General features: G+C 39.4%; 1 protein-coding gene and 1 pseudogene across 1 annotated transcript; both read right to left on the minus strand.

The window, feature by feature from the left end:
- Positions 1-28520: 28520 nt before the first annotated feature.
- Positions 28521-35116, minus strand: LOC122048728 (annotated as a pseudogene).
- Positions 35117-36863: 1747 nt separating this feature from the next.
- LOC122048729 (alpha carbonic anhydrase 7-like) lies at positions 36864-38546 on the minus strand. The gene is made up of 7 exons (XM_042610261.1): positions 38450-38546; positions 38161-38378; positions 37964-38070; positions 37792-37894; positions 37459-37626; positions 37034-37087; positions 36864-36956 (listed from the first exon to the last, which is right to left on the minus strand). Exons 1-7 carry the CDS (start codon positions 38544-38546, stop codon positions 36864-36866), a joined length of 840 nt encoding a protein of 279 aa, XP_042466195.1.
- Positions 38547-72089: the final 33543 nt, after the last annotated feature.

The raw sequence follows: 72089 nt of genomic DNA on the forward strand, positions 1-72089 counted from the left end.
AGCTACAATGCACATCAAACTCAATCATAACTCATAATTTCATAACAGAAATAAGGAAAATGAACTAGACATAAACTCTAAATAAATAAGTCTTGCTAGTCCCCTCTGGACCTCTCCATAGTTTAGTCACCACACACATCCATCATCACCACCACCCTGTCGCCTCCCTTCATATCTTAGCTTTTCCTTTATCTGCGGTAGGAGGAAAAAAAAAGAAAAGTATCTATAAGCGAAAACGCTTAGTAAGTACTAATCTATCTCACAAAACTCGAAATGCATAAATGTAATGCAATAATACTGAAACTGAAATGCTAAAGCAAATCGGCATGTGCTCATGGTATACAGAAAATGAAACTGAATACTAAACATGCTCACTATCTAACAGGATAATAAGAAATGAACACTGTAAGCTTAGAATTAAAGAAACTAACTTTTTATTTATTCTAAGCATAAAACTTATTATATTTTCTTATATCCTTGTAATAGAAATTAATCTTTTAATTTCTATCTTTTACTTTCTTCTTCTTTCTTTCTTTCTTTCTTTACTTAACTTTTCTTTTCTTTGGTTTTCTTTTCTTGGGCCCAGGCCTAGTACCAACTCATGCGCGTTCCCTAATAGGTTGGGGTTGCGAGCCACCAATCCTAAAAGAGCAGACCTCGGTCTACCAGGGCCAAGACCTCGGAAATGGTCACCTGGATTTGTTTAACGACAAGCTCTTGGATGTCGGGTACTAGCCTCTTGCTTGACTTACTTTTTATCTTTCTTATTCTTTTATCTTCCTTATTATCTTTTATTAAAGATTGTGGGAGTCCTTTAAATATACTTAACAAGTATGGGTGTATAATCAACTAATCATACTATATAACAGAATAAAACAAGTAACTTAAAGCTTACTGATCATGCTATAAGCTAAACTAAAGAAAGCAATTTAAAGCCTTTGAATCATACGGTGAAAACATGGCAAAGGATGCTATTTTAGTGCTTCTAAACATGCTGTAAAATCAAGTATAGAATGATTCTAATCATGCTATAAATAAAGCAAAAGGAAGCTAACTTTGGGGCTTTCTAAGTATGCTGTAATAAAAGCAATATATGTAACTCTACACTTTCTATCATGCTGTAGAAACAGAGCATGGAATGCTACTTTAAGGGCTTCTAAACCTGCTATTAAAACATGACAAAGAATACTACTTTAAGGCCTTTAAACATGCTATACAAAATAAGGTAATATGCTACTTTAAACTTCTTGAACATGCTATAAACGAAGCGTAAAGGAAACTAATTTGATCTTGCTAATCATGCTACAAAATAGAGCAAAAGGAAGCTAATTTTGGACTTTCTAAACATGCTGGATAGGGTAGCAAAAGAATGCGACTTTAAGCTTTCTAACATGCTGTAAATAGAGCAAAAGAATACAACTTTAAGCTTCTTAAACATGCTGTCCAAAAACTAAATCCCTAATCAACTTTGATTCTATACCACATGACCTGAAAGCAAGGAAGGAAACTATAACAGAATATAGAGCTCAGACTGTATACTAATGCTTGCAAGAACTAATCTAGGAACTAGCATAGATGGTTGGAAACTAAAATGAAACCCAACGAAAATCCATCTGATGCAAATTCGACAAACTGTCAAGCTACACGATCCAGTTGCAACCCAATGGTAGGAAACATAAATCTGTACAGCATGCTTTAAATTCCAACATAAAGAATCTAACATCTCTAATAGGCAATTCATACAAATGGAATGGAAGGGAAACCTTAGCAATTCGGCTAGGTCCACAGAGCATGGAGAGAAAAGCCCTAGCATATGATTTCACTCGGCACAACTAAATCCGAAAGCAAGGAAACGAAATCCAAAGATTCGGAGCAACTCCTACCACAGGTGAGTAGTACTTACCCTTGATTGCTTGGACTTGCAACCGAGAAGAAAGAAGGGTCGGCTAGGGTTCCGGGTGGAGCTCGAAATCTCGGTCCCTTCTCGTCCGTGCGTTCACCTTGCCGAGAGAAGCTCGGATGTGTGCCGAACCCTCGGAGGGAGAAGCTCGCCGACCGCCGGAGTTAAGCCCTAAGCCGGCTTTCTTCGTTTCCGCCGCGAGAGGATGTCGCGAGGGAGAAGGAGAAGAAAGATTTCGGGAGAAAATGTTGGGTTTTTGGAAAATCCAAAACCTAATTCCCTTTTATATATAAGGGTTTTATTCCAAACTATACTATATCCCTAATTCTCTCTATATAGGGTTAACAGAAATCTCCTAGCTTAGTTGGTCAGGCCGGTTTTGGCTTGGGTCAGTCCGACCCGAGGTCCCGGGTTCAAACCTCGCTTCCAACGCTTTTTGCCTAACTTCTTTGGTTTTATAAAAATGCTAAACGCCCTCCAAAAATTACGTAAAAATACTCTAAAAATCTCTAGAATATTTTAAAAGTATTTTCAAATATCTTTATGGACATTTGAAACTCAGAATAGGGAAAATTGGGTCGTTACAGCGACGACGCGAAGATGATAGAATTTGCCTCCGGGGGCCCGGTTACCTCCCGGGCGCCCGGACCTAAGTTTTCCAGCAGACTCCTTCCTATAAGAAAAACTTTAGTTTGAGACAATTATACCCTGCAACAGATTGTTAGCACAATTTTATAGATAAGAAAAATAGTAATTAGATTCTGTCTCTTCGAGACCGGAATCTAGTCAAGATCTCGACTTAGAGTTCCGAGATGGTTCTAAGTCGAATCAGCGCCTAAGTTCCCTTCCCAGGAACGCGTCCTCACAGTCACTCCCCTCCAGTGACTTACCTCCACTTACCTGCCAGACGTCCGGTCAGCCCTTCAACTCGTCTGGGCTTCGTGCCAGCTATCCGGTCAACCCGTCGACCTAGTTGGACTTCGTGTCAAACGTCCGGTCAGCCCGTCGACTCGTTTGGACTTCGTGCCAGCTATCCGGTCGACCCGTTGACCTAGCTGGCCTTCGTGCCAGACATTCGGTCAGCCCGTCGACCTATCTGGACTTCCCCTGCACACTCGGTCTGAGTGTTAGACCAACAGCAAAACTAACTTAACCTATTTTGTCATTCATCAAAACCTTGGTTCGACCGTTAATGCTAACCGCACCAACAATCTCCCCCTTTTTGATTGAATGACAACTTGGTTAAGTTAGTGTAAAATGCAAGTAAAACAAGCATTAACAGATTTTTAAGTTAGTTTTTATTTTCAATTTTGTTTTAGCTAACTTAACCACCTAACCCTCCCCATTTGACATTCATCAAAAATAAACATTGATCTAAAATACAAAATCTTTACAAAAAGAATGTAGATATAAATCAGATCGACTCAGGGGAGTTAAATTAAATAATTTACTCTAAAAAGTATCTCTTAACCTTTTCAAAAAGAAAAATAGTTTTGAAGGAATAATTTTTAACAAGCTTTAGCTAGATTTGAAAAAAATGATTAAGTTAGAAAGATAATATATTTATTAAAGAAAAAATTAACCAAATTTTCAAAACCTTTAAAACATAAGTTTTATAAAGGAAATTTTACAAGAGTAAAATTTTCAAAATAATTTTGTAGGTTGAAAAGATTCAAGTTTTAAGGAAAACTATTTTGAAGGAAAACTTAGTTTGTAAAAAGTTTTCAAAATCCAACTAAGTAAAATCAGGTTTTGAAATATCCAATTTTTAAAAACTAACTTTGTAAAGGTTTAGCTTTTAAATCAGATTTTCAATATTAAGTGAACTCTATTTTCAATTTTTAAACACTAAGTTAAAAGTAATCTTTAAATTTCCAATTTCCAAAAACTTAGTTCGTAAAATTTAATTTTCAACAAAAAATTTAACTAAGATAGATCCAATTTTCAAGTTTAATTTTTAAAACCAAAAAAAACTTTTAAGATTAAAAAAACGAACTAAGTTTTGTAAAAGTTAGTTTCAAAATGTTTTTAAGAAAACTTTAATTTTAAAAAAATTAATTTCTCCCCCTGAACCTGATATACAAAATCTGTCTAACTAGTTAGCTACTTACTGACTATTCAGAGGATAACAGCTTTCACTTGGTTAGTCAAGTTAAGTCTAAGCATCAGTTAGTGTTTGGCTACACTGAATGACTTAATTTGATTAATATTTGTTTGGTATTTAACACCCAGACTTATATTGATGTATTGACATAAGCATCTTAAGTCCAGGCAATCTGCCTATACATCTCACCCCTTTCTATGTTTGGCAATCACAAACAAGGGAATCCTAGGGTGTTGGTGAGATGCTCAAGTACTAGCCCTAGGGGAACATGATTTCTAAGGAATTATTCTAATCTAAGGCTAAAACCTTTTTGAAATTCTAAAAATAAGAAATTTTGAAAACATAAAAATATTTTACCTTAGAATTTGAAAATGCCTATTTTTGAAAACAATTTCAAAATTCCTAATCTATTAGGCACATCTCTAATTTTCTACGTAGATTACTAAATTCACTTTCAGGGAGGGGTTTAGTAAATATGTCAGCTAAATTAGACTTTGACTCAATATACTTGAGTTCAATGTCTCTTTTAGTGACATGATCCCTGATAAAGTGATGCCTAATTTCAATGTGTTTGGTCCTGGAATGATGCACTGGATTTTTTGTTAAATTAATTGAACTAATATTGTCAATTAACACTTTTACATTTGTAAGGTTTAAGTTAAAATCTTTTAAAGTGTGCACCATCCATAATAATTGTGCAACGTATTCTCCTATGGCTATATATTCTGACTCAGTTGTAGATAGCACAACACAGTGTTGCTTTCTACTAAACCAGCTAACAAGTGATGAACCTAGAAGTTGACAACCACCACTTGTGCTATTGCGGTCTAATTTGTACCCAGCATAATCTGAGTCAGAATACCCTATTAATTCAAAATTGTTAGTTCTAGGATACTAAATACCTACATTTGTTGTTCCTTTAAGGTATCTAAAGATTCTTTTAACTTGAGTTAAATGTGATTCCTTAGCGCAAGTTTGGTATCTAGCGCACATACTAACTGCAAATAAAATATTGGGTCGACTTGCAGTTAAGTATAGTAGGCTACCTATGGCACTCCTATAATATTTTAAGTCAACCGGTTTTCCATTTGGGTCATTATCTAGGATTGTGTTCATGACCATAGGCGTTTTTATCTCTTTGGTATTTTCCATTCTGAATTTTTAAGTAATTCTTTAGTGTATTTTTGTTGATAGATATAGTTTCCTTCATTTGTTTGTTTGATTTGTAATCCTAAAAAACAAGTTAGTTTTCCTACTAAACTCATTTCAAATTCTTGTTCCATTAGATTTGTGAATTCATCTAAAAATTCTGAATTTGTTGACCCAAAGATGATATAATCTACATAGATTTGGGCTATGAAAATATCCTTTTGTATTAACTTAACGAAAAGGGTTGGGGCAATTTGACCTTGGTTGAACCCTTTAGAAATTAGGTACGAAGTAAGTCTTTCATACCATGCCCTAGGGGCTTGCTTAAGTCCATATAAAGCCTTCTTTAATTTAAAGACATAATCAGGGTATTCTAGATTTTCAAACCCAGGCGGTTGTCCTACATAGACTTCTTCCTTTATCAATCCATTTAGGAAGGCTGACTTAACGTCCATTTGGTATAGCCTGAACCCTTTGTGGGTTGCATAACTAAGTAACATTCTAATGGACTCTAGTCTAGCGACTGGGGCATACGTTTCATCATAGTCAAGTCCTTCTACTTGACTTAACCCTTTAGCAACTAGTCTAGCTTTATTTATTGTGATTTCCCCAGTTTCACTTAATTTATTTCTAAATACCCATTTTGTTTCTATTATCTTTTTATTTTCGGGTGGTGGCACTAAATCCCAAACCTCATTTCTTTCAAATTGGACTAGTTCTTCTTGCATGGCAATTACCCAGTCTGGGTCAAGTAATGATTCAGCCACTATTTTAGGTTCAAATTTTGAAATTAATGAAATTTGACTTAGGTTTCTAAAGGATGACCTAGTCTGAACCTTTAGATCTGGGTCACCAATTATTTGACTAGTTGGATGATTTGGGTTGACTCTAATGGTTCTAGGAGGTTGACTCTCTTGAGGTTGTTCTTCCTCTTCGTGATCTAGAAATTGATTGGTTCCCTCAGAATTAGTATTTTCTTGAATGAACTCAATTGGTTGAAGTTGGGTTTGTTCTTGGTTTTGTTTGGATTTTTCAAATTTGACATTAGTAGTTTCTTCAATTCTTAAGGTAACCTTATTATAAACTCTGTGACCTCTACTATTTAGGGAGTATCCTACAAAAATTTCATTTTCTACTTTAGATGTGAATTTTCCTAAGTGTTCTCTTGTATTTAAGATAAAGGTTGGGCACCCAAATACCTTAAAGTATTTTATATTGGGTTGTTTATTATAATAGAGTTCAAAATAGGTTTTATTATGTGTTTTATTTAATGTTGTTCTATTTTGCACGTAGCAGGCTGTACTAACAGCTTCTGCCCAAAAGTACTTAGGTATGTTGTATTCATTTAGCATTGTTCTAGATGCTTCAAGCAGAGTCCTATTTTTTTTTTTCTACAATTCCATTTTGTTAGGGAGTTTTAGGACAGGAGAATTCGTGATGATAGCCGTTTTCGAGACAATATTTATTAAAGTTATGATTTTTAAATTCTCCCCATTTGTCACTTCTAATTCTTTTGATTTTAAGGTCTTTTTCATTTTCAATTTGTTTACAAAAGTTTGTAAATATTTCAAAAGTTTCATCTTTATTTTTTAAGAATTTGACCCAAGTGAACCTAGAGTAGTCATCTACTATGACTAGACAATATAAACTTCCATTTATTAATTTGACTCCATGGGAGTCAAATATATTTAGATGTAGAAGTTCTAATATAAAGTTGGTTTGTAAGTAGATTTTATCTGTTTACCTTGTTGACAAGCATTACATATGGTTGAGTCTAAGTTAGGTAACTTTGGTAAGCCTCTAACTAATCCATTTAATTTGCTTATATTTCTAAAATTTGTGTGTGACATTCTTCTATGCCATAACCAAGTTTCTTCTTTTTGTGTTAAATAACACTTAACTGAAGAAGTGGTTAAGTTAATTGCATAGATATTGTCTTTTCTAAAGCCTTTTAACTTATAGTAGGATTATCTAGATGTTTGATTAAGCATTCTGTAGATAAGAATTTAACCTTATACCTAGTGTCACACAATTGACTTATACTTAGGAGATTATATTTAAAGTTTTCAACAAGTAAAACATTTGTAATAATAAAATCTATTTTTAATTCAATATTACCTATACCAATTACCTTGAGTTTGTCATTGTTTCCAAAGGCAACTATTCCTAGACTTTTGTAAGTAAGTTGGGTGAACTTGGTGTGATCTCCAGTCATATGCTTGGAGCAACCACTGTCCAAAATCCACCTGGTTACCTACAATAGGTAGGAATTAAAGTTAGTCTAATTTTATTCCTTTAAGATTATTTTCAAGGTTGATCATTTTATGTGAGAATTTGTGTTAATTTTCAAGCAAACAGAATTAAGCTTTTAATTATAAAGGATTTTTTTAAAATTTAAGTTTGGTTTTAAAATAAATTTTTAGGTTAAAAAGAAAATTTAATTTTAATTTAAAAAAGATTTCAAGTTAAAAATAAATTTAAGTTTAATTTTAAAATATTTTTTAAAAAAAAATAATTAATTTTAAAATAAATTTTTAAGTTTGAAATAAATTTTTAAGTTTTAAAAACAATTAAGTTTAATTTTAAAATAAATTTTAAGTTTAAAATAAATTAAGTTTAATTTTAAAATGAATTTTTAAGTTTTTTAAAAGAATTAAGTTTAAAATGAATTAAGTTTAATAAATTTTTAAGTTTTAAAAAATTAAGTTTAATTTTAAAATTAATTTTTAAGTTTAAAAAAAAATAAGTTTAATTTTAAAATTAATTTTTAAGTTTTTTTTTTTAAAAATTAAGTTTAATTTTAAAATGAATTTTTAAGTTTTAAAAAAAATAAGTTTAAATTTAAAATAAATTTTAAGTTTAAAATAAATTAAGTTTAATTTTAAAATGAATTTTTAAGTTAAAAAAAATTAAGTTTTAATTTAAAATAAATTTTTAAGTTAAAATGAATTTTTAAAATAAATTTTTAAGTTAAAATGAATTTTTAAAATAAATTTTTAATTAAAATGAATTTTTAAAATAAATTTTTAAGTTAAAATTAATTTTTAACATAAATTTTTTTAAATAAATTTTTAAAATAAAATTTTAAGTTAAAATGAATTTTTAAAATAAATTTTTAAGTTAAAATGAATTTAAAATAAATTTTTAAGTTAAAATAAATTTTTAAGTTAAAATAAATTTTTAAGTTAATATAAATTTAATTTTTAATTTAAAATAAATTTTTAAGTTAAAATTAATTTTTAAAATAAAATTTTAAGTTAAATTGAATTTTTAAAATAATTTTTTAAGTTAAAATAAATTTTTAAAATAAATTTTTAAGTTAAAATGAATTTTTAACATAAATTTTTAAGTTACAATAAATTAAGTTTTAACTTTGATTTTAATTTAATTTTAATTTAATTTTAATTTTAATTTAATTTGATTTAATTTATTATTTTAATTTTAATTTAATTGATTCCTTAGTCATCTCACCCGATCTACGTTTTCAATCAGGGAATCCTATAATTTTTGTGAGATGAATTAGATTCAATTTTAGGGTTTGGTTTTAACTTTGTGTTAGATTTAGGTTTAACTTTGGGTTCAACAGATAGACATTCTCTGGATAAACTTCTGGGCTATGGTGAGTCACTTGGACATCATTAGAGTAACCATGCCTTTGAGGTTTTCCAAATAGTCTTATCCACTGGACTTAGTACAAAACTTTGGTCTAACTGGTTAGGATCCATAAAGGGTAGCTTCGGTCAGTTCCACTTAGCCAAATGCACCAGGTCGAAGCCATATCTTCCTAGACATGCATAGACTAAGCTTCCCTGACGTACTATCATCCAAAACTTCACCAGTACCATTTTTCAAGTTAAACTTGAACCCCTTTCTAATTAGTCCTAAGTACCCTGCCGGGTAGATTAGTTTGGGCTACCCTTCCGGGTAGGTTAGTTTTGGAGGTGCTAGCTATTCTGGAGCCTCCCCCTAAATTATTGGCCTTTAATTTAATTTTTCTTTCTAAGTTTTTGATTTGAATTATTTGATTTTATATAGTATATTTTTTTTCTTTAGGTATGTAGTATTGGTTAAGTCCTACTTGTGTGGTTAAGCACGCTTTCGGAACCCAAGCTTTATTTGTTGGTTTGTGTTGGGTTATTAATGATTTAAATATTTTATTTGGGCTTAACTTATAGCCAAGTCCGGTTTTATTGTAAATTATTTTTTGGTTATTTAAGATTAGATCTAAGTTCTTAGATCTTGTTGTGAATTTTTCTAACATATCTTTTAATTTGTTAATTTCTAATTTTAGTGTCAAATTTTCCTCCTCAAGTGTTAGATCTTGAGATGGATTATTATTTGTTATTTGTTCCTTAGGTTTTGATTCTCCTCAAGGAGCAATTTGTTTTCATTTTCAGATTTAACTAATTTTCTATTTAAACCTGAAATAATTTTAAAAAACTTTCTATTTAAATTTAGGTATACCTCTTCGGGACCTTCGAAAATAAGTACGGACTCGTGGCTTGATTCAGGTTCAGACCCGTCTTCCGATTCGTCCTCCGACTCTTCTTCGCGGGCCATCAGCGCGAGGTAACTCTGGTTCTTCTGATCTTCGTCCTCCGATTCTTCCGAAGACTAGTCGTCCCACGTTGCTTTGAGGGCCTTCTTTTTGGTCGGCTTCGTTTTATCGTTCTTCAATCTTGGACACTCGTTCTTGTAGTGCCCCTTTTTGTTGCATCCGAAGCACGTTATGTTCCTCGGTTCAGTTGGAGTGTTGATCTTCTGCAGGTCCTTCTTGCTGAAGCTTTTCTTCCTCCTAGTGAACATTTTCCTTACCAGGTTCACCAGGTACTCTTCGTCTTCAGAATCCTGGTCAGAATCTTCTTCAAGTTCAAGCTTGTTCTTCTTTTCTTTGGAGGAACCTGCAAGCAAAGCAATACCTTTGACCCCGGTGTTAGTTTGCTCATGCAGTTCTAATTCACAGAAAAGTTCATCTAATTTTAGTTTAGATAAATTTTTAGAAATTTTGTAGGCATCCACGATGGATGCCCACAAACTATTGCGTGGAAATGTGTTTAACGCGTACCTTATCAGATCTCTGTTCTCCATCTGGTGGCCTATCACGTGAAGCCCGTTGAGGATATCTTTGATCCTCGCGTGAAGCTGACTTGCCTTTTCTCCTTCCTGCATTTTTATGTTAAATATTTTATTTAATAATAAATCACGTTTTGTTACCTTAGAGTCGCTGGTTCCTTCGTGCAGCTCGATTAGCTTGTCCCAGAGTTCTTTCACGTTCTGATGCGGTCCTACCCGGTTCAGCTCTTCCCTTGTTAGTCCGCATTGTAGCGTGTTGATCACCTTGTTCTCCGTCGACGCTTTCTTCTTTATGTCTGACGTCCATTGTTCTGGATCAAGAAGATTTCCGAAGCTATCAATTGGTGGTCTGTAGGCTTTTGTGACGCTGAGCCATTGGTTGAAGTCCGTCTTTAGGTAGACCTCCATCTTTTTCTTCCAGTACGGAAAATCGTCCCCGTTGAATAGAGGAGGATGCATCGTACTGAAGCCTTCGATCTAAGACATCCTACACACAAGAGAGAAGATAGACAAGCAAAGTCCCAAGACTTGGTCTTGGATTAGTAGTGCGGGAGGAAATAGAAATAATAGAGAAAAACTAAATTGGTGTTGCACCAATTTAGATTAACTACAACGAGAAAATATTTCCAAAAAGGTAATAATACCAGTTTGGAATTATGTGAAAAATTGAAAAGCCAAAAAAAAAATAAAAAAAATGTCACCCCCTTGTCTGACTGGTGGTTGCACCAAATCAGAGCGGTACCTGCTCTGATACCACTTGTTAGATCATGATCGTTCGATAGAGGGGGGAGGGGTGAATATCGATTTAAAATTATCGAGAGTTCGCAGCGGAAAAGGTAAAGTAAGGAGAGATGACACAAGTAATTTTTACTTGGTTCGAAACCTATGTCGACTCCTACTCCAAGGCCCGCACACAAGGGTGCTTTCGGTGGGCAATCATTAATAATTCGAAATGAGAATTACAATGACAGTACAGGAATTATTAGAAAAGAAATGCCGACAATTATAAAAACTAAGACAGAAAGAGAAAGAGCCTTGTCGGTGAGCTTTTGGCAGCGTCGCAAGAGCGCTGAAGATCTGATTATGAGTTGTTGTGAGAGCTCCGTCTTTGACCCTCCTTATGTAGGAGGTTCGGGGCGCCTGGAACCTTCAGGGCGCCTCGACCATGACGTAGCAGACCCAACCAGGAGGCTCCACGTGGCGACGACGCGAAGAAGATAGAATTTGCCTCCGGGCGCTGGGTACCTCCCGGGCGACCTAACCTCCGGGCGCCTGGGTACCTCCCGAGCGCCCGGACCCAAGTTTTCCAGCAGACTCCTTCCTGCAAGAAAAACTTTAGTCCGAGGCAATTATACCCTACAACACAGATTGTTAGCACAATTTTATAGATAAGAAAAATAGTAATTAGATTTCGTCTCTCTGAGACCGGAATTTAGTCAAGATCTCGACTTAGAGTTCTGAGATGGTTCTAAGTTGGATCGGCGCCTAAGTTCCCTTACCGGGAACGCGTCCTCACAATCACTCCCCTCCAGTGACTTACCTCCACTTACCTGCCAGACGTCCAGTCAGCCCTTCGGCCCGTCTGGGCTTCGTGCAGATATCCGGTCAGCCCGTCGACCTAGCTGGACTTCGTGCCAAACGTCCGGTCAGCCCGTTGACCCGTTTGGACTTCGTGCCAGTTATCCGGTCGGCCTGTCGACCTAGCTGGGCTTCGTGCCAGACATCCAGTCAGCCCGTCGACCTGTCTGGACTTCTCCTGCACACTCGGTCAAAGTGTTAGACCAACAGCAAAATTAACTTAACCTATTTTGTCATTCATCAAAACCTGGGTTCGACCGTTAGTGCTAACCGCACCAACACATAATACAGCCTAATCTATCGGTCGATCGATTGGGGCTGGAAATCTCACCAACGCGAGAAAGGATGAATCGATCGAGCGATCGATTCAGGCCTTTTCCAACGGAGCACAGAGGTGCTCTGAATCAATCAGTCAATCGATGCAAGCCTTCCCAATCGATTGGGATATGACTATTGCATAGGTAGCAAACTTTGGATGGTTGGGATGACACGGATCTCACGTGGCAATTGATTGGGAGCGAGCCTAATCGATTGGGAGCCCTAGAGGCGTAGTGTATAAAGCCATGGCAAGCTTTCTTCTCAGCAATTCTCTCAAGCCTTCTTCTAGCGCACGCGATTCTCCTCACCACACACCGTCGGACTTAGAGCTTGAAAGAGAGGTGTTGTTGCACTTTCCAAAGGGTCCAGAGGCATCTTATCAACAAGAGATCAAGCAGGAAGAAGTTATTCATTTGTATTCTTGTATTTTCCTCTTGCGTGTGTTGTATCTATTGGTACCCCAAGGTTGTTTTGATGTGATCAAACAAGTTAAGTTAGGTCCTGTTGTGTTTAACCCTGTGTCTAAGTGTATAGGAACTTAGGAGCACAGGAAGTTAAGCAAAAGACGTAGCTAGAGAGAAGGACGGCACGGGAGAGAGCCGATGGGCTCGGTGCGTCTGAGGGGCGAGGTGTTGTGGAAGAGTACGCGGGTGGACAAGAAGGAGGCTGCAGCATTTCCGAGGGACGAGAAGCTAGAGTGGAAGATTGCTCGAGGAGAAGGTCGGAAGTTGGGTTCGGGTGAGCCCTATTCTGAATGGCTAAAATCACCGAAGCAAGCGGAGCCAGAGCAGAAGGCCCGGACTGGAAAAGGTCAACATGGTTGACTTTCTTTGTCCGATCGCTCGAAACGGAGTTTTATCCGGATCACGTTTGACTGCGATCCATTGCGAAGGGGATAAAATTTTATCCCCCTCCAAGTGCTTGGAATCCTTCCAGGTGCCCCGACCAAGGTAATAGATATAGCCTTGCTCCAAGAAGCTAAATACAATAAGCATCTTGAGAAACAACACTTGTACATTTCCAGTTTTCCATTTAGCTTTCTGTTTTTGTGTGATCATTGCTGTAAAGAGGCTTCTCCGCCTGAAGGATATATTAGTACGCTATACTTCCTTGGATTAACAACCTCTCCGGTTGTAACCAAGTAAAAAACTTCTATGCCTCTGTCTTTTGATTCCTTATTCTTTTTATGCAAGTATTTGTTAAGTTATAAGTTGAGGAAGGTATTTCTATTTTTATTTGTGCAGGGGATATTCACCCCCCCCCCCCTCCCCTCTAGTCGGCCGCTAAGGGTTCTAACAAGTGGTATCAAAACTAGGATGCTTCAGGAGGACTAACAGCCGAACGAAGCACACGAGATGGCCGGACCAAGCGTCTACCCACCAAAGTTCGAGAGGGAGTTCGCGAGCAGGAAAAAGAGAATGGAGGTATTTTTCAAAATAGACTTCGATTTATTATTAATAATGGAATTTGGTTTTGAAGCGTCCAAAGGCAAGCAAAAGTATCAATGGACGAAGAAGGAATAAGCAGACTTCGTGGCAAATGGCAAAGCAGAGGTTCATATGCTGAGCGTCCTCCCACCATAAGAAGTCAACTGGATCAGAGCTTACAGATCTGCCAAGGAGCTTTGGGAAAAATTCCTGGAACTTCACGAAGGAACCTCGGAGGCGAAACTTGCGAGATAGGACTTACTTCGTAACCAGATCAACAACCTCCGATTAGAAGAAGATGAAACAATTTCACATCTTCACACGAGGATCAAGGAGCTCATCATCGGACTTTCGAATCTTTGAGAAAAGGTAAGCAACCGAGATTCTCTAAGGTACGCTCTTAATGCATTCCCTAAAAATACAAAATGGGCATCATTAGTAGATGTCTACTATATCTCTAAGGCTTTAGAATCTGTTACCTTAGAAGAATTATTTTCAACCTTTGAAGTCCATGAATCGAGATATGCAATTACAAAGAAGGAGCTAAAGCACGACATTACCCTTAAGGCAAAGATGGACGAACAAAGTTCAGAGTCCTCTCTCGACGACGACGAAACGGTAATGATGGTAAGACATTTTAAAAAGTTACTTAAATCTAGAAAGTCTAACCATCCACAGGGTAGAAAGAGAAGAACGATCAAATGCTACCACTGCAATGAAAAAGGGTATGTTAAAGACAACTGCCCTAAGTTAAAAATCAACAAGAAGGGCAAAGGCAAGAACAAATACAAGACCCTAAAGGCGACGTGGAATGAAACGTCATCCGAATCAAAGGTCGAAGCCTTTTCCGGACTTGCGTTGATGGCAAGTCATCAAGAAGACGAACACAAAGAAAGCTCGTCCAAAATGAGCATCGAGAGCATCGATGAAGGGGGAGCATCAACAGAAGAAAGCAGCAATTCAGGGCGAGCTACGGACAACGAGATCGACAAGGTAAGTCAGGTACGATCTATTCCACCTAATAAGTTGTTTTAATGTATTAAATTATTAACTAAAGATTGTTGCAAACTTGAAAAAGAAAATAAAGAGTTGAAACTAATTCTAGTGAAATCTTGTCCATTAGAAAAATTCGACAAAATAAAATCAAAAAATGATATTTTGAAAAAAGAAATAAAGAATTTGAAAAATCTTGCATGCTCATATAATACAAGTAGTAAAAAATTTAATGGTCTAAATTGATATTTTTATTACCACAAAGGACAAATTAGAAAATTTTCTCAGAAATATATACAAAAAAAATTTCTAGTTAACCCAGTTGGAAGAAACCTATATTGGGTTCCAAAACTTATCTAAATTAATGTTTAATTAGACTTAGGGCTTTCAGAAAGTACATTAAATATTTGATTTCATTATGAGGCTTTGTCTAGAAGTGGTTGATGATCTAATAACCAAGAAGGCCTAGTGCCTCGCCACAGCCTAGAAGTCAATTAACGAAATAGAATGTTTAATTGACTAACTAATAAAATATTTAATTATAATTAAAAAAAATACTTTAAATAGTTACTCATTTTTGTTAATCTTTTTAAACTTAAAAGTTTTTTTTTAATTATCTCTACAAAGTTAGTTTTTGCAAACTTAGAAAAATATTGATATTTTTTATGATATCAAAAAAAATTTAAATATTTTTCTAAGCGCTATCAAAATAATTTTCAAAAGTTTCAGAGTTTTTTCAAAAACTTGATAAATTCTTTAAAATGTTGAAAATCAGTTTTAGAGTTTTTTTTTAAACTAAAAACTTTATTATTATTTTTTTAAAAAAGTAACCCTTAGATTTTTTTTTTACCCCATTTTTTATGTGATCAAAAGGAGGAGAAGGGAAGATTAAGTCTAAGGGAGGTAGCTTAACCTTTTAAAAAAATTTTGCACTTTAATTACAAAATTATTGCTTTTATTTTATGTTGATTTACCCTAACTTAACTTAAGTTGCTCACATCAAAAAGAGGGAGATTGTTGGTATCCCAGGTTGTTTTGATGTGATCAAATAAGTTAAGTTAGGTCCTGTTATGTTTAACTCTGTGTCTAAATGTGCAAAAACTTAGGAGCATAGGAAGTCGAGCAAAAGATGCAGCTAGGAAGAAAGATGGTACGGGAGAGAGCCGACGTGGTCGGCGCGTCTAAGGGATGAGGTGCTGCGGAAGAGTGCACCGGCGGACGAGAAGGAGGCCCGCAGTGTTTCTGAGGGACAAGAAACCGAAGTGGAAGCTTGCTCAAGGAGAAGGTCGGAAGCTGGGTTCGGGTGAGCCCTATTCCGGATCGTCGAAATCACCCAAGCAAGCAGAGCCAGAGCTGAAGACCCGGACCGAAGCAAGCAGAGCCAGAGCGGAAGGCTCGGACTGAAAAAAGTCAACATGGTTGACTTTATTGGTCCGGGCGCCCGGAACGGAGTTTTATCCGGATCGCGTTTGACTGCGATCCGTTGCGAAGGAGATAAAATTTTATCTCCCTTTAAGTGTCTAGAACACTACCGTTGGATCGATGAAGCCTAACCTAGGTATGCTGTGCAGATTGAGTCATTCCTACGTGGTTGTAGACTTGTAGTTGTAGCTTAAAGGTTTGATTTATTGTTATTGCTTCAAATCTTGCTCATAAACCTTCAAAAACTTGTCCTTTTTAATAGAAGTGATCATTAGAAGTTCCTCAAGAATTCTTAACATAGATACTGATTTCTTTTTCTAATAGAATTTGTCGTACTTGTTCAAGCTAGGTTTTGGCATGTTCGACTGAGTTGAGTAAACAAACATATAATGATTACTTCAAACTGAAGAGAAGTCATAGTTTTTATCTGAGAATTGTTCTTTGTCAACCAAGCTTGCTAAATTGAAGTTCTCGAAAGATGCAAAAAAAAAAAAAAATCTATAAAAGTCTACATCAAAAGTGATTGCATGGTATCATCCATTTTGATCTCTTTAAATCTAGGACAATTATTTTCATGTCAAATCATTTTGCTAATTTTCCATGAGAAATTATTGACTTTGATTTATAAGTGCTTGAACACCATAAATTGATTAGCACATGACGGATTGACGGAGACGTTGGGAGCAAATGTATTTATCTTTTATCATAATTGAACACCATAAATTGGGTCCCCTCGGATGGGTCTAGTAGCTAGCGCATAAGGTGTTGTCAAAATGAGATCTGGGGTTCGAATCTCGACAAAACCGAGATAAATGTCTCTCTTATGTGTTAGTCACTATTTCAAAGGCTAGTAGCCGCCCGTGATTTACCTCCTCCATGTTAACCTTGGGATGGATTGACGGGGTCACTGGGGACGAGCGTATTCATCTTTTTTGCCATCTTGAACACCATAAATTGGATGATCTATCATTTGTAAGAACTCTAAATATAATTTTTTGAATTTTCTCTGATCTTCTATGTTGATAATGGATAGCTAAACTCTCTTTGACCTAGCTAAAGTTCATCACATTTCTTTAGAAAAAGTTAGTTCATCATATTCATCTGTTTGCGTCCTTAAGTGTTGGTGCAGTGTCTATATCAGTGATTCTATATGGTGCAAGATTCATTTCGCCCCCTCCAATGGATGTATAATTTGATTGACAAAATGAATTCCTTGCCTTAGTTTTAGCAAGAAGCAATTTTTATATGAATGACAGTCTATTTATGGTTGCACTAACCAGCACTATGTGAATGTTTAACCGAGGTAGGAAACCCGAGATGTCTTTTAATCTAGGAATGAGAGTTGGAATTGCCTTTGCCCTATCATCACCGTCCCTTGTCGACGGTGGAACCCCTGTATGCAAAGAAAACTCTTCTACCATACTAGAATCACATGTATAAAAATGCACGACTAAAATAAAAGGGGCGAGAAATTTACAATCACAATCAGGCAAAACATTGTTTTCCTTCAAGTGAATCCTGAAGCCTTGGGCTGGTATGGGATTCTGGATCCACGAACGAAACTCCAACCACCTTGATGCTCGGTGTGCAGATTTATACCACTAAGTGACCCACTGTTCGTACTTGTACCAGTGGATCTCCGCTCGATCAAGAGACAATTTCTTGGCGATAAGGCCTACGAGATAGAAATGCCAAAGCTTAGCTATACAAATCTGAAACTAGGTAAGGTAACCCGATAAGCAGACCTGCAGGAGAGAAGGTGCACGGGAAGGAAGAAGCGTGGTGCTGTAGGAGCCGAGGATGAGGGACATCTTCGTCGTGATCGCCCCTCTATGCTATAATTCCTGGATCCGCCACTAGGCACGCCGATGGAAGGGAGGTGGTGGAAGGTGGGGGCTGCAGCTAGGATCAGGGGAAGGGGCATTGTTTGATCCAGTTTTCTTACGTTGCATCACAAGGGCCTTCAATGGATAATCGCCAAAGTGTTGGTGCAATATTCCCTAGGTCAAGGTTGACCGTGTTGACTGAGCTTGAATTGAGTCAAGCTCAAGTCTTCATGTTGTGGTTTCAATGTTTGACAATGCATGTAGTCAATACATGAAGATTGCAGGTGCAATTGTTCATGTGTGAAGGAAAGTCAAGTAAGTCAAGGTTGACTAGATACTTGACGGGAAAATCCTGGTGAGTGAAGCCAGGTGAAAGTCCTAACTGGGAAGTTAGGCAATGGGAAATCCTAGTGAGTGAAGCTAGGTGAAAGTCCTGGTGAGTGAAGCTAGGCAGATGAAAGACCTAGTGAGTGAAGCTAGGCAGAAGGAAATCCTGGTGAGTGAAGCCAGGTGAATGACCTAGTGAGTGAAGCTAGGCAGAAGGAAATCCTGGTGAGTGAAGTCAGGTGAAAGACCTAGTGAGTGAAGCTAGGCAGAAGGAAGTCCTGGTGAGTGAAGCCAGGCACGAGGAAATCCAGATGGATCAAGGCTGATCGGACATCTGGTGTTGGAAAGACCAAGTAGGTCAAAGGGATTAATCGGATACTTGGCACGAGGAGGAAAGTCCAAGTAGGTCAAAGGGATTGACTGGATACTTGGCACGAGGAGAAAAGTCCAAGTGGGTCAAAGGGTTGACCGGACACTTGGTGAGGGTGTCCCAGCAGGTCAAGGGTGACCGGATGCTAGGCACGATGAACTAACAGGTCATGGTTGACCAGATGTTGGTTTAGGAGGCTTTAGACTTGATTTTGGGAGAAATCATGACCTGGATTGATCAGCCGATCGATTGGCTCATGCACAATCGATCGGTCGATCGATTGGCTCATGCCCAATCGATCGGCCGATCGATTGGGCGAGTCTTCACGACAAGCCTCCTCCCAATCGATCAGTGGATCGATTGGGACGAGTGCGCGATCGCACAGAACAGCGCTGGATCGATCGGTCGATCGATCCATAGCCCCCAATCGATCAGTGGATCGATTGGGAGCTGCGATTTCGTGCGATAAGCCCTAGATCGATCGGCTGATCGATCCAGGCAATTCCCGAGAGCACAGAGGCACTCTAGATCGATCAGCCGATCGATCCAAAGCCTCCCCGATCGATTGGGAGCAATCCAATAGATCGGGATCCGACCGTTGGCGCTGGATAAAGCCATTGGCGTGCGATTCCTTAAGTAGAGCTCGCACTGTTCACTCCCGATTTACACAGCAGCTTCTCCACAGCGTTCTTCCACTCTCACCGCCAGTTCTTGAAGGATCTTGGAGAGACATCCAAGTCAAGAGGTGTGACTACAACAAGAAGAAGAAGTTAGGGTTAGGGTTTTTATTGTACATCTTGTAAGCTTTTGTTTATCCTGTATTTCCCTTTCTTCTTCTTGTACTAAGAGTGTTGTAGGGCTTCTCCGCCTTTGGTAGTAACCATAAAGGAGTGTTATTCATAGTGGAGGGTGTGTGAGTGCGTGGATCCTTGGATTAGTCACCTCTTGTGAGGTGGATACCAAGTAAATCCTTAGTGTTAGCGTTGTGTTTGTTTTCTTTGTATTTTCCGCTGCATATCTTTGATGAAACAAGCAACGAAGAGCACGATGAGTGCACCGAGCTATTCACCCCCCCCTCTAGCTACATAATCGGACCCAACAAGTGGTATCAGAGCAAGGTTGCTCTTCACCGGAATCATCGCCGGAAAGGGAAAAGAGCTAGAGGGTGAAGAAGTTGGAGCAAAATTCTTCAAGTCAAAGATTTTATCAAGCTCAACTTCAATGGAATTCCAAGATGGGCTTGGATTTGATATAAGGGTGCCTCCATCATTTACTTCAACAAGCTTCGATCTTTGGAAATCAAGGATCGAGATTTCTTGATGATGGAGATAGAGCAATGGTTTGCTCTAATGGAAGGATTCGAAGCTCCAACAAATTCCAAGGGAAAAGTACTCAAGAGGAGCAAGTGGAGCCAAGAACAAATCCAAAGATGTGAGGCCAATGACAAAGTGACCAAGCTTTTGGTCAATTTATTGCCAAGCAACATCTTGGAGCAAATTGGAGATTTTGAAGATGCCAAAGAGCTATGGAGCAAATTGGCAAAGATTTATGAGATCCCCTCCACTGTACCAAGCCAAGAAAAATCCAAAGAGGGTGACTCATTGGAGCAAGATCAAGAGGAGGAGGATTCCGAAGGTGAGAGATGCTCATCTTCCGAAGAAGAAGTCCAAGAAGCTTCATCTTCAAAGGAATTCAATAAAAATGGCAAAGAGAGAGCATACTCTTTGTTCCATATACAAGACGAAGATGAAGAAGCCTCCACCTCTAGGATTGAGGGGGAGCAACTTTCATTGACACCGGATCAAGAAGAAGGAGAAGTCTCCACATCTGGGTCAAGAGGAGAAGAGGATGAAGAAGCTTCCACCTCCACAAGACAAGTCAAATCTACTGGAGGAGTATCACTTTCGGATCAAGAGGAAGCCTCTACCTCCGGATCCAAAGGAGAAGATGTCATCCCTACACGTGAAGGTATAGCTAGTTCAATTAAAAATAAAAATCACATTATATGTTTTGAGTGTAGGGGAAAAGGGCATTACAAGAGCAAGTGTCCCAAATTGGCCAAGGAGAAGAGCCAAGTGGCACTAAAGGGCAAGGTGAAGCCTAAGGAGACCATCCCCAGAACAAAGAAGAGCAAGGAGCACATTGTGTGCTTCTCTTGCAATCAAAAGGGACATTACCGGAGTCAATGTCCCAAGGGGAAGAAAGCGGTCAAGGCTCTTGGAGGAAGCACAAGTCAAGGGGGAGCCTCCAAGGTAAAAAGAAAGGTATCATTTATTGAGCCTACTCCTTTAAATAATGGTAAAAAGCATGCTAATTCAAGTTTGTATCATTTTAATGCTATTTACCATGAAAATAGAAAGCATGATAGCATTAAAGAAAAATATATAGCTCTTCATGCTAAAACTACCACACCTAGGATTAGGAAGGTAGATGAAAATCTAGACAAGAAAACTAAGGGTTTTAGTTATAGGTCTAGAAATAAAAATGCTCATGCATTTAATGAAAAATCAAAAACTAAGGATTTAATGATAGAAAATCAAGTCTTAAGGTCAAGGCTTGATAAAATGAAAAAGACCCTAAAAAGGAAGGAAAATATCCTAAAAGGGCAAAATAAGCAAAACCTAGGTCTAGGAGTACAACAAGGGGCATCCAAGGGCCATAGAGGTTTGGGATACAAACCTAAGGCTAAGAAGGATGTAATCTCTTACCATAGGGTTCCATATAGTTATGGAACCAACGCTAGGTCAAGTGATCAAGTTAAAAATACAAGGGAAGTTATCCCTAGAAGTATTTTTGCAACAAACGTGACTAAGACTTCTAAGAAGTCTAAGAAAGTCACTAACAAGGTCACAAGGGAGGCAATCCCTAGGGTTGACCTAGAAAAAGTGACCAAGGCTTCTATGAAGCCTAACAAGGTCACTAGGAAGGTATCTAGGGAGGTTATCCCTAGTGAGTACCTAGAGCACCCACGGAGCACCAATAGGTTTTGGGTTCCTAAGAGCATTTTCTCTACCCCTTAGATGGGTTAGAGAGTGTCAACTCCGATTAGAAGGGTAGCTAACCCAACTTTGATGAAGTTGGCACTCGGAGAGCATTTTCAAGGTTATTATTAACCTTTGAAAATGATAAGGGTTATATGTTTACTCTTGGAAAGAGTAAGATGTGTCACATTTTGAGAAATTGGATGATATTTTAAGTGACACAAATTGGGAAAATCATAAGAACTACCAAGTTGGGATTTTGGTATGTTCTTAGGAAATTAAAGGCAATTTATGCCTTAACTCAGATGATTACTCCTTGAAGGAGTAAATTGTGCCAAAATTTGAGGAATATGTTTAATTTAAATTGGCACAAAATTAGGAAAAGCAAATGAAATGTCAAAATTGGGTTTTGGCATTTTCTTGGGAAATAGTGGGCAATATAGGTTTATTTTTAATCTAGCTAAGGTTTTAGGATACTTAGATAGGTAATCTAGGTATATTTTATTTATGTTAAAACTTGTCATGCTTTGTTTGCCCATCATATGTCATAACATCATATTTATTTAGCTATTTTTACATTCATATTTTAGTATGAAAAACACAAAATACCATACCATGTCATGTCATACATACATCATGTAGTTATAGAAATTTTCTTTTGAAAATTATTTCTTTTTGATGTATGTCATAACATCATCATGCATTATTTTATTTCCTTGTAAATTAAGGACTAATGGCATTTATTAACAAGTAACATCCTTGGTGGATGTTTACAACTCAAAATGCCTAGATAGATATGCATGATCCCTAGATTAGGGCAAAACCAAAGTTTACATCTCACTAAAGAACTATAAGGTGACTTGTATGTGTTTTAGTACACATTAGATACAAGTGAGATGTTACAATGATGAACAAAACTCAAGATGTTGATTTAGTGCATTCTTTTGAGTTTTAGATTCATCAAAACACATAGTTATGTATTTTCCAATCATTGGGAAAGCTAATGTACAAGTCATGTGCATTGAGGCCAAGGAACATAGTTGGATATTGGTTTTGAAAATCATTTTAAATGCTTTTGGAAAACCTTGATGAAGACTATCTTTTGATAGTGATCATCATTGAAGAGTTAGACACAAACTTGAAGAAAACACTAAAGTTTTTACAAGTTTTCATGTTTGTGTCCATCTTTGAAAATATGATATATTTTCTTAGAAAACTATTTTTCCATGATAATATGTGCCCTAAATAATGTCTACAATAATTTGTATGATTTTTAGAATTTTGTAGATTTTTCTAGGGGTTTCTGAAATTGACTGAAATGGAATTTTAGTTTTTTCAGAGCTTCAATCGATCACCCGATCGATTGAACGGTCTCAATCGATCGGGCGATCGATTGGGACCCAACTCCAATCGATTGGGAATGCTGATTTTGGCTGGGAAAGCTTATTTTCAGTATTCTAAACCATCTTTAGTCTAGGTAACCATTCCTTACCCCTCAAAATATATTTGTATACATTTAGGGGGAGTTTTCATGTTGAAAATAAGAATGGATTGGTTAAGGAAGACTAAATAGAGGTTTAGGTTGAGGTTTGGTTTCAATATTGAATTTATGAACCTCAAAACTTCTAAATTTGGGTTCCTAAAGTTTTAGGGATTCCAAGTCATTGTTGGTGCAATGACAGAAGTTATCTGCATGTTTTTAGGGGGAGTTATTCTTTAAGGACATGAAAATCTAATTTTCATACACCTTGGAAGGTGGTTAACCTTCTGTCGTGAAAATGCTCAAGGTTGGGCATTTGACTACAATAGAGAGTGGATATCTTCATTGTTCAAGTGGTGCATGCTCATGGATGAGCATGTGATAATAATGAAGGGTATGAGACCTTCATTTGAATCGTGTGTGACCATAGCAAGTGGCTCTGACACAACAAGTGGAATCATGTGTGAATACAACAAGTGAATATACCAAGTGGTATATGCTCAAGGATGAGCGTTGAGAATAATGAAGGGTATGGGATCTTCATTATTGTGTTGTGAGCAATGAGTGAAGTTGTAAACAACGAAGGGTAACTCTGCAGGAGGAGAGTTTGCCCAAAAACTGGGAATGAATTTGATGTGTGCCGATAGGGGGAGAATGAAGATTTTAAGTTAGACCTTCATTATCTAAGAGGGAGTTTGCCCTCTTAGAGGGAGAATGTAGGGTTTAACTTATGTCTTCTTTACCTAGTGGCATGAAGAAGGTTGAGGCTATGGGATTAGCCTAACTTAAAGAAGGTATTGTCAAACATCAAAAAGGGGGAGATTGTTGGTGCAATATTCCCCAGGTCAAGGTTGACCGTGTGAATTGAGTCAAGCTTGAGTCTTGATGTTATGATTTCGATGTTTGACAATACATGTAGTCAATGCATGAAGATTGCAGGTGCAATTGTTCATGTGTGAAGGAGAGTCAAGTAGGTCAAGGTTGACTGGATACTTGACGGGAAAATGCTGGTGAGTAAAGTCAGGTGAAAGTCCTAACTGGGAAGTTAGGCAATGGGAAATCCTAGTGAGTGAAGCTAGGTGAAAGTCCTGGTGAGTGAAGCCAGGCAGATGAAAGACCTAGTGAGTGAAGCTAGGCAGAAGGAAATCCTGATGAGTGAAGCCAGGTGAAAGACCTAGTGAGTGAAGCTAGGCAGAAGGAAGTCCTGGTGAGTGAAGCCAGGCACGAGGAAATCCAGATGGATCAAGGCTGATCGGACATCTGGTGTTGGAAAGACCAAGTAGGTCAAAGGGATTGACCAGATACTTGGCACGAGGAGGAAAGTCCAAGTAGGTCAAAGGGATTGACCGGATACTTGGCACGAGGAGGAAAGTCCAAGTAGGTCAAAGGGATTGATCGGATACTTGGCACGAGGAGAAAAGTCCAAGTGGGTCAAAGGGTTGACCGGACACTTGGTGAGCGTGTCCCAACAGGTCAAGGGTGACCGGATGCTAGGCATGATGAACTAACAGGTCATGGTTGACCAGATGTTGGTTTAGGAGGCTTTAGACGTGATTTTGGGAGAAATCATGACCTGGATTGATCAGCCGATCGATTGGCTCATGCCCAATCGATCGGTCGATCGATTGGGTGAGTCTTCGCGACAAGCCTCCTCCCAATCGATCAGTGGATCGATTGGGATGAGTGCGCGATCGCACAGAACAGCGCTGGATCGATCGGTCGATCGATCCATAGCCCCCAATCGATCAGTGGATCGATTGGAAGCTGTGATTTCGCGCGATAAGCCCTAGATCGATCGACCGATCGATCCAAGCAATTCCCGAGAGCACAGAGGCACTCTGGATTGATCAGTCGATCGATCCAAAGCCTCCCCGATCGATTGGGAGCAATCCAATCGATCGGGATCCGACCGTTGGCGCTGGATAAAGCCGTTGGCGTGCGATTCCTTTGGTAGAGCTCGCACTGTTCACTCCCGATTTACACAGCAGCTTCTCCACAGCGTTCTTCCACTCTCACCGTTAGTTCTTGAAGGATCTTGGAGAGACATCCAAGTCAAGAGGTGTGACTACAACAAGAAGAAGAAGTTAGGGTTAGGGTTTTTATTGTACATCTTGTAAGCTTTTGTTTATCCTGTATTTCCCTTTCTTCTTCTTGTACTAAGAGTGTTGTAGGGCTTCTCCGCCTTTGGTAGTAACCATAAAGGAGTGTTATTCATAGTGGAGGGTGTGTGAGTGCGTGGATCCTTGGATTAGTCACCTCTTGTGAGGTGGATACCAAGTAAATCCTTAGTGTTAGCGTTGTGTTTATTTTCTTTGTATTTTCCGCTGCATATCTTTGATGAAACAAGCAACGAAGAGCACGATGAGTGCACCGAGCTATTTGTAGGTCCCTTTGGAGGCCGGCAAGAGGGGAGGGGTGAATTGGCCTACAAAATAAAACCAAAAACCCTTCTCGGATATTCAACTAATTTAAAAGAACTTGTAATTAAAAAGGCAGAGACTAATTAAAACAGAAAATAGACACAGAGGAATTACTTGGTTTGCAATCAGAGGATTGCTAATCCAAGGCAAAGAAGGCGCACTAATTGATTCTCCTCTGGGCGGAGTAGCCTCTTACAGCGTTGAAAGCACAGAAAGAAATAACACAAATGAAAGCGCTGGATTACAAGTAGTTTTTTTTCATTGATCATTGCTTCTGGACCAAGGCTATATTTATAGTCTTGGTCCGGGCGCCTGGAAGGGTTCCGGGCGCCCCCGGGGGGATAAACTTTATCCCCCAACGGTCAGATTACGAAAATCGCGATCTTAGTCAAAATCATGCTCCGGGTGCCCGGAAGCATTCCCGGTGCCCCGTACAGCTCCGGGCGCCCGAAATGGTTCCGGGCACCCCGGAGCAAAAAGTCAACTGCGGTTGACTTTTTGTCCGGGATCACTTCTCCGTCAAGTCCCAGTCTCGGTCCGGGTCTGTTCGCTCCGGCTCCGCTAGCTTGGGTGATCTCGGCCTTCCGGAATAGGGCTCACCCGAACCCATGTTCCGGCCTTCTCCTCGAGCAACCTTCCTTCCCGGTTTCTCGTCCCTCGAGCGTCGCGCACGCTCTTCTCGTTCACCGGTGTACTCTTCCGCGGACACCTCGTCCCTTAGACGCACCGAGCCCGTCGGCTCTCTCCCGTGCCGTCCTTCTCGCTAGCCGCGTCTTCCGCTCGACTTCCTGTGTTCCTAAGCTCCTGCACACTTAGACACAAGGGTTAAACAAACGCAGGACCTAACTTAGCTTGTTTGATCACATCAAAACACCTTGGGGTTCCAACAATCTCCCCCTTTTTGATGTGAGCAACCCAAGTTAAGTTAGGGTAACCATATGCAATAAAAACAATTTATATTAAAATAAGTTCAAATATTTTTCAATTGAAAAATTATATAGTACCTCCCCCTAGACAAAAAAATTCTAAGTGAATATTCATAAGAAACAATTCTAAGTCAATTTTTTTTTTTAAATGATAAGGCAATTTTAAAAAAATAAGTTAACTTTTAAAAAAATTCTAAGTCAATTTTCATGAAAATTTCTAAGATAATAAAAAATTTCTAAGTTAAGTTAGAAAGTTTTTAACTATTTTCTAACACAAATTGAATAACTCTTTTAAAGCATTAAGTAATTTAAATTAATGCTTTTTCAGTTAGTAAATTAAACTTTTCATTTCGATAGTTGGCTTCCAGGTCGTGGCGAGGCACTAGGCCTTCTTGGTTATTGGAGCAACAACCACTTCCTTAGACAAAGCCTCATAAAGAAATTAGTTGTTTAATTTCCTTGTTGAAAATGCTAAGTCTGACTTTAATTTAAGTTAAACAGGTTTTTGGAATCCAGTAAAGGTTCCTACCTACAAGATTAACCAAGTATCTCCTAGGTATATAGATTTTTGATATATTTCTAATTTGACTTTGATGAAATCTATAATACCAATTTAAATTTCTAAAAGTAAGAATATTTGAACCATTAGATTTTTTCAATCTTTCTATTTCTTCTTTTAGTTTTTCATTTTCAATTTTCAATTTTCAAAATCCTCTATAAGACATGATTTTGCCAAAATTCTCTTTGTTTCTAAAATTTCATTTTCTAATTTGGCATTTTTATTTTCTAATTTATACATGGATTTAGTCATAGCCAACACAAAGATCCATTCATGGACGAAGGAGGAGTCGTATGAAGTGTTGGAGCATGGATGGCTGCCGGAGTTCCATAGCATCACAGAGCAGCGAGAGGGATCAGATTTGGCGACCTTTAGTGGTCGTTGAGCTAGGTCGAGACCGAAAGAGGAGCGAAGCGCATGTTGGATCCCCAGTCCCCACACTGATTTGGCGTCGAGCATCGATACCGAATTATCGCAGATGGCCGAGACACGGGAGGATGCATGTATTGTGGATTACTGGTGGGAGACACCCGAACTGACGATAGTATGGGCAATGACAAAGCGTATGAATGTGTGAAATCTATGTGAGAGATACACGACTTTGACGGATATACGATTGAGTTGGATTTGTGATGAATTTTACTGTGATGTAGATTGATGTACCTAGGCGTACACCAACCCTATACGATAATCGAATTTCCACAACTGATTCGGCAGTTGTCTGGAAATAAAGTATTTGGGATCATTTGTACTTTTTGCCTGCACGGTATTTTTTTGGTAATCTATTTACCTATTCGTCAAAAAAATAATAATAATAATAAATCATCACTTGCTCAATTCAATTGTATTTCTTCTCATTTTCACGATATATGAAGGATTAATTCGATCACTTCTCATTTATTCATCGAATACAAATTTAAAAAAAATACAAAGAAAAATACACCCATCAAATCATCAATTTCCTTTTCGCCGTGGATGAAACAAACCGATTCCCCTATTGTCGATCTCCTATATTGGCATTGCATTCATCGACGTGTCCTACAAGTGAATTTAATAATTCTTAATTACTTTATCAAATAATGATTAAAAACTTATTACTTACATCGTTAACAGTTTCTCTCAGTCGTCGTACTTGTTCCTAGCGATGTAAATGAATCAAATGATTCGCGTGTTATTTAGAGTTTGGTTCGATAAAAAATTCGTTCGAGTTCGTTCGTTTATCTTATCAAGCCGAGCTCGAATTTGAGCCTGATTTCAAGCTCGACGGTTTTATTGAACCGAGCTCGAGCTTAAGAATATTCGGCTCGTGAACTCACGAACATGTTCGTTTGTCGGCTCACGAGTAAAAAAAAACAAACCTTAAAACGAGCCTTAAATCGAGCCAAAAAAATGAGTTTTCAAACAAGCTTTAAAATGAGCCAAAAAATGAGTTCTAGAATGAGCCCGAGCTTGCTTAACGAATTAGGCTCGTTAACTATGATAATCGAGCTAATAACGAGCTGAGCTCGAACTGTTTACGAATTTGATAATTCCAAAGCGAGCCGAGCTCGAGCCTTGTAATAAAAGTTCGATTCAAGTTCGAGCCCGAATATAACTTAAACGAGTTGAGCTCGAGCCTAATATTGTTCGGTTCGGTTTGGTTCGGCTCGATTCGTTTACATCCCTACTTATTCCTTTGACACTGTTCTAACCTGCAAAACCACAACCATCCTTACTAATTAACCTCAATACATCCATAAAGACTAAACTCTGATCCAAACCTTATAACTTATCTATGATAAAACCAATGATTTTCGACTAACCTTATTAATGATGGTGCAAACTACACCTTTAAGTAGTGCAAGCTGGTGTGGTTAAAGAGCCCATGTATCTATTGTACTGTCTTCTCCCTCTCTTTATATCCCTTGAATCCACCAGGCCCACCTCTTCCTCTGCTTCATATTTGTCTTTGGTCATATAGATATATCTCTCCATCTGCATCAAGAAATTTATTTAAATTTTGAGAGATATTTTAATAGTATTTCAGTTATATACGCCCGAGGTGTTATTCTGAGCACCGTGTGTTAGGACCAAAAGTAGCTAGAGGGGGGGGGTGAATAGCTCGTCGCGTTCTCTCGGTGCTCGGCGGTGCTTGTTTCTTCAGAGATGTGCAGCGGAAATACAAAGAAACAATCACACAACGCTAACACAGTTGGTTTACTTGGTATCCACCTCACAAGAGGTGACTAGTCCAAGGATCCACACCACGCACGCACCCTCCACTATGAAAACACTCCTTTTCGGTAACTACCGAGGGTGGAGAAACCCTACAAGACTCTCAGTACAAGAAGAAAGGAAAGGGAAACAAAATACAAGCGCAAAGCTTACAATGAGTACAGAAAACCCTAACCCTAGCTTCTCTTCTGGCCTTTGATCCGCCTCTTGACTTGGAAAGCTTCCAAGATCCTTCAAGAACTGGCGATCTGATCTTTGAGAGCGCTGTGGAGGAGTTGGCGAGAGATCTGGAGTGAATCAGAGAAGAGGTGCCGAAGGAAATGAACGCCTGCGGCTTAAATCGACGCTAACGGTCAAATCCCGATCGATTCGAATGTTCCCAATCGATCGGGGAGGCTTTGGATCGATCCACGGATAGATCCAGAGCGCCTCTGTGCTCTGGGAAAAATGCCTGGATCGATCCACGGATCGATCCAACGCTTATCGCGCGAAGCAGCATCGTCCCGATCGATTCACTGATCGATTGGGACATCTGGATCGATCCACGGATCGATCCAGAGGCTCTCTGTTCGCTAGAAAAAGGCCTGGATCGATCCACTGATCGATCCAGATCCTGGATCGATCCACTGATCGATTCAACACTTGGTTTTTGCCCAAAACCAAGTTCCAAGCCTCTCAAACCAACATCCGGTCAACCTTGACCTGTTGGTACATCATGCCTAGCATCTGGTCACTCCTTTGACCTGCTAGGACTTCCCACCAAGTGTCTGGTCAATCCCTTTGACCCACTTGGACTTTTCTATTCATGCCAAGTATCTGGTCACTCCCTTGACCTACTTGGACTTCCATCAGATGTCTGGTCAATCCCTTTGACCTATCTGTATTTCCTCGTGCCAAGTATCCAGTCAATCCTTTGACCTACTTGGACTTCCCACCACCAGATGTCCGATCATCCTTGATCCATCTGGATTTTTCCTTGCCTGGCTTCACTCACCAGGACTTTCACCTAGCTTCACTCACTAGGGTTTTCTATCTGCCTAGCTTCACTCACTAGGTCTTTCACCTGGCTTCACTCACCAGGACTTTCACCTAGCTTCACTCACTAGGGTTTTCCATCTGCCTAGCTTCACTCACTAGGACTTTCCTTCTGCCTGGCTTCACTCACCAGGACTTCCATTCTACCTAACATCCCAGTTAGGACTTCCCAGTCAAGCATCCGGTCAACCTTGACCTACTTGACTCTTCCTCAATCAAATTCTTATTGTCAAACATCTAAACTCAAACCAAGACTCAGCTTGGTCAACCAGGTCAACCTTGACCTGAGGGATGTTGCACCAACACCGTGGGCACCTAGCATGGACGCCTGAGTGCAGTCAGGTGCCCGAATCACTTACGGCAGCCCTGCATGAACTCAAGTGTCCATACTGGGCCCACACGGTGGGTGCCCAACATAAGATGAAGGACCTTGGCGAGGAAGGGTTCACCGCGGCCGAGGGTGTAGAGAATGGCGATGCACCTGCGCCCGTTGAGGGTGTGCTCCGACGGCGAGTTCCAATGCAGCTACTTCACAATTAAACGTACTTGCTCCCGTCGATCCGCACACTTCCAGCGCTGCCTTCGAACATGAGTTGCCAGATTGAAGATTCAGGATCAAAATCGTATCATTCTCTTTTTGGCGTAACCAAAGTCGATTTTTTTTCATCGGATCACTCACCAAGATGTCGTGGTCGCCATTTTGTAGCACGCAATGACGGGGCGGTAGGAACGGCGGAGGAGGCCCAGGAGGGGCAAAACCTGGACGCGCTCATGGGAGAGGTCCACCGGCGACTGCATTCGGCCTTTGCAGCAGGCCGTCCACCCCCAGTGCTCTGGCCCCACCTCTCTCCCTTTCTGATAGCTGAACTCCATCTTGTCATCTGCAATCAAGGTTTTGATTATAAATCCACATCAAGTTCAAATTTTTTAAGCGTGAATTAAGCTTGCTCACGTAACGACTTCTTGAGAGCTTGCGATGTGAGATTGCAGGAGGAGGACGAACAGGACAAGGAAAGCAGAGAGGCTCGTGAGTCTGATGTTGTGATCCGCCATTGATGACTGATATTTTAGCTCCTGAATGAAAAAGAAGAAGACGCATACATATGTACAGATCAGCGGGAATGAAGAGAGCTAGTGAACAAAAAAAGTAGCAAGCAGGGAGATTACTATCTTTCTTTTTGCACATTGATCATGTCCGAGAATGAAGAAGTGGTAGACTTGAAACGTGGTTTTACGGTTGACTGGATGAAGACTCCTCACTATCTTATAAAATCAGGAGCGTTAGTGTCAAGTCAGAAAAGGGTTTCCGACGTTGGTCCTCCGACGCTCAAGTCAATCCTCGGCTCTGTGGAGAAAAATAGTAGAAATGAACAGTGGCCTAGAGCGTGTAGAATAACAAGTATCGCATATCTTCGCTTGTAAATAGATCTCTCCTTTTATATTATCATTGAAATGTCTGTGCACGTATCTTAAAATATATGTACGTTTTCCAAAACGTTATAATAAAAGATAGGTCAAAAAATGTCCTTGACACATTTTCTTAAGTGAACACGCAAATCTCTGACATGACAAACTAAAAGCTTCTAAAGTACTATTTGCTTGCTAGACATTCTCTGCTGTTGGCGGCACAAACTTCCAAAAGAGCACGACAAGAAATATATGTGCGTCCCGCTATAGGCCAATCGAATTCCGCTCGACCAAGACGTCGTCAGTTCGACCATATTGTATGGAGCTATCGTTGGTTCTTCACTCGACCTTACTGTTGTCGGAGAGAAGTATTGCATTTGATCGGATATGAGGTCTGATTGGCCAAGAAGGTGGTCCGGGTAACTTAGCGTTCGGCTCATAAACTCAACTGCAGGTTGTGAAGGGTTGTCGTCCAAATGGTTCGGTCGACCTTTTACGTCCGACCTGTTCCGATGGCCCAGTCGGCCTTTCACGTCCGGCCGACTTTGCTGGTCCACTCAGCTAACTTTGCCTAATCTGCACTCTACGGTCTTGTAATCCACCTGATCCTGTGATTCTGACCATCTGACTTTGACCTTCATATCAGCCCGTCTTTATTGCTTTAATCCATTTTAGGGGTCATCTTCATCACTTTATCACACATGATTTCTTTTTATATATTTTTTTATGGGATGCATTAGATTTTTTGATGGTAAAAAGAGAATACACTCGCCCAGTGAGATTTCTTGATTGCACAGCGAGGGTAAGAATATATACTTACATATAAAACTGCTGGATGAGTTGTTCTTGCACTAGGAAAGACAACATGCACATTTATTCGTTTTTTTTTTCTCTCCTTTTTTATTTTCTTTATAATATATTCAATTTTAATTAATCATTTCCCTTCTAAGCCTCCAAACAAACTATCACACACAATGCTATAATTATAAATTATCTTATGGAAAGATATTATAATTAATGTGGACGGTTGCTGTTTCGATCAAATAACGTGGATAGTCAAGTCATGGTCACCGATCAACGAATGATTTAACTCACACATTCACCAATGCTTGTTGGTGCAAATGATGAAGAAGTCTTGAAACGCACTTCAACAGAGGGTTACACTAGTGTCGGAGAGATCCTGATAAGCACTTCAACACTCAAGTTAGAATTTACTTGAGATGATACGCAAGAAAAAGAAAGAAGATGGAGAAGGAGAAAATAACCCAGTGGGGTCATAGAAAAGTTTGGATACCTTTCCATTACCTTCATAAGTGTTTATATAACTGTTAAAAGAGCATTTTTCATGTTAGCTATTGCCAAGCATGCTCCTCCATCTTCCTTTTATGAGCCAACCAAATGGATCAAATCCGACAACCATTAGTTGACTTGTTATTTACTAAGCGTCACGTGTTTGGAGAGAAGCATCTAGAAGACCAAATCTGATAACCCTATAATCGCTTCTCCATTCATCTAGGAACACTGTTCTGGAGTATTTGCAGAGAAATAATTCTCAATAATGGGATGGTTGCATGACCTCCCTACTCACATGCCATAGGCCACGTAGAGTGTGTGCCTGATCTAAGAATGAGAGAATAAGGCATTGAGGTTGGTGTTGAGTGGCCTTGAAATTAAAGTAAATGAAGTCAACGACTAAGGCCGACGCATAGGTGGTGCTAGGATCTTAGACTAACCCGGAGTAGATGTCGACTACTAAGGCCAAAACATAGGTGGTGTTGGGATCTGACATTGAGACCTAGAAGATGTTAGTGACTGGGTTAAGCCATTTGAGACTAAGAATTAGCGGATGCCGGTGACTAGGTTGATCCATCTGAGACTGAGACCTGGAGGGTATCATTGATTGGGCCAAGCTAGGTAGATAGTGCTGGGATCTAAGACTGAGACTCAAGGGGTGTCGACAACTGGGCCCGAAATAGGTAGATGCTGCATAATATGAGACTGAGACCTGGAGAGTACTGTCGGTGACTGAGGCCGGATTGGGGTTAGGATCAGGAGCTGAGATAGGTGTCATTGTAGCTGACTTGTACCTAACCAAACTTAAATCCCTGGGATGAGCTTACTAATAGAGTTGTCAAACGGGCCAACCCACGGTAGGATGGGTCAACTCACCAAAAACCCAACATCTGGCGGGGCGAGCCGACCCACCATCCCGACGGACTATAAAATCTCCAATCCGACCTAACTCAAGGCGAGTTATGGGTTAGGCGGATCAACCTACGGGCCTATAAAAAAAATAAAAAACAACCGATCAATGAAAAATGATCACTCCTAACAGATAAGCTTACTGAGTTTGATTGCGACGGCAAGATCCTGGCCATAGGATGCAGCCACTCCTTCCTCACAGCAGTCAGCAATCTGCTGGTTGTAAGGGACCCCTTGGACTCTGGGAGCAGGTCCATCACGGTCGAAGTTCGCTTGCAACACAGCAGCATTAAGGGATATTCATATGTCCCTTGAACTTAGTGCAATCTCCTAACCTGGTAACTCTTTGGTATGTGGTCTAAGTAGTGAGCACCCACCACACATTGTTAGTAACTTTGCTAATTTTACTTCTTATTGAAGTTTCATTCTATTTTTAGTTTATTTAGAAAATTGAATTACAAAAAGGACTAGATTGATACTAAGTACTAACCACCGATCAAGATAAAGATGAAAAAAAATCGATCAACATGAAAAACACCAAATCACATGTTTCCAAATTCCAAATTTCCAAAGAAGACTCCATATTCATAACCCATATTCTTCACTCTTCAATGACTACAAGACTTAGACTATAACACATAATAATTAAAAGTTAAGATTTAAGAGATTACATAGCAATAACCAAAGTACCAAACACACCATAATACTAACACATAAAATTAAAAGTTATGACCTAAGAGATTACATAGCAATAACCGAAGTACCAAACACGCTATGACACTAGTCACTACGTAGTAGTTAAAAACATAAAATAAAATTGAAATGGAAAGTTCAATATCTCTAATACTCTCTGAATGAAGGAACTTAAACAAATAATATAATATTTTTTAAATTTCATCAATAACATCATCCCGATCAAAATCTTCTCCTTTATCTCCTTTTTCTTCATCGATATCCTCTTCTAGAGTATTTGATTCTTGCATAGATAATGATATTTTGATACTTGTATTGTCTTCATTAAAAAAAATATAAAATAATAATAAACTAATATATCAACTAAGTCAAGAACATAACTAAAATAAATAAAATTACCAATAGCATAACCATGTAGCCCATTGCGAATGCAAATAAGAGCTTGCACTTTTTCATAAAGGGTGCAACTTCTATACTTGATAAGCACACGAGCACCAATGGAAAAAGCTAATTATGATGCGACAGTAGTTATAGGAATAGCTAAAACATCACATGTCATTAGTGCAAGAGTTGGATACCGATGCTTTTGATTCTTCCAATGCACCAAAATATCCAAATCTTGATAATATACAAATTCAAGTTTTGACTCCTCCAAATGAAGATCCAATTGAGATTTTCCAACACTTGTAATTGTTTGGCTCTCATATGTCATCATTTCCTATATTAATTGGAATAGTAGTGACAAAAAATATAGAGAATACAAGAAAAAAATATTAGAGTACTTACATCAAAGATTCTTTTGTTCTTTCATTTAACTACAACACTTTGCGAAAGTGTATGTGTGGTAGAAGATTGTGGTTGTGAAGAACTTGTCTAGTTAGTATCAGAATACTGGTCAAAAAGCTTATACAATTTTGTCTTCATAAGATCCATCTTCTTTTTGCATTTAAGAGAATCACTTTCAACCTTTGAATAAAAAAACTCCAACATTGACCGTGAATAAAAAAACTCTTCATAAGATCCATATTCCAAAAATACTTTCTCTCTCATCATACTTTCTCTCTCCTTAAACTTTTCCATTGCACTCTCTTCCTTCTTTTTTCTCATCATACTTTCTCTCTCTTCAATCTCTCCCATCACACTCTCTTGTCTCTTTTTTTCTCATCACACTTTCGTTTTTTTTTTTCCTTCGACCCTCAGTCACCTATCCTGCCCAGCATTAACCGTGATTTACTCCCTCTGGAATCTTGTGGGGCCAGGGCCAGGGGGCCGCTAGGGTGGTGGTTCCACCTTTTGCCACACTCCCTCCTTTTTTTTTCCTCAACACACTTTCTCTCTTCTCAATCTCTCCCATCACACTCACTATTTTCTTTTTTTCTCATCACACTTTCTCTCTCATCATAATTTCTCTTTCATCATACTTTCTCTATCCTCAATTTCTCTCATCACACACTCTCTCCTCATTTTTTCTCATTACATTTTCTCTCTCATTCATCCTCTCCCATCATATTTTTTCTCTCATCTTCTCTCATCATGCTCTCTCTTATCACACTCTCTTTTCTCATTTTCTCTTATCACATTTTCTCTCTCTTCATTCTTTCTCATTACACTTTCTCTCGTATCATACTTTCTCTCTCATCATACTTTCTCTCTCATCATTCCATCATATTTTTCTCTCACATTCATCTTTCTCTCACATCTAATTTTTTTCTCTTATTTTGCTTTAAAGGTAAAAAATGAAATTTTGATCTATTCCGATAGAAAATATGCATCTAACCAAACATTACTTTTAAGAGTGATATTTATACTCATACTCATTCTCATTTCACAATATAATTATTTTTATTCTGATTTCTATTCCTAGAAAAGAAACAAACGCCCTCTCAATTTAGTTCCTCTCCCTTCACCTATCGAAGCATATTTTCTGAAGAATATAAATACATGTATGTTATATTGTCATCTTCTATTTTTTTAAAAAATATGTATTTTTTTATAAAATAAAAATAAAAAAATACGTAAATGAAACGTAACCTAAATATTTCTCTTTCTCTTCCTTCCATTAATAAATTTTCAATCATCTCATCCGAATAAACCGAATAAAGGGTTAATTTGATATTTTTTCCAATTTTTTTTGTTTTTTTTTAGAATTTTACTCTCTGCATCGATCGACGTGATTAATTTTAAAAGATAATTAACCTTTTAAAAAATGAAAAGATTTTTTTTATTTTTTTCAAATGCCAATGCTTTAATCCAGGCCGACCCGTACCCGGCCAAACATTTAGGCGGGTCGGATCGTATTCAAACGAACGGTTCCACCACCACCTGACTCCAATTCACGTGGTCTCACTTCAATTGTATTCCTTCTCATTTTCGACCTATAGAGAATTAATTCCACCACTTATTCTTATTTATTCATCGAATAAAAACAAGAAAAAAAAACAAAAATAAAAATACACCCATCAAATCATCAATTTTATTGTTTCTGCGGGACGAAATAAACCTATTCGCCTATCGTTGATCTCCTGCACTGGCCTTGCATTCATCGACGCGTCCTGCAAGGGATATTTAATAATCCTTAATTACTTTATCAAATAATGATTAAAAAAAAGTATTACTTAGTATTACTTACATCGCGAACAGCTTCGCTCAGAAGTCTTAATTGTTCGCTTGATACTGTTCTAACCTGCAAAATCACAACCACCCTTACTAATTAAACTCAGAGCCTTAAATATAAAATTAAAATAGATAGAGATTAAAATCTAATAGGATATACGTCAGTTCTCTAAATATAAAATTTTATTTTTTAAATATTAAAATATTATTTAATTTAGAAGAGAGAAAAAAATAAAAGGAATAAATTAAATAAAAAAAATAGATATTACATAAGAAAGAAAAAAAAATATTGATATTATAAATTATATAGAAATTGATATATTTTATAGTGAAAAATAGATATTTAAATTTAATAAATTAATTTTACTACTTAAAAATTTTTAATTTTAAATAGAAAATCTGAGTAATATTCATCAATTTTTTACTTTTTTTTTTACTAACCTCATTGATAATGGTCCAAACTACACCTTCAGTGCAAGGGGGTGTGGTTAAAGAGCCCGTGTATCTGTAGTACTGATTGCTCCCTATCTCTATCTCGCTTGGATCCACCATGCCCACCGCTTCCTCTACTTCATATCTGTCTTTGACCATATCGATGTATTTCTCCATCTGCATCAAGAAATTTACTTAAAATTTAAGAGATATTTTAATAGTTTTTCAGTTATCCCTGGGTGTTAGGCTGCTGAGTGCAGTCGGGTGCCCGGATCAATTCCAGACGCCCTTCATGCACTCAGCGCCCATCGTAACCAAACCGTATATATGTGAATGAAGGACCTTGGCAAGGAAGGGTTCACTGGGGCCGAGGGTGTAGAGAATGCCGACGACGGCATTGCGGTTGTCGGCGCTCTGATGAACCATGTGGAGCTCCATATCGAACCTGCGAAAAGATTGCTCAGATTTGTTGAATTCGAAGAGTTTGGAGATGAAGGGAGGGGGATCGACGCACCTGCGTCCGTTGATGGTGTGCTCCGTCGGCAAGTGCCAGTGCAGCTGCTTCAGAGCGTAGTCGATTCCGTCGATCTGCACACCTCCAACGTTGCCTTCGAACCGGAGCTGCCAGATTGAAAAATTCAGGATCAAAATCGCATCTTTCTCTTTTTGGCGTGGCCAAAATCGATTTTTTTTTTTTCATGGATCACTGACCATGATGTCGTGGCCGCGGTTTTTGAGCACGGTAGTGACAGGGCGGTAGGAACTGCGGAGGAAGCCCAGGAGGGGCAGAACCTCGACGCGATCGTCAGAGAGGTCCACAGGCGACTGCATCCGGCCTTGACCGCAGGCCGCCCACTCCTTGTGGACGCGCCCCCAGTTCTCCGGCCCCAACTCACTCCCTTTCTGGTAGCCGAACTCCATGTTGTCAGCTGCAATCAAGCTTTTGATCATAAATCCACATCAAGTTCAAATTTTTAAGCCGTGAAGTTTGCTCACGTACCGACTGGTTGAGAGATTGCGATGTGAGATTGCAGGAGGAGGACGAACAGGACAAGGAAAGCAGAGAGGGTCGTGAGTCTGATGTTGTGATCCGCCATTGATGACCGATTTTTTTGCACAAGAACGAAGAAGAAGACGCATAAATATATGTAGAGATCAGCGGGAATGAAGAGAGAAAGTGAATCAAAAAAAGTAGCAAGCTAAGCAAGGGATCCGAGATTACTATCTTTCTTTTTGCACATGATTTATTTCTATATATTTTTTTTATGGGATGCGTAGATTTCTTGCTTGCACAGCGAGTGCAGTAAGAATATTTACTTACATATAAAACTGCTGGACGTTGTTCTTGCGCTGGGAAAGACAACCATTACATGCACATTTATTCCTTTTTTTTTGTCCTTTTTTTTTATACATTAAATTTTAATTAATTATTTCCTATAATTACGAATGCTATTACGGGAAGATATTGTAATTAATGTGGTTGCTTACTGTTTCAGTCAAATAACATAGATAGCCAAGGCTTAGTCATTGGTGGTTGATCCCGGCCCGTCCGGAAGTTGAGTCGGACAGAGGTTGACCGTGTTGTCCTCGTTGTTGACGGAAAGTCGCGGAGACGCCTTGTTGACTTGGCGCCTACCGGAAAGGTTCTTACGGGTGAGTGACGAGGGGTGATGACGGAGACGATGAGGCGAGGGTCTCCTGCGCACACTTAGACAAACACCCAGGTCGTTAGAGACCAAGAATCAGGGAAAAAGTCCCCGGGTCAGATTCTCCGATGCTTAAGTCAGATACTTTTTCCCCGGAAGTACAGTGAAACGAAAGGACGAAAAGTAAAGAACGAAATGTGAAAAGATGAGTGAGTGTACCTGCGTAGAGACAAAGCCTCCCTTTTTATATGACAGTGGGTACTTCTGGAGTCTGACGAGTGTCAGGGAATGTCGGGTGTCAGGATTTGTCTGGCGGTGAATGACACATGGCATCTTCCTATAGGTCTAAGGAGGGATCGGTGGGCAATGAGTCCTAGACCGTTAGCATGTTCCCTGACATGCAGTGATTATTCTCTGACGGGTTATTACGATTCCCTAACTTGATTGTCGTATAGTGTATGCTCGCCCCAGTCAGTTAACCTTAGACTGGGTCCTCGTACCTGTAAATCTTGACTTGTAGGCATAGACCTGCATCCCTGGCGCATTCCCTGGCTTGTGTTTGTTGTCCCGTAAATCCAGATATGTACGTCCAGACCTGCATTTGTCATTCGGTCAATCCCGATAAATCTAGACCTGCGCCTACCGCCCTGCCAATCTAGGCCTTCGCTTGTCGTTCCTTAAGTCTCGTCCCGTACACACGACCCTGCTCCGTATTTTATCCTGTAAGTCCTGAATCGTACGTCCTGGCCCACGTATCCTGTTTTGCATGTCTCGCCCTGTAAATCCCGACCGGTAAACTTTAGTCCGCTTACCCTGAACTGTACCTCCTGGTCCGTATGTTTGGCTCTACATGTATTATCCTGTGAGTCCTGACCTGTACGTCCTGGTCCATATATCCTGTTCTGCATGTCTTCCTGTATCTTGTAAGTCATGACCTGTAAGCCTTAGTCCATCTATCCTGACTTGTATGTCCTGGTCCGTATATCATGATCTGTACATCCTGGTTCGTATATCCTGACCTATACATCTTGGTCTGTGTCTCCTGTTCTGCCTGTCTTACCCTGTGAGTTTTGACATGTATCCTGTAAGTCCTGACATGTACGTCTTACCTTTTGAGTTCTTACTCGCCATGTAGGCCTAACCCCTGAATGTCACTTATGCCCGACCTAGACCGTCCTGTAATCTGGACATTTAACCACCATGTCGGGCGAACTTTTGACCACCACGTAGGCTTGACTTCTGATCGCCTCATGGGCTTGACTTCTGATCGCCTCGTGAGCTTGACCTTTGACTGTCATATGGGCTTGACTTCTGACCACGTCCGCTATCCGACACCTCTATCATGCACCGTATCACAGTGGTCAATGGACGATTCAACTCACACATTCACTGAAGATTGTTGGTGTGGATGACGAAGAAGCCTTGACGTACTTCATCAGAGGGTTAGACCGGCGTTGAGGAGATCCTGGAAGCCACTCAGACATACATAGGCATGGGTATGAGTATGAGTATGAAAATGGAGAATTGGATTCATTTTAAACTTTGTGTTTGGTTGATGAAAATAAAATCAAAATTTTGGAATGAAAGCTAAAAATTTGGATAATGATGAAACTCATCTCCGATGTAAATAAAAATAAAAATTAAGTTTTAGACGAAAATATTCTTAATATATTTGTTCAATTTTTCTTTCAAATTACTTTCCCTCTTATTATTTTCTCTCATCATACTTTCTTTATTCTAAGTTCCCTCGGGACAGTCTAGTGGCTAGTGCATGAGGTGTTGCCACCATGAGATCTGGGGTTCAAATCTCGGTAAAACCAATGTAAATGCCTCTCTTATGTGTGCTAGTCACTATTCCAAATGCTAGTAGTCGCCCGTTATTTACCTACTTCATGTTAGCCCTGGTACGGGTTGGCGGAGGCGTTGGTGGCGAGCGTATTCGCCTTTTGCCACCATACTTTTTTTATTCTCATTATCTCATCACACTTTCTCTCTTATCAAATTTTCTCTCTCCTCATTTTCTCTCATCACACGCTCTCTCTTCTCATTTTCTCTCATTATACTCTCATTCTTTATTCTCTTCCATCATACTTTCATTTTCATTAGACTTTCTCTCTCTTCATCCTTTCTACTCATGCTTTCAATCTCACCATACACTCTTTTCTTATTTTTTTTCTCATTACACTTTTTCTTTCATTATACTTTCTTTCTCTTCAATCTTTTTCATCATTCTCTCTCATCATTATTTATCTCTAATCATAATTTTTCTTTCCTCAAGTTCTCCTATCAGACTCTCTCCTCATTCCCTTTTAAGTGAGCCATTGGTTTGACTTATTATAGACATTTAAAAGAGAGATCTGCGAAGGCAACTATTGGCCTAATTAACATGATCTACAAACACTATAATCAAGATTACCGATGAAAATATCCGCCGGTATTTCGTCAGTATTTAATATTTTCAACGGATTTTCGACAGAATTATAGGTGTCGGAAGCTGATTTGTCGGAAACGGGATTATCGACGGAATAGCGTATTCTGTCGGTAAAATTCTACCGACTGAAAATCAGTCTGTCGGTAATAACGTCAGAACAGTAGAATGGAATCGTCGCAAAATACCGACGAAAACACAGGTTCCGTCGATATTTATCGACGAAAAAGTCGCTTCCGTCGGTAAATCCCAACGGAATACGAGTTCCGTCGGCAAATCCCAACGGAATACGAGTTCCGTCGGCAATTTAACGGAATAAATCGTTGGTAACTTTTTCGATAATTTCCGATGGAAGTTAGTTTCCGTCGGTAATCCATCGGTAAAGGAAAAAAAATTGACAGAACCATATAAAATTGCTGGATGAGTTGTTCTTGCGCTGGGAAAGACAACCATTACATGCATAATTATTTTTTTTTTGTCCTTTTTTTTGTACATTAAATTTTAAATAATTATTTCCCCTCTAAGCCTCCAAACAACACACAATGCTAGCTATAATTACGAATGGTATTACGGGAAGATATTGTAATTAATGTGGATGATTTCTGTTTCAGTCAAATAACATAGATAGTCCAGGCTTAGTCATTGGTGGTTTACCTCGTCCGGAAGTTGAGTCGGACAGAGGTTGATCGTGTTGTCCCCGCTGTTGACGGAAAGTCGCAGAGACGCCTTGTTGACCTAGCGTCTACTGGAAAAGTTCTCACGGGTGAGTGATGAGGGGTGATGACGGAGACGATGAGGCGAGGGTCTCCTGCACACACTTAGACAAGCACCCAGGTCGTTAAAGACCAAGAACCAGGGAAAAAGTCTCCGGGTCAGGCCCTCCGACGCTCAAGATAGGTACTTTTTCCCAGAAGTACAGTGAAACGAAATGACGAAAAGTAAAGAACGAAATGTGAAAAGATGAGTGAGTGTACCTGTGTAGAGACAAAGCCTCCCTTTTTATATGGCAGTGGGTACTTCTGGAGTCTGACAAGTATCAGGGAATGTCGGGTGTCAGGATTTGTCTGGCGGTGAATGACACATGGCATCTTCCTATATGTCTAAGGAGGGATCGGTGGGCAATGAGCCCTAGACTGTTAGCATATTCCCTGACATGCAGTGATTATTCTCTGACGGGTTGTTACGATTCCCTAACTTGATTGTAGTATAGTGTATGCTCGCCCCGGTCTGTTAACCTTAGATTGAGTCCTCGTACCTACAAATCTTGACCTGCAGGCACAGACCTGCATTCCCTGACGCATTCCTTGGTTTGTGTTTGTTGTCCCGTAAATCCAGATCTGTACGTCTAGACCTACATTTGTCATTCGGTCAATCTCGGTAGATCTAGACCTGCGCCTATCGCCCTGCCAATCTAGGCCTTCGCTTGCCGTTCCTTAAGTCTCGTCCCGTACGCACGACCCTGCTCCGTATTTTATCCTGTAAGTCCTGAATCGTACGTCCTGACCCACATATCCTATTTTGCATGTCTCACCCTGTAAATCCCGACCGGTAAACCTTAGTCCGCTTACCCTGAACTGTACGTCCTGGTTCGTATGTCTGGCTCTGCATGTCTTATCCTGTGAGTCATGACCTGTACGTCCTGGTCCGTATATCCTGTTCTGCATGTCTTCCTGTGTCTTGTAAGTCCTGACCTGTAAGCCTTAGTCTGGCTATCCTGACCTGTATGTCCTGGTCTGTATATCCTGACCTGTATGTTCTGGCCCGTATATCCTGACCTGTACATCCTGTCCTATACATCTTGGTCTGTGTCTCATGTTCTTCCTGTTTTACCCTGTGAGTTTTGACCTGTATCCTGTAAGTCCTGACCTGTATCCCGTAAGTCCTGACCTGTACGTCTTACCTTCCGAGTTCTTACTCGCCATGTAGGCCTAACTCCTGAATGCCACTTATGCCCGACTTGGATCGTCCTATAATCTGGACATTTAACCACCACGTAGGGCGGGCTTTTGACCACCACGTAGGCTGGACATTTGACCATCACGTAGGTTTGACTTCTGACCGCCTCATGGGCTTGACTTTTGACCACCTCGTGAGCTTAACCTCTGACTGCCACATGGGCTTGACTTCTGACCACGTCCGCTATCCGACCCCTCTATCATGCACCGTATCACAATGGTCAATGGACGATTCAACTCACACATTCACTGAAGATTGTTGGTGTGGATGACGAAGAAGCCTTGACGTACTTCATCGGAGGGTTAGACTGGCGTTGAGGAGATCCTGGCAAGCCACTCAGACATACATAGGCATGGATATGAGTATGGGTATGAAAATGGAGAATTTGATTCATTTTAAACCTTGTGTTTGGTTGATGAAAATAAAATCAAAATTTTGGAATGAAAGCTAAAAATTTGGATAATGATGAAACTCATCTCCGATGTAAATAAAAATGAAAATTAAGTTTTAGACGAAAATATTCTTAATATATTTGTTTAATTTTTCTTTCAAATTACTTTCCTTCTCATTATTTTCTCTCATCATATTTTCTTTATTCTGAGTTCCCTCGGGAGAGTCTAGTTGCTAACGCATGAGGTGTTGCCACCATGAGATCTGGGATTCAAATCTCGACAAAACCAAGGTAAATACCTCCCTTATGTGTGCTAGTCAATATTCCAAAGGCTACTTCGTGTTAGCCCTGGTACGGGTTGGCGGAGACGTTGGTGGCGAGCGTATTCGCCTTTTGCCACCATACTTTTTTTATTCTCATTATCTCATCACACTTTCTCTCTTATCATATTTTCTCTCTCCTCATTTTCTCTCATCACACGCTCTCTCTTCTCATTTTCTCTCATTATACTCTTTCTCTTTATTCTCTTCTATCATACTTTCATTTTCATTAGACTTTCTCTCTCTTCATCCTTTCTACATATGCTTTCTATCTCACCATACACTCTTTTCTTATTTTGTTCTCATTACACTTTCTCTCTCATTATATTTTCTTTCTCTTCAATATATTTCATCATTCTCTCTCATCATAATTTCTCTTTCCTCAATTTCTCCTATCAGACTCTCTCCTCATTCCCTTTTAAGTGAGCCATTGGTTTGACTTATTATAGACATTTAGAAGAGAGATCTGCAAAGGCAACTATTGGCCTAATTAACATGATCTACAAACACTACAAAAATAATCAAGATTACCGATGAAAATATCCGTCGGTATTTAATATTTTCGACGGAATTATAGGTGTCGGAAGCTGATTTGTCGGAAACGGAATTATCGACGAAATAGCGTATTCTGTCGATAAAATTCTACCCACTGAAAATCAGCCCGTCGGTAATAACGCCGGAACAGTAGAATGGAATCGTCGTAAAATACCGATGGAAACACAGGTTCCGTCGGTAAATCCCAACGGAATACGAGTTCCATCGGCAATTTATCGGAATAAATTGTTGGTAATTTTTTCGATAATTTCTGACGGAAGTTAGTTTCCGTCGGTAATCCATCGGTAAAGGAAAAAAAAATTGACAGAACATATCTGTTTTCTCGCTTTCCCTATTTACAATTTTCAAATATCCAAAACCATTATAGATGATGGCATTATAATCCATTACATACAATCCACACATACAAAAATATAATCCACATACACATACATCATATAACAATCACATACAAACAATCACACATATAAAATCCACACATAAAAATAAAATTTATACATCCTAACAATTCATTCTTCTTCATATAAACTTATAAGGACAAATAAACTAACATTTATACTATAAAAAACAATCCAAATCATCTAAACTAAACAATTCTGCAGAATACAAATACAAATATCCATATATAAATCCAAGTTTATAGAATACATATTGAATACAAGAAACAAGATAATAGCGAAATTTTACCAAAAGACAAACATCAAATGATCATGTTGATGTATAAATAAATATTTTTTTATATATGTATAACAAATTTTATTTATAATAAAATGATACATGAACAGTAGAATGAGCATATGATGATGTGAAGAGTCAATATGTAAATAGAATTGAACATGACTCCTGAAACACATAGTAATAAAATATTTAGAAATGAGCTTATTGTAATATCAAAACAGAATAAATATATTATCACGGTCTATATATGATAAATAAAAAACTAAAGTGTAATTGAACAAACCAGTGTAGTTGAGCATACCTCAGAAAAAGCTAATCATCATCGCCTGATGAATCTTGAAACTCCTATAACTCAAAACCATGTGATGCCTGGGTGAAATTTGCCATGATCGCTCGCATCTGAACCATGAGATCTTCATTACTCTTGTCATGTTCGGCTCTCTTCTTCTCCTCATCAACTCTCCACTGATCCATATCAGTCATCCTCTGATCCATTGATTTCAATTGAGTGCGCAGTTCTTGATTTTCACGTCTTAAAGACTACATCTCACTAGAAGAAGAGGAACTAGCACGACCTGCCGGATTTCTCAAACAATCAAATGCAACTTTGGCTTGAGAGCCAAGGTCATAGAGGGTAGAGTTTTTTGTCCTTCCACCGACAACATCATAATAAATCTCATTTAAAACATCGGTGGATAGAGACTGTGACTTTTCCCCCACTGCTAATGGCTGAGATGTCTGAGCCACCCTTTCTGTCATTTGTTGCTATATACAAAAATATAATAACAAATTTAATCAGTATTACTAAATACTAATCAAGATAGAAATAAACAAATGTAATAAAGTTAATAGTCTTACATGTATAGTCTGAGATCGATAATCAACAAATGACCCATCCTTCTTCTTGTGGGTCTTGAGAAAGACCTCCATACATGTGGGTTGTCGAGCAAGCTCACGTTCCTACATTCAAAATAGTTTTGGATAAAATTATACAAGATTGGTAATAAATACAAAGTTTGGATAATTATACTCACCAGATTCATGGTATCCTCAACAATAGATCTGGATCCTGGCGTATGTCGAGCGGTTCCAGTACTCGGGCCACCTGACTCTGTATTTCTAATTGTTTTTACCTTTTCAGCATTTTATTGCCACCTTTCTATAGCCCAGGTGGTCGTCCATGCACTCCATATTGCATTAGAAATATACGAAGGTCTAGTGCCCTTCTTTCTCATATAATACATATAATCTCTGTACAGTTTGACACAGTAAGTATTCTATGTAGCTTTAAATTGCTCTTCTTGCCCGTCCTCCCATGTATATCTTTCCTGCAATTATAAGTTAAACATTTAGTTTAAATGAAAACTATATTATAGAATATCAAATATATTAAATTTACTTACCACAAATTCATTATAATAAAATAGTTTCATCTCCTGGTCTACATGCCTCTATGTAGTACCAGACGTGCAAATTCATTCCTTGAATTTTCCTGTGATATATGTGGCAACTCGATGGCCATCAGGAGTGAACCTGCACAAAATAATATAAAGTTATTGTTGGGATCTTGACGTCTGCTAGAGGGGGGTGAATAGTGTCTCACCCAAATCGTCGCTTCCTATGCTTGTTAGTGCACAGCGGAAATACAAAACAAATCTAACAAATAGGAAGCTAAACCCTAGAGGCAATAACCAAGACAATCAAACCTCTAACACGTTTATGTAATGTGGTTCGGAGATCACTTACTCCTACTCCACGGCTGTCCGTAAGGTAGACAATCCCGATCCGTCGGTGGATGACTTCCTGAAAAACCTCCGGCTATCTCAAGTAGCTCCTTGTGGGTGGAGAAACCTCGCCACAAACTCGCACAAGCTCTTGATCACTCAAGAAGACCTTGGAGACTCTAATAAGGGTTAACTACCTCTATTTTCGTCAACCTCAACCAAGCTCCCAAGGCTTGGTTATATAGGTCATGGGTTGAAAAATTCCGCCTACCAGTCGACTGCTAAAACCATCAGTAGACTGCCCTCTTATGGAGATTTGACCGTTACATCTCAACGGCTCGATACCAGTCGACTGATGAAACCACCAGTCGACTGCTACAGTAATGCTACAGTGTTGCTACAGTAACGTTACAGTAAAACCCTAATTCTAAGATTTTACCCTCGAGTACATTCACTCAGCGCTCGTCCTCGCCCGACCAACCTAGACCTGGCCATATAGCCTCCTCCATCAGCCTTGCGTCCCTCGGATGTCTCCTCATCCTTCACGTCTTACCTTCTGGAGCTTCCATCGGCCTTGTCATTGTTGTCGGGTCTTTCTTTGCCAAGAGGTCGAACCTCCGGGTCTTCGTTCATTGCCAAGTCACACTTGGACTTACGTTGCCAAGACTACCTACTTGAACTTACACCGCCAAGACTCATCCTTGGACTTTCCTCCTTTGCCAAGACTCATCCTTAGACTTACGTTGCCAAGACTACCTAATGTTTAATTAGACTTAGGGCTTTCAGAAAGTACATTAAATATTTGATTTCATTATGAGGCTTTGTCTAGAAGTGATTGATGATCTAATAACCAAGAAGGCCTAGTGCCTCGCCACAGCCTGGAAGTCAATTAACGAAATAGAATGTTTAATTGACTAACTAATAAAATATTTAATTATAATTAAAAAAATACTTTAAATAGTTACTCATTTTTGTTAATCTTTTTAAACTTATAAATTTTAACTTAAAAGTTTTTTTAAATTATCTTTACAAAGTTAGTTTTTGCAAACTTAGAAAAATATTGATATTTTTTATGATATCAAAAAAATTTTAAATATTTTTCTAAGCGCTATCAAAATAATTTTCAAAAGTTTCAGAGTTTTTTCAAAAACTTAATAAATTCTTTAAAATGTTGAAAATCAGTTTTAGAGTTTTTTTTTAACTAAAAACTTTATTATTATTTTTTTTTTGAAAAAGTAACCCTTAGATTTTTTTTTTGTACCCCATTTTTTATGTGATCAAAGGAGGAGAAGGGAAGATTAAGTCTAGGGGAGGTAGCTTAACCTTTTTAAAAATTTTTGCACTTTAATTACAAAATTATTGCTTTTATTTTATGTTGATTTACCCTAACTTAACTTAAGTTGCTCACATCAAAAAAGGAGAAATTGTTGGTATCACAGGTTATTTTGATGTGATCAAATAAGTTAAGTTAGGTCATGTTATGTTTAACTCTGTGTCTAAATGTGCAAAAACTTAGGAGCACAGGAAGTCGAACAAAAGATGCAGCTAGCAAGAAAGATGGTACGGAAGAGAGCCGACGTGGTCGGTGCGTCTGAGGGATGAGGTGCTGCGGAAGAGTACACGGGCGGACGAGAAGGAGACCCGCAGTGTTTCTGAGGGACGGGAAACCGGAGTGGAAGCTTGCTCGAGGAGAAGGTCGGAAGCTGGGTTCGGGTGAGCCCTATTCCGGATGGCCGAAATCACCCAAGCAAGCAGAGCCGGAGCTGAAGACCCGGACCGAAGCAAGTAGAGCCGGAGCGGAAGGCTCGGACTGAAAAAAGTCAACATGGTTGACTTTCCTGGTCCGGGCGCCCGGAATGGAGTTTTATCCGGATCGCGTTTGACTGCAATTTGTTACGAAGGGGATAAAATTTTATCTCTCTTTAAGTGTCTGGAACACTACCGTTGGATCGATGAAGCCTAACCTAGGTATGCTCTGCAGATTGAGTCATTCCTACATGGTTGTAGACTTGTAGTTGTAGCTTAAAGGTTTGATTTATTGTTATTGCTTCAAATCTTGCTCATAAACCTTCAAAAACTTGTCCTTTTTAATAGAAGTGATCATTAGAAGTTCCTCAAGAATTCTTAACATAGATACTGATTTCTTTTTCTAATAGAATTTGTCGTACTTGTTCAAGCTAGGTTTTGGCATGTTCGACTGAGTTGAGTAAACAAACATATAATGATTACTTCAAACTGAAGAGAAGTCATAGTTTTTATCTGAGAATTGTTCTTTGTCAACCAAAGCTTGCTAAATTGAAGTTCTCGAAAGATGCAAAATATTTTTTTTCTATAAAAGCCTACATCAAAATTTATTGCATGGTATCATCCATTTTGATCTCTTTAAATCTAGACAATTATTTTCATGTCAAATCATTTTGCTAATTTTCCATGAGAAATTATTGACTTTGATTTATAAGTGCTTGAACACCATAAATTGATTAGCACATGACGGGTTGACGAGGACGCTGGGAGCAAACGTATTCGTTTTTTACCATAATTGAACATCATAAATTGGGTCCCCTCGAATGGGTCTAGTGGCTAGCGCATAAGGTGTTGTCATCATGAGGTATGGGGTTCGAATCTCGGCAAAACCGAGATAAATGTCTTTCTTATGTGTTAGTCACTATTTCAAAGGCTGGTAGCCGCCCGTGATTTACCTCCTCCGTGTTGATCTTGCGATGGATTGATAGGGTCACTGGGGACGAGCGTATTCGTCTTTTTTATCATCTTGAACACCATAAATTGGATGATCTATCCTTTGTAAGAACTCTAAATATAATTTTTTGAATTTTCTCTGATCTTCTATGTTGATAATGGATAGCTAAACTCTCTCTGACCTAGCTAAAGTTCATCACATTTCTTTAGAAAAAGTTAGTTCATCATATTCATCTGTTTGTGTCCTTAAGTGTCGGTGCAGTGTCTATATCAGTGATTCTATATGGTGCAAGATTCATTTCGCCCCCTCCAATGGATGTATAATTTGATTGACAAAATGAATTCCTTGCCTTAGTTTTAGCAAGAAGCAATTTTTATATGAATGACAGTCTATTTATGGTTGCACTAACCAGCACTATGTGAATGCTTAACCGAGGTAGGAAACCCGAGATGTCTTTTAATCTCGGAATGAGAGTTGGAATTGCCTTTGCCCTATCATCACCGTCCCTTGCCAACGATGGAACCCCTGTATGCAAAGAAAACTCTTCTACCACACTAGAATCACATGTATAAAAATGCACGACTAAAATCAAAGGGGCGAGAAATTTACAATCACAATCAGGCAAAACATTGTTTTCCTTCAAGTGAATCCTGAAGCCTTGGGCTGGTATGGGATTCTGGATCCACGAACGAAACTCCAACCACCTTGATGCCCGGTGTGAAGATTTATACCACTAAGTGACCCATTGTTCGTGCTTGTACCAGTGGATCTCCGCTCGATCAAGAGACAATTTCTTGGCGATAAGGCCTACGAGATAGAAATGCCAAAGCTCAGCTATACAAATCTGAAACTAGGTAAGGTAACCCGATAAGCAGACCTGCAGGAGAGAAGGTGCACGGGAAGGAAGAAGCGTGGTGCTGTAGGAGCCGAGGATGAGGGGCATCTTCGTCGTGATCGCCCCTCTATGCTATAATTCCAGGATCCGCCACTAGGCACGCCGATGGAAAGGAGGTGGTGGAAGGTGGGGGCTGCAGCTAGGAGCAGGGGAAGGGGCATTGTTTGATCTAGTTTTCTTTCATTGCATCACAAGGGCCTTCAATGGATAATCGCCAAAGTGTTGGTGCAATATTCCCCAGGTCAAGGTTGACCGTGTTGACTGAGCTTGAATTGAGTCAAGCTCAAGTCTTCATGTTGTGGTTTCGATGTTTGACAATACATGTAGTCAATACATGAAGATTGCAGGTGCAATTGTTCATGTGTGAAGGAAAGTAAAGTAAGTCAAGGTTGACTAGATACTTGACGGGAAAATCCTGGTGAGTGAAGCCAGGTGAAAGTCCTAGCTGGGAAGTTAGGCAATGGGAAATCCTAGTGAGTGAAGCTAGGTGAAAGTCCTGGTGAGTGAAGCCAGGCAGATGAAAAACCTAGTGAGTGAAGCTAGGCAGAAGGAAATCCTGGTGAGTGAAGTCAGGTGAAAGACCTAGTGAGTGAAGCTAGGCAGAAGGAAATCCAGGTGAGTGAAGCCAGGTGAAAGACCTAGTGAGTGAAGCTAGGCAGAAGGAAGTCCTGGTGAGTGAAGCCAGGCACGAGGAAATCCAGATGGATCAAGGCTGATCGGACAACTGGTGTTGGAAAGACCAAGTAGGTCAAAGGGATTAACCGGATACTTGGCACGAAGAGGAAAGTCCAAGTAGGTCAAAGGAATTGACTAGATACTTGGCACGAGGAGAAAAGTCCAAGTGGGTCAAAGGGTTGACCGGACACTTGGTGAGGGTGTCCCAACAAGTCAAGGGTGACCGGATGCTAGGCACGATGAACTAACAGGTCATGGTTGACCAGATGTTGGTTTAGGAGGCTTTAGACTTGATTTTGGGAGAAATCATAACCTGGATTGATCAGCCGATCGATTGGCTCATGCCCAATCGATCGGCCGATCGATTGGGCGAGTCTTCGCGACAAGCCTCCTCCCAATCGATCAGTGGATCGATTGGGATGAGTGCGCGATCGCACAGAATAGCGCTGGATCGATCGGTCGATCGATCCATAGCCCCCAATCGATAAGTGGATCGATTGGGAGCTGCGATTTCGCGCGATAAGCCCTAGATCGATCGACCGATCGATCCAGGCAATTCCCGAGAGCACAGAGGCGCTCTGGATTGATCAGTCGATCGATCCAAAGCCTCCCCGATCGATTGGGAGCAATCCAATCGATCGGGATCCGACCGTTGGCGCTGGATAAAGCCGTTGGCGTGCGATTCCTTCGGTAGAGCTCACACTGTTCACTCCCGATTTACACAGCAGCTTCTCCACAGCGTTCTTCCACTCTCACCGCTAGTTTTAGAAGGATCTTGGAGAGACATCCAAGTCAAGAGGTGTGACTACAACAAGAAGAAGAAGTTAGGGTTAGGGTTTTTATTGTACATCTTGTAAGCTTTTGTTTATCCTGTATTTCCCTTTCTTCTTCTTGTACTAAGAGTGTTGTAGGGCTTCTCCGCCTTTGGTAGTAACCATAAAGGAGTGTTATTCATAGTGGAGGGTGTGTGAGTGCGTGGATCCTTGGATTAGTCACCTCTTGTGAGGTGGATACCAAGTAAATCCTTAGTGTTAGCGTTGTGTTTATTTTCTTTGTATTTTCCGCTGCATATCTTTGATGAAACAAGCAATGAAGAGCACGATGAGTGCACCGAGCTATTTGTAGGTCCCTTTGGAGGCCGGCAAGAGGGGAGGGGTGAATTGCCCTACAAAATAAAACCAAAAACCCTTCTCGGATATTCAACTAATTTAAAAGAACTTGTAATTAAAAAGGCAGAGACTAATTAAAACAGAAAATAGACACAGAGGAATTACTTGGTTTGCAATCAGAGGATTGCTAATCCAAGGCAAAGAAGGCGCACTAATTGATTCTCCTCTGGGCGGAGTAGCCTCTTACAGCGTTGAAAGCACAGAAAGAAATAACACAAATGAAAGCACTGGATTACAAGTAGTTTTTCTTCATTGATCATTGCTTCTGGACCAAGGCTATATTTATAGTCTTGGTCCGGGCGCCTGGAAGGGTTCCGGGCGTCCCCGGGGGGATAAACTTTATCCCCCAACGGTCAGATTGCGAAAATCGCGATCCTGGTCAAAATCATGCTCCGGGCGCCCCGGAGCAAAAAGTCAATTGTGGTTGACTTTTCGTCCGGGATCACTTCTCCGTCAAGTCCCAGTCTCGGTCCGGGTCTGTTCGCTCCAGCTCCGCTAGCTTGGGTGATCTCGGCCTTCCGGAATAGGGCTCACCCGAACCCATGTTCCGGCCTTCTCCTCGAGCAGCCTTCCTTCCCGGTTTCTCGTCCCTCGAGCGCCGCGCACGCTCTTCTCGTCCACCGGTGTACTCTTCCGTGGACACCTCGTCCCTCAGACACACCGAGCCCGTCGGCTCTCTCCCGTGCCGTCCTTCTCGCTAGCCGCGTCTTCCGCTCGACTTCCTGTGTTCCTAAGCTCCTGCACACTTAGACACAAGGGTTAAACAAACGCAGGACCTAACTTAGCTTATTTGATCACATCAAAACACCTTGGGGTTCCAACAATCTCCCCCTTTTTGATGTGAGCAACCCAAGTTAAGTTAGGGTAACCATATGCAATAAAAACAATTTATATTAAAATAAGTCCAAATATTTTTCAATTGAAAAATTATATAGTACCTCCCCCTGGACAAAAAATTCTAAGTGAATATTCATAAGAAACAATTCTAAGTCAATTTTTTTTTTTAAATGATAAGGCAATTTTAAAAAAATAAGTTAACTTTTAAAAAAATTCTAAGTCAATTTTCATGAAAATTTCTAAGATAATAAAAAATTTCTAAGTTAAGTTAGAAAGTTTTTAACTATTTTCTAACACAAATTGAATAACTCTTTTAAAGCATTAAGTAATTTAAATTAATGTTTTTTCAGTTAGTAAATTAAACTTTTCATTTCGATAGTTGGCTTCTAGGTCGTGGCGAGGCACTAGGCCTTCTTGGTTATTGGAGCAACAACCACTTCCTTAGACAAAGCCTCATAAAGAAATTAGTTGTTTAATTTCCTTGTTGAAAATGCTAAGTCTGACTTTAATTTAAGTTAAACAGGTTTTTGGAATCCAGTAAAGGTTCCTACCTACAGGATTAACCAAGTATTTCCTAGGTATATAGATTTTTGATATATTTATAATTTGACTTTGATGAAATCTATAATACCAATTTAAATTTCTAAAAGTAGGAATATTTGAACCATTAGATTTTTTCAATCTTTCTATTTCTTCTTTTAGTTTTTCATTTTCAATTTTCAATTTTCAAAATCCTCTATAAGACATGATTTTGCCAAAATTCTCTTTGTTTCTAAAATTTCATTTTCTAATTTGACATTTTTATTTTCTAATTTATACATGGATTTAGTCATAGCTTTGATACCAGAGTAAAGCTGATCAGGGGGTAAGAGGCATACCTCACTTACCATGTCGGATTTGAAGCCTGAATCTCCCCCTGCTTCACTGCTTTCATCCGAGGTCGCTCCCCCTTCATCGATGCTAGGTTCTGATATACTTTGTCTATCGTAGCTTGCCATTAGTGCTATTCCGGCATATTCTTGAGCTTCTGATTCGGATGAAGAAGTGTCGTCCCAAGTTGCTTTTAGGTTGTGTTTCTTGGGAGACTTCCTTTTGGCCTTTTTGAGTTCTAGGCAGTCTTCTCTTAGGTGTCCCTCCTTCTGACACTGGTAGCACCGCACCTTTCTTCCACCTTTTTTATTCCTTTTATTCTACATTTTAAATTTATTAGATCTAAAAAACTTTTTAAAATTTCTTACCATGTATGCTTCTTGATCGTCTTCGGAGTCTGACTCGAGTTCATCCTTCTGGGTTACGTTCAGCGCCATAGTCTGGGTTGTATCCTTTGTCGTTCCTGCATACCTGGTTTCATGCAATTCAAGAGTAGAAAACAACTCTTCTAAAGTTCTTACCTCCAGGTCTTTTGAGATGTAGTAGGCGTCGACGATTGATGTCCATTCCGGAGTTCTTGGAAACGCATTGAGCGCGTAGCGTATAGTGTCCCGATTTGTTATCGTTTCACCGAGGTTCTCGAGACCAGTAACTAGTTCTTTTACCTTTGCGTGTAAACCAGCTACTTTCTCACCTTTCTCTAGACGGATGTTCATCAGTTTGTTGCGGAGGATGTCCCTTCTAGCGAGCTTTGCTTCGGACGTGCCTTCATGGAGTTCCAAGAACTTCTCCCAAAGTTCTTTAGCAGATAAATAGTTTCCGATGCGGTTGACCTCCTGAGGCGGTAACACGCTCAGCAGGTGATGTTCCGCACGGCTGTTTGCTACCGACTCATTCTGCTCCTTCTTTGTCCAATCGCTCTCTTCTTTGTCTTTTCCATCTTTATCTATTGGAGCTACAAAACCATATTTCATAATAAACCGAATTTCAAAATCTGTTTTTAGGAATACCTCCATACGACGCTTCCAGTCTGCGAAGTTCCCCTCGAATTTTGGTGGAACGATTCTTGGTCCGGCCATCTTGTTGCTTCGATCGGCAGTTAGTCCTCCTGAAGTGCCTGGCTCTGATACCACTTGTAGGTCCCTTTGGAGGCCGGCAAGAGGGGAGGGGTGAATTGCCCTACAAAATAAAACCAAAAACCCTTCTCGGATATTCAACTAATTTAAAAGAACTTGTAATTAAAAAGGCAGAGACTAATTAAAACATAAAATAGACACAGAGGAATTACTTGGTTTGCAATCAGAGAATTGCTAATCCAAGGCAAAGAAGGCGCACTAATTGATTCTCCTCTGGGCGGAGCAGCCTCTTACAGCGTTGAAAGCACAGAAAGAAATAACACAAATGAAAGCACTGGATTACAAGTAGTTTTTCTTCATTGATCATTGCTTCTGGACCAAGGCTATATTTATAGTCTTGGTCCGAGCGCCTGGAAGGGTTCCGGGCGCCCCCGGGGGGATGAACTTTATCCCCCAACGGTCAGATTGCGAAAATCGCGATCCTGGTCAAAATCATGCTCCGGGCGCCCGGAAGCATTCCGGGCGCCCCGGAGCAAAAAGTCAACTACGGTTGACTTTTTGTCCGGGATCACTTCTCTGTCAAGTCCCAGTCTCGGTCCGGGTCTGTTCGCTCCGGCTCCGCTAGCTTGGGTGATCTCGGCCTTCCGGAATAGGGCTCACCCGAACCCATGTTCCGGCCTTCTCCTCGAGCAGCCTTCCTTCCCGGTTTCTCGTCCCTCGAGCGCCACGCACGCTCTTCTCGTCCACCGGTGTACTCTTCCGCGGACACCTCGTCCCTCAGACGCACCGAGCCCGTCGGCTCTCTCCCGTGCCGTCCATCTCGCTAGTCGCGTCTTCCGCTCGACTTCCTGTGTTCCTAAGCTCCTGCACACTTAGACACAAGGGTTAAACAAACGCAGGACCTAACTTAGCTTGTTTGATCACATCAAAACACCATGGGGTTCCAACACTATTCACCCCCCTCTAGCTACATAATCGGACCCAACAAGTGGTATCAGAGCAAGGTTGCTCTTCACCGGAATCATCGCCGGAAAGGGAAAGAGCTAGAGGGTGAAGAAGTTGGAGCAAAATTCTTCAAGTCAAAGATTTTATCAAGCTCAACTTCAATGGAATTCCAAGATGGACTTGGATTCGATATAAGGGTGCCTCCATCATTTACTTCAACAAGCTTCGATCTTTGGAAATCAAGGATCGAGATTTCTTGATGATGGAGATAGAGCAATGGTTTGCTCTAATGGAAGGATTTGAAGCTCCAACAAATTCCAAGGGCAAAGTACTCAAGAGGAGCAAGTGGAGCCAAGAACAAATCCAAAGATGTGAGGCCAATGACAAAGTGACCAAGCTTTTAGTCAATTTATTGCCAAGCAACATCTTGGAGCAAATTGGAGATTTTGAAGATGCCAAAAAGCTATGGAGCAAATTGACAAAGATTTATGAGATCCCCTCTACTGTACCAAGCCAAGAAAAATCCAACGAGGGTGAGTCATTGGAGCAAGATCAAGAGGAGGAGAATTCCGAAGGTGAGAGATGCTCATCTTCCGAAGAAGAAGTCCAAGAAGCTTCATCTTCAAAGGAATTCAATGAAAAGGGCAAAGAGAGAGCATACTCTTTGTTCCATATACAAGACGAAGATGAAGAAGCCTCCACCTCTAGGATTGAGGGGGAGCAACTTTCATTGACACCGGATCAAGAAAAAGGAGAAGTCTCCACATCTGGGTCAAGAGGAGAAGAGGATGAAGAAGCTTCCACCTCCACAAGACAAGTCAAATCTACTGGAGGAGTATCACTTTCGGATCAAGAGGAAGCCTCTACCTTCGGATCCAAAGGAGAAGATGTCATCCCTACACGTGAAGGTATAACTAGTTCAATTAAAAATAAAAATCACATTATATGTTTTGAGTGTAGGGAAAAAGGGCATTACAAGAGCAAGTGTCCCAAATTGGCCAAGGAGAAGAGCCAAGTGGCACTAAAGGGCAAGGTGAAGCCCAAGGAGACCGTCCCTGGAACAAAGAAGAGCAAGGAGCACATTGTGTGCTTCTCTTGCAATCAAAAGGGACATTACCGGAGCCAATGTCCCAAGGGGAAGAAAGCGGTCAAGGCTCTTGGAGGAAGCATAAGTCAAGGGGGAGCGTCCAAGGTAAAAAGAAAGGTATCATTTATTGAGCATACTCCTTTAAATAATGGTAAAAAACATGCTAATTCAAGTTTGTATCATTTTAATGCTATTTACCATGAAAATAAAAAGCATGATAGCATTAAAGAAAAACATATAGCTCTTCATGCTAAAACTACCACACCTAGGATTAGGAAGGTAGATGAAAATCTAGACAAAAAAACTAAGGGTTTTAGTTTTAGGTCTAGAAATAAAAATGCTCATAGATTTAATGAAAAATCAAAAACTAAGGATTTAATGATAGAAAATCAAGTCTTAAGGTCAAGGCTTGATAAAATGAAAAAGACCCTAAAAAGGATGGAAAATATCCTAAAAGGGCAAAATAAGAAAAACCTTGGTCTAGGAGTACAACAAGGGTCATCCAAGGGCCATAGAGGTTTGGGATACAAACCTAAGGCTAAGAAGGATGTAATCTCTTACCATAGGGTTCCATATAGTTATGGAACCAACCCTAGGTCAAGTGATCAAGTTAAAAATACAAGGGAAGTTATCCTTAGAAGTATTTTTGCAACAAACGTGACTAAGACTTCTAAGAAGTCTAAGAAAGTCACTAACAAGGTCACAAGGGAGGCAATCCCTAGGGTTGACCTAGAAAAAGTGACCAAGGCTTCTAAGAAGCCAAACAAGGTCACTAGGAAGGTATCTAGGGAGGTTATCCCTAGTGAGTACCTAGAGCACCCAAGGAGCACCAATAGGTTTTGGGTTTCTAGGAGCATTTTCTCTACCCCTTAGATGGGTTAGAGAGTGTCAACTCCGATTAGAAGGGTAGTTAACCCAACTTTGATGAAGTTGGCACTCGGAGAGCATTTTCAAGGTTATTATTAACCTTTGAAAATGATAAGGGTTAATGTTTACTCTTGGAAAGAGTAAGATGTGTCACATTTTGAGAAATTGGATGATATTTTAAGTGACATAAATTGGGAAAATCATAAGAACTACCAAGTTGAGATTTTGGTATATTCTTAGGAAATTAAAGGCAATTTATGCCTTAACTCAGATGATTACTCCTTGAAGGAGTAAATTGTGCCAAAATTTGAGGAATATGTTTAATTTAAATTGGCACAAAATTAGGAAAAGCAAATGAAATGTCAAAATTGGGTTTTGGCATTTTCTTGGGAAATAGTGGGCAATATAGGTTTATTTTTAATCTAGCTAAGGTTTTAGGATACTTAGATAGGTAATCTAGGTATATTTTATTTATGCTAAAACTTGCCATGCTTTGTTTGTCCATCATATGTCATGACATCATATTTATTTAGCTATTTTTGCATTCATATTTTAGTATGAAAAACACAAAATACCATGTCATGTCATACATACATCATGTAGTTATAGAAATTTTCTTTTGAAAATTATTTCTTTTTTATGTATGTCATAACATCATCATGCATTATTTTATTTCCTTGTAAATTAAGGACTAATGGCATTTATTAACAAGTAACATCCTTGGTAGATGTTTACAACTCAAAATACCTAGATAGATATGCATGATCCCTAGATTAGGGCAAAACCAAAGTTTACATCTCACTAAAGAACTATAAGGTGACTTGTATGTGTTTTAGTACACATTAGATACAAGTGAGATGTTACAATGATGAACAAAACTCAAGATGTTGATTTAGTGCATTCTTTTGAGTTTTAGATTCATCAAAACACATAGTTATGTATTTTCCAATGATTGGGAAAGCTAATGTACAAGTCATGTGCATTGAGCCCAAGGAACATGGTTGGATATTGGTTTTGAAAATCATTTTAAAATGCTTTTGGAAAACCTTGATGAAGACTATCTTTTGATAGTGATCATCATTGAAGAGTTAGGCACAAACTTGAAGAAAACACTAAAGTTTTTACAAGTTTTCATGTTTGTGTCCATCTTTGAAAATATGGTGTATTTTCTTAGAAAACTATTTTTCCATGATAATATGTGCCCTAAATAATGTCTACAATAATTTTTATGATTTTTAGAATTTTGTAGATTTTTCTAGGGGTTTCTGAAATTAACTGAAATGGAATTTCAGTTTTTTCAGAGCTTCAATCGATCACCCGATCGATTGAAGGGTCTCAATCGATCGGGCGATCGATTGGGACCCAACTCCAATCGATTGGGAATGTTGATTTTGGCTGGAAAAGCTTATTTTCAGCATTCTAAACCATCTTTAGTCTAGGTAACCATTCCTTACCCCTCAAAATACATTTGTATACATTTAGGGGGAGTTTTCATGTTGAAAATAAGAATGGATTGGTTAAGGAAGACTAAATAGAGATTTATGTTGAGGTTTGGTTTCAATATTGAATTTATGAACCTCAAAACTTCTAAATTTGGGTTTCCTAAAGTTTTAGGGATTCCAAGTCATTGTTGGTGCAATGACAGAAGTTACCTGCATGTCTTTAGGGGGAGTTACTCTTTAAGGACATGAAAATCTAATTTTCATACACCTTGGAAGGTGGTTAACCTTCTGTCGTGAAAATGCTCAAGGTTGGGCATTTGACTACAATAGAGAGTGGATATCTTCATTGTTCAAGTGGTGCATGCTCATGGACGAGCATGTGATAATAATGAAGGGTATGAGACCTTCATTTGAATCGTGTGTGACCACAACAAGTGGCTCTGACACAACAAGTGGTATTCACACAACAAGTGGAATCATGTGTGAATACAACAAGTGAATATACGAAGTGGTATATGCTCAAGGATGAGCATTGAGAATAATGAAGGGTATGGGACCTTCATTATTGTGTTGTGAGCAACGAGTGAAGTTGTAAACAACGAAAGGTAACTCTGCAGGAGGAGAGTTTGCCCAAAGACTGGGAATGAATTTGATGTGTGCAGATAGGGGGAGAATGAAGGTTTTAAGTTAGACCTTCATTATCTAAGAGGAAGTTTTCCCTCATAGAGGGAGAATGTAGGGTTTAACTTACGTCTTCATTACCTAGTGGCATGAAGAAGGTTGAGGCTATGGGATTAGCCTAGCTTAAAGAAGGTATTGTCAAACATCAAAAAGGGGGAGATTGTTGGTGCAATATTTCCCAGGTCAAGGTTGACCATGTTAACTGAGCTTGAATTGAGTCAAGCTCGAGTCTTGATGTTATGGTTTCGATGTTTGACAATACATGTAGTCAATGCATGAAGATTGCAGGTGCAATTGTTCATGTGTGAAGGAGAGTCAAGTAGGTCAAGGTTGACTGGATACTTGACAGGAAAATGCTGGTGAGTAAAGTCAGGTGAAAGACCTAACTGGGAAGTTAGACAATGGGAAATCCTAGTGAGTGAAGTTAGGTGAAAGTCCTGGTGAGTGAAGCCAGGCAGATGAAAGACCTAGTGAGAGAAGCTAGGCAGAAGGAAATCCTGGTGAGTGAAGCCAGGTGAAAGACCTAGTGAGTGAAGCTAGGCAGAAGGAAGTCCTGGTGAGTGAAGCCAGGCACGAGGAAATCCAGATGGATCAAGGCTGATCGGACATCTGGTGTTGGAAAGACCAAGTAGGACAAAGGGATTGACCGGATACTTGGCACGAGGAGGAAAGTCCAAGTAGGTCAAAGGGATTGATCGCATACTTGGCACGAGGAGAAAAGTCCAAGTGGGTCAAAGGGTTGACCGGACACTTGGTGAGGGTGTCCCAGTAGGTCAAGGGTGACCGGATGCTAGGCACGATGAATCAACAGGTCATGGTTGACCAGATGTTGGTTTAGGAGGTTTTAGACTTGATTTTGGGAGAAATCATGACCTGGATCGATTGGCTCATGCCCAATCGATCGGCCGATCAATTGGGCGAGTCTTGGCGACAAGCCTCCTCCCAATCGATCAGTGGATCGATTGGGATGAGTGCGCGATCGCACAGAACAGCGCTGGATCGATCGGTCGATCGATCCAAAGCCCCCAATCGATCAGTGGATCGATTGGGAGCTGCGATTTCGCGCGATAAGCCCTAGATCGATCAGCCGATCGATCCAGGCAATTCCCGAGAGCACAGAGACGCTCTGGATCGATCAGCCGATCGATCCAAAGCCTCTCCGATCGATTGGGAGCAATCCAATCGATCGGGATCCGACCGTTGGCGATGGATAAAGTCGTTGGCGTGTGATTCCTTCGGTAGTGCTCGCACTGTTCACTCCCGATCTACACAGCAGCTTCTTCACAGCGTTCTTCCACTCTCACTGCCAGTTCTTGAAGGATCTTGGAGAGACATCCAAGTTAAGAGGCGTGACTACAACAAGAAGAAGAAGTTAGGGTTAGGGTTTTTATTGTATATCTTGTAAACTTTTGTTTATCCTGTATTTCCCTTTCTTTTTCTTGTACTGAGAGTGTTGTAGGGCTTCTCCGCCTTTGGTAGTAACTATAAAGGAGTGTTATTCATATTGGAGGGTTTGTGAGTGCGTGGATTGAGCAACGAAGAGCACGACGAGCGCACCGAGCTATTCACCCCCCCTCTCTAGCTACATAATCGGACCCAACACAAAGATCCATTCATGGACGAAGGAGGAGTCGTATGAAGTGTTGGAGCATGGATGGCTGCCGGAGTTCCATAGCATCACAGAGCAGCGAGAGGGATCAGATTTGGCGACCTTTAGTGGTCGTTGAGCTAGGTCGAGACCGAAAGAGGAGCGAAGCGCATGTTGGATCCCCAGTCCCCACACTGATTTGGCGTCGAGCATCGATACCGAATTATCGCAGATGGCCGAGACACGGGAGGATGCATGTATTGTGGATTACTGGTGGGAGACACCCGAACTGACGATAGTATGGGCAATGACAAAGCGTATGAATGTGTGAAATCTATGTGAGAGATACACGACTTTGACCGATATACGATTGAGTTGGATTTGTGATGAATTTTACTGTGATGTAGATTGATGTACCTAGGCGTACACCAACCCTATACGATAATCGAATTTCCACAACTGATTCGGCAGTTGTCTGGAAATAAAGTATTTGGGATCATTTGTACTTTTTGCCTGCACGGTATTTTTTTGGTAATCTATTTACCTATTCGTCAAAAAAAAATAATAATAATAAATCATCACTTGCTCAATTCAATTGTATTTCTTCTCATTTTCACGATATATGAAGGATTAATTCGATCACTTCTCATTTATTCATCGAATACAAATTTAAAAAAAATACAAAGAAAAATACACCCATCAAATCATCAATTTCCTTTTCGCCGTGGATGAAACAAACCGATTCCCCTATTGTCGATCTCCTATATTGGCATTGCATTCATCGACGTGTCCTACAAGTGAATTTAATAATCCTTAATTACTTTATCAAATAATGATTAAAAACTTATTACTTACATCGTTAACAGTTTCTCTCAGTCGTCGTACTTGTTCTTAGCGATGTAAATGAATCAAATGATTCGCGTGTTATTTAGAGTTTGGTTCGATAAAAAATTCGTTCGAGTTCGTTCGTTTATCTTATCAAGCCGAGCTCGAATTTGAGCCTGATTTCAAGCTCGACGGTTTTATTGAACCGAGCTCGAGCTTAAGAATATTCGGCTCGTGAACTCACGAACATGTTCGTTTGTCGGCTCACGAGTCAAAAAAAACAAACCTTAAAACGAGCCTTAAATCGAGCCAAAAAAATGAGTTTTCAAACAAGCTTTAAAATGAGCCAAAAAATGAGTTCTAAAATGAGCCCGAGCTTGCTTAACGAATTAGGCTCGTTAACTATGATAATCGAGCTAATAACGAGCTGAGCTCGAACTGTTTACGAATTTGATAATTCCAAAGCGAGCCGAGCTCGAGCCTTGTAATAAAAGTTCGATTCAAGTTCGAGCCCGAATATAACTTAAACGAGTTGAGCTCAAGCCTAATATTGTTCGGTTCGGTTTGGTTCGGCTCGATTCGTTTACATCCCTACTTATTCCTTTGACACTGTTCTAACCTACAAAACCACAACCATCCTTACTAATTAACCTCAATACATCCATAAAGACTAAACTCTGATCCAAACCTTATAACTTATCTATGATAAAACCAATGATTTTCGACTAACCTTATTAATGATGGTGCAAACTACACCTTTAAGTAGTGCAAGCTGGTGTGGTTAAAGATCCCATGTATCTATTGTACTGTCTTCTCCCTCTCTTTATATCCCTTGAATCCGCAAGGCCCACCTCTTCCTCTGCTTCATATTTGTCTTTGGTCATATAGATATATCTCTCCATCTGCATCAAGAAATTTATTTAAATTTTGAGAGATATTTTAATAGTTTTTCAGTTATATACGCCCGAGGTGTTATTCTGAGCACCGTGGGCACCTAGCATGGACGCCTGAGTGCAGTCAGGTGCCCGAATCACTTACGGCAGCCCTGCATGAACTCAAGTGTCCATACTGGGCCCACACGGTGGGTGCCCAACATAAGATGAAGGACCTTGGTGAGGAAGGGTTCACCGCGGTCGAGGGTGTAGAGAATGGCGATGCACCTGCGTCCGTTGAGGGTGTGCTCCGACGGCGAGTTCCAGTGCAGCTACTTCACAATTAAACGTACTTGCTCCCGTCGATCCGCACACTTCCAGCGCTGCCTTCGAACATGAGTTGCCAGATTGAAGATTCAGGATCAAAATCGTATCATTCTCTTTTTGGCGTAACCAAAGTCGATTTTTTTTCATCGGATCACTCACCAAGATGTCGTGGTCGCCATTTTGTAGCACGCAACGATGGGGCGGTAGGAACGGCGGAGGAGGCCCAGGAGGGGCAAAACCTGGACGCGCTCGTGGGAGAGGTCCACCGGCGACTGCATTCGGCCTTTGCAGCAGGCCGTCCACCCCCAGTGCTCTGGCCCCACCTCTCTCCCTTTCTGATAGCTGAACTCCATCTTGTCATCTGCAATCAAGGTTTTGATTATAAATCCACATCAAGTTCAAATTTTTTAAGCGTGAATTAAGCTTGCTCACGTAACGACTTCTTGAGAGCTTGCGATGTGAGATTGCAGGAGGAGGACGAACAGGACAAGGAAAGCAGAGAGGCTCGTGAGTCTGATGTTGTGATCCGCCATTGATGACTGATATTTTAGCTCCTGAATGAAAAAGAAGAAGACGCATACATATGTACAGATCAGCGGGAATGAAGAGAGCTAGTGAACAAAAAAAGTAGCAAGCAGGGAGATTACTATCTTTCTTTTTGCACATTGATCATGTCCGAGAATGAAGAAGTGGTAGACTTGAATCGTGGTTTTACGGTTGACTGGATGAAGACTCCTCACTATCTTATAAAATCAGGAGCGTTAGTGTCAAGTCAGAAAAGGGTTTCCGACGTTGGTCCTCCGACGCTCAAGTCAATCCTCGGCTCTGTGGAGAAAAATAGTAGAAATGAACAGTGGCCTAGAGCGTGTAGAATAACAAGTATCGCATATCTTCGCTTGTAAATAGATCTCTCCTTTTATATTATCATTGAAATGTCTGTGCACGTATCTTAAAATATATGTACGTTTTCCAAAACGTTATAATAAAAGATAGGTCAAAAAATGTCCTTGACACATTTTCTTAAGTGAGCACGCAAATCTCTGACGTGACAAACTAAAAGCTTCTAAAGTACTATTTGCTTGCTAGACATTCTCTGCTGTTGGCGGCACAAACTTCCAAAAGAGCACGACAAGAAATATATGTGCGTCCCGCTATAGGCCAATCGAATTCCGCTCGACCAAGACGTCGTCAGTTCGACCATATTGTATGGAGCTATCGTTGGTTCTTCACTCGACCTTACTGTTGTCGGAGAGAAGTATTGCATTTGATCGGATATGAGGTCTGATTGGCCAAGAAGGTGGTCCGGGTAACTTAGCGTTCGGCTCATAAACTCAACTGCAGGTTGTGAAGGGTTGTCGTCCAAATGGTTCGGTCGACCTTTTACGTCCGACCTGTTCCGATGGCCCAGTCGGCCTTTCACGTCCGGCCGACTTTGCTGGTCCACTCAGCTAACTTTGCCTAATCTGCACTCTACGGTCTTATAATCCACCTGATCCTGTGATTCTGACCATCTGACTTTGACCTTTATATCAGCCCGTCTTTATTGCTTTAATCCATTTTAGGGGTCATCTTCATCACTTTATCACACATGATTTCTTTTTATATATTTTTTTATGGGATGCATTAGATTTTTTGATGGTAAAAAGAGAATACACTCGCCCAGTGAGATTTCTTGATTGCACAGCGAGGGTAAGAATATATACTTACATATAAAACTGCTGGATGAGTTGTTCTTGCACTAGGAAAGACAACATGCACATTTATTCGTTTTTTTTTCTCTCCTTTTTTATTTTCTTTATAATATATTCAATTTTAATTAATCATTTCCCTTCTAAGCCTCCAAACAAACTATCACACACAATGCTATAATTATAAATTATCTTATGGAAAGATATTATAATTAATGTGGACGGTTGCTATTTCGATCAAATAACGTGGATAGTCAAGTCATGGTCACCGATCAACGAATGATTTAACTCACACATTCACCAATGCTTGTTGGTGCAAATGATGAAGAAGTCTTAAAACGCACTTCAACAGAGTGTTACACTAGTGTCGGAGAGATCCTGATAAGCACTTCAACACTCAAGTTAGAATTTACTTGAGATGATACGCAAGAAAAAGAAAGAAGATGGAGAAGGAGAAAATAACCCAGTGGGGTCATAGAAAAGTTTGGATACCTTTCCATTACCTTCATAAGTGTTTATATAACTGTTGAAAGAGCATTTTTCATGTTAGCTATTGCCAAGCATGCTCCTCCATCTTCCTTTTATGAGCCAACCAAATGGATCAAATCCGACAACCATTAGTTGACTTGTTATTTACTAAGCGTCACGTGTTTGGAGAGAAGCATCTAGAAGACCAAATCTGATAACCCTATAATCGCTTCTCCATTCATCTAGGAACACTGTTCTGGAGTATTTGCAGAGAAATAATTCTCAATAATGGGATGGTTGCATGACCTCCCTACTCACATGCCATAGGCCACGTAGAGTGTGTGCCTGATCTAAGAATGAGAGAATAAGGCATTGAGGTTGGTGTTGAGTGGCCTTGAAATTAAAGTAAATGAAGTCAACGACTAAGGCCGATGCATAGGTGGTGCTAGGATCTTAGACTAACCCGGAGTAGATGTCGACTACTAAGGCCAAAACATAGGTGGTGTTGGGATCTGACATTGAGACCTAGAAGATGTTAGTGACTGGGTTAAGCCATTTGAGACTAAGAATTAGCGGATGCCGGTGACTAGGTTGATCCATCTGAGACTGAGACCTGGAGGGTATCATTGATTGGGCCAAGCTAGGTAGATAGTGCTGGGATCTAAGACTGAGACTCGAGGGGTGTCGACAACTGGGCCCGAAATAGGTAGATGCTACATAATATGAGACTGAGACCTGGAGAGTACTGTCGGTGACTGAGGCCGGATTGGGGTTAGGATCAGGAGCTGAGATAGGTGTCATTGTAGCTGACTTGTACCTAACCAAACTTAAATCCCTGGGATGAGCTTACTAATAGAGTTGTCAAACGGGCCAACCCACGGTAGGATGGGTCAACTCACCAAAAACCCAACATCTGGCGGGGCGAGCCGACCCACCATCCCGACGGACTATAAAATCTCCAATCCGACCTAACTCAAGGCGAGTTATGGGTTAGGCGGATCAACCTACGGGCCTATAAAAAAAATAAAAAACAATCGATCAATGAAAAATGATCACTCCTAACAGATAAGCTTACTGAGTTTGATTGCGACGGCAAGATCCTGGCCATAGGATGCAGCCACTCCTTCCTCACAGCAGTCAGCAATATGCTGGTTGTAAGGGACCCCTTGGACTCTGGGAGCAGGTCCATCACGGTCGAAGTTCGCTTGCAACACAGCAGCATTAAGGGATATTCATATTTCCCTTGAACTTAGTGCAATCTCCTAACCTGGTAACTCTTTGGTATGTGGTCTAAGTAGTGAGCACCCACCACACATTGTTAGTAACTTTGCTAATTTTACTTCTTATTGAAGTTTCATTCTATTTTTAGTTTATTTAGAAAATTGAATTACAAAAAGGACTAGATTGATACTAAGTACTAACCACCGATCAAGATAAAGATGAAAAAAAATCGATCAACATGAAAAACACCAAATCACATGTTTCCAAATTCCAAATTTCCAAAGAAGACTCCATATTCATAACCCATATTCTTCACTCTTCAATGACTACAAGACTTAGACTATAACACATAATAATTAAAAGTTAAGATTTAAGAGATTACATAGCAATAACCAAAGTACCAAACACACCATAATACTAACACATAAAATTAAAAGTTATGACCTAAGAGATTACATAGCAATAACCGAAGTACCAAACACGCCATGACACCAGTCACTACGCAGTAGTTAAAAACATAAAATAAAATTGAAATGGAAAGTTCAATATCTCTAATACTCTCTGAATGAAGGAACCTAAACAAATAATATAATATTTTTTAAATTTCATCAATAACTGTTGGTTGCTACTCGAAAAACCTAGAGGTTCCACTGTACAAAAATTTTGTACAAAGGTCTGAACCTTTTCCTAACTACCATGTGTTCTTTTAAATTAAATTTTGGATCGCCTGCGGAACTTAACACGTTTGATCCAAAACTTAATCTATTTGTTCTTTTAGGTTTTGACTTGGATCTCCTGCGGAACTTAACACGTTCGACCCAAGTCACCTTAAGTTATTAATTCCATTAAATATTAATTTCCATAATTGGTTCCCAGTACTGACGTGGCGAGGCACATGGCCTTCTTGGATATGGGATCAACCACCACCGACTAGACAAAACCTTTTATGGAAAGCTAATATTTAATTTCCTAAAATAACTTTAGGTTAACCGAAAAGAACAATCAAATCACAAGGAAAAGAAAAACAAAAAGAACACTATATCGAAAACAAATTCGAAACTCTAGAATCGTATGCCTCTTGTATTTAGTATTATTTCCAAAAATAACTAGTATGATGCGGAAAGAAAAAATACTAGTTATACCTTTTAGAAAAACCTCTTGATCTTCTACCGTATTCCTCTTCTAACCTCGGACGTTGTGTGGGCAACGATCTTCCGAGATGAGAACCACCTTTCCACCTTCCTTCTTTCTTCTAGATTTCGGCCACAATAAACTCCTCCAAGGATGAAGAATTTCGGCCACCACCAATGCTCCAAGGGATGTTAGAGACGAGGCTTGCTTTCTCTCCTTCTTCTCCTTCCTTGATCCGGCCACAAACAAAAGCTCCACCAAGAGATGAGTTTCGGCCAACAAGAGGAGAGGAGAGAAATAGGGCCGGCCACCAAAACCAAAGAGGAGAGGAAAGAAAAAGAATAGAAGTTCACCTCTTGAAGGCTCCTCTACCTCCTCTTTTATAATCCTTGGTTTTGGAAAATAAGGAAATTTTAATAAAAACTTCCTTAATTCTTTTGCCATGAAAAGGAAAAATTTATTTAATTAAAAATAATTTTTCTTCTCACAATTATAATGGCCGGCCACACCTATTCTCCAAGCAAATAAAAATTTTAAACACAAATTAAAACTTCCTTATTTGCTTCCGGAAATTTTATAAAAAATTTCTCCAATAATTTTAATCCCTTCATGATTGGTAAAAAGGAAATTTTATAAATTAAATCTTTCTTTAAACATGTGGATAATTTCCGGAAAGTTATCTCTAAAAATTAAAATCTCTTTTCAATCTACAAATAAGGAAAGATATCAAATCTTTTATTAATCTTTTGTAGAAACTAATAAAAGAGAATTATTAATTTTTAAACTTTCTTTTAAATCATGAACATGGTTAAAAAGGAAAGTTTTTACCAAAATTAAAATCAACCTTTTAATCTACAAATAAGGAAAGAGATTTAGCTCTTCTCTTAATCTTTTGTAGAATCTTATAAAAGGAAAGATTTAAATTTTTAAACTCTCTTTTAAATCATGTTATCCACATAAGAAAAATTTTAAAAAAAATAAAAACCTTTTATTTTAATTTGGGCCGGCCACACCAGGCTTGAACCCAAGCTAGGGCCGGCCACCTTGAAGCACCCATGAACCAAACTTTGGCCGGCCCTAGCTTGGTCTCCAAGCTAGCTTGGCCGGCCCCTATGGGATGGGTAAGAAGGTGGGTATAGGTGGGTATAGTACTCTATAATTAAGAGGCTACGATAGGGACCGAGAGGAGGAATTGGTTTTGGTCTCCCGATGAAATTAAGCATCCCGTGTTCGCCCCGAACACACAACTTAATTTCATCAATAATAATTCATTCCACTAAAGAACTATTATTGAACTACCGCACCAATCCCAAATTACATTTTGGGCTCCTTCTTATTATGAGTGTGTTAGTCTCCCTGTGTTTAAGATAACAAATGTCCACTAATTAAGTAAGTTACTGACAACTCACTTAATTAATATCTAGCTCCAAGAGTAGTACCACTCAACTTCATCGTCATGTCGGACTAAGTCCACCTGCAGGGTTTAACATGACAATCCTTATGAGCTCCTCTTGGGGACATTCTCAACCTAGATTACTAGGACACAGTTTCCTTCTATAATCAACAACACACACTATAAGTGATATCATTTCCCAACTTATCGGGCTTATTGATTCATCGAACTAAATCTCACTCATTGATAAATTAAAGAAATAAATATCAAATATATGTGCTTGTTATTATATTAGGATTAAGAGCACACACTTCCATAACAACTGAGGTCTTTGTTCCTTTATAAAGTCAGTATAAAAGAAACGACCTCTAATGGTCCTACTCAATACACTCTTAGTGTACTAGTGTAATTATATAGTTAAGATAAACTAACACCTAATTACACTACGACCTTCCAATGGTTTGTTCCTTTCCATCATGGTTGTGAGCTATTGTTTATAATTTATAAGGTACTGATAACATGATCCTCTGTGTGTGACACCACACACCATATTATTTATAATATAAATTAATTGAACAACTACATTTATCATAAATGTAGTCATTTGACCAATGTGATTCTTATTTCTAGATAAATGTTTATACCAAAAGCTAGGCTTTTAGTATACATCCTAACAATAACATCATCCCGATCAAAATCTTCTCCTTTATCTCCTTTTTCTTCATCGATATCCTCTTCTAGAGTATTTGATTCTTGCATAGATAATGATATTTTGATACTTGCATTGTCTTCATTAAAAAAAATAAAATAACAATAAACTAATATATCAACTAAGTCAAGAACATAACTAAAATAAACAAAATTACCAATAGCATAACCATGTAGCCCATTGCGAATGCAAATAAGAGCTTGCACTTTTTCATAAAGGGTGCAACTTCTATACTTGATAATCACACGAGCACCAATGGAAAAAGCTAATTATGATGCGACAGTAGTTATAGGAATAGCTAAAACATCACATGCCATTAGTGCAAGAGTTGGATACCGATGCTTTTGATTCTTCCAATGCACCAAAATATCCAAATCTTGATAATATACAAATTCAAGTTTTGACTCCTCCAAATGAAGATCCAATTGAGATTTTCCAACACTTGTAATTGTTTGGCTCTTATATGTCATCATTTCCTATATTAATTGGAATAGTAGTGACAAAAAAAATAGAGAATACAAGAAAAAAATATTAGAGTACTTACATCAAAGATTCTTTTGTTCTTTCATTTAACTACAACACTTTGCGAAAGTGTATGTGTAGTAGAAGATTGTGGTTGTGAAGAACTTGTCTAGTTAGTATCAGAATACTGGTCAAAAAGCTTATACAATTTTGTCTTCATAAGATCCATCTTCTTTTTGCATTTAAGAGAATCACTTTCAACCTTTGAATAAAAAAACTCCAACATTGAAAGTTTTATTCGTGGGTCAAGAATAGCTCCAAATGCAAGCACCATGCTATATTGAGTCCAATACTTGTCAAACTTCTCCATCATTCTTTTACACATACAACTTATCACCTCATCTTCATTTGATAAGTTTTCCTTTAACAAAACTTCAATCTTTCAAACTTGCATAAAATACAAATTTGATGTAGGATAAGAAGAACCAGAGATCAAATTAGCAATGTCATAAAATGGTTCAAGGAACTCACATATTTTCTCTCCTCTTTTCCACACTTCACTTGAAGGACAATATTTATAATTCTTATCATTGAATTAAAGAGAAGCAAAAACTTTTTTATATTTGATGGCACTATCCAACATGAAATATGTTGAGTTCCAACGAGTAGACACATCTAATCGCAAGCCAATACTAGTATCAATGTTACTAATTGCTTGTACACATTCTCCAAACTTTTTCATCCTAGCCTTTGAACCTTTAACATACTTGACCGACTCTCTAATTTTATTTACAACAATAGTCACCACTTTCAAACCTTCTTGGACAATGAGATTCAATATATGAGCAGAACAACGAACATGAAAAAATTCACCGTCATACAATAAACTATCATGCAAAGAGAGTTGCTCTTTCAAATGAACTTGCATGTTATCATTACTAGATGCAGTATCCAATGTCAAAGAGAAAACCTTTTTGTCAATCCCCCATTCCTTCAAATATTCAAATAATTTTGCA

The sequence above is a fragment of the Zingiber officinale genome, chromosome 2B (genome assembly GCF_018446385.1).
Source record: "Zingiber officinale cultivar Zhangliang chromosome 2B, Zo_v1.1, whole genome shotgun sequence".
Taxonomy (NCBI): Eukaryota; Viridiplantae; Streptophyta; class Magnoliopsida; order Zingiberales; family Zingiberaceae; genus Zingiber; species Zingiber officinale.

Coding starts and splice junctions, on each gene's coding strand:
- LOC122048729 (XM_042610261.1), bottom strand. CDS start 38,546: ATGGCGGATCACAACATCAGACTCACGACCCTCTCTGCTTTCCTTGTC. Junction 38,379..38,449: donor CGCAATCTCTCAACCAGTCG/GTACGTGAGCAA, acceptor GCTTGATTGCAG/CTGACAACATGGAGTTCGGC. Junction 37,627..37,791: donor GTGAACCCTTCCTTGCCAAG/GTCCTTCATTCA, acceptor TTCTTGATGCAG/ATGGAGAAATACATCGATAT.